The 58,465-nt window shown below is 37.4% G+C and overlaps 1 pseudogene; it reads left to right on the top strand.

Moving 5' to 3' along the window:
* Positions 1 to 46,883: 46,883 nt before the first annotated feature.
* On the top strand, positions 46,884 to 47,609 carry LOC144300119 (proteasome subunit beta type-2 pseudogene; annotated as a pseudogene).
* Positions 47,610 to 58,465: the final 10,856 nt, after the last annotated feature.

Here is a 58,465-nt window from a genome sequence, read left to right as displayed (position 1 = left end):
GATCACTGTGTTTATAATCACAGCAATAAAGCTATTTAAAGAAAAGAAAAAATAAATTGACCCCTCCTTCCTCCAAAGAAAACCCAGTATCTTAGTGCCTTTTGGAGCAATATCAAGCAATCTAAGATATATGCAATTAGATTCCCAATAGAGAAGAAAACTGGAAGGATGGGAAAAAAAAATAGATGAAATCATGGGTGAAAATGTTCATAATTTGATAAAAGTTAAAATCCTACAGTTGAAATACGCTCAATAAGCCCCAAGTTGTATAAACCAAACAACAAACAAAGACACATGGTATATTATCATCAAATTACCTAAAAACAGTCATAAAGAGAAACTCTTAAAGGCAATAGTGGGGAGGCAGAGGCATATGACATACAGGTATAAGCCCTACAGCAGATTTCTTATTACAAATGATAAAATCCAGAAGATAGTGCAATAACATCTTGAGAGTGTAGAAAGAAAAAAAATTGTTAACCTAGAAATCTTTCAACTATGAAGCCAAAATAAAAGTTCATTTTTCAGAGAAACAAAAGAAAGAATTTATCACTAGCAGACCCACATTAACAGAAATGTGAAAAAATGTTCTTTAGGCAGAAAGAAAATGATACCAGGGGATACTCGTACATATACAAAGGAATGTAGAGTGACAGAAATGGTAGATATAAAAGAATTTGTCCTATTTTTAACTCACTGAGAAAAACAATTTCTTAAAAATAAAATCAATGTACAGTGAGGTTTATAATATATGTAGAAGTAATGTGTGTGGTAACCAGAGCAGAAAGGATGGTAGGGGTGAAATGGAAGTATATTGTTCTAGGATTTTCGTGCTATAATTGAAGTGGTACTATGTTCTTTGAAAAATGATTGCAGGGGAAAAAAAATGATTGTAGGGCAGCCCAGGTGGCTCGGCAGTTTAATACCTGCCTTCGGCTTAGGATGTGATCCTGGAGTCCTGGGATAGAGTCCCATAACAGACTCCCTGCATGGAGCCTACTTTTCTCTCTGCCTGTGTCTCTGTCTCTCTCTCTCTCTCTGCATCTCTCATGAATAAATAAATAAAATCTTTTTAAAAAATGATTGTAATACGATGTAATTGTATATTATAAAGCCTGGCAAAAGCCGTGTGTTAAAGCAATAAAACAGAGCGAAGTCATCAGTGAAAATATCAAGAAAACTCTAAAATATACTCAATCAAAAAAAGGAAGAAATAAAAAGATATGGAGAAAAAAGAACAAATGGTACAAATAGAGAAAAAATAGTAGTTTAAACAAAACCACACTGGTAGTAATTTTAACTGTAAATAGTTAAAACTGCAATTAAAAGAAAAAAAAGAATCTGTCAAATTGGACAAAAGAGCAAAATCCAGCAAAAAGTATTTATGAGAAATTCGTTTTAAACACAAAGATACAACTAGGTGAAAAAAACTAAAAGATGAGGTATGCCTGGATGGCTCAGTGGTTCAGCATTTGCCTTTGGCTCAGACCATGATCCTGGGGTCCTGGGATCGAGTCCCACATCAGGCTCCTCACGGGGAGCCTGCTTCTCCTTCTGCCTGTGTCTCCGACTCTCTCTGAGTCTCTCATGAATAAATAAATAAAAGCTTAAAAAAAACTTTATTTTTTTTTAAACTTTTTTTTTTAATTTTTTTTTTTTTAATTTATTAATGATAGTCACAGAGAGAGAGAGAGAGGCAGAGACACAGGCAGAGGGAGAAGCAGGCTCCATGCACCGGGAGCCCAACGTGGGATTCGATCCCGGGTCTCCAGGATCGCGCCCTGGGCCAAAGGCAGGCGCCAAACCGCTGTGCCACCCAGGGATCCCAAAGCTTAAAAAAAACTTAAAAAAAAAACCCTAAAATATGAAAAAACATATCACACTGCAAACAATTATCATTAAAAAGCTAGATGGTGGAGCACCTGGGTGGCACTTGGTTAAGCACCTGACTCTTGATTTTGGCTCAAGTCATGATCTCAGGGTGGAGCACTGTATCTGCTTAGCACTGAGCATGGAGACTGCCTGGGATTCTCTGTCTCCCTCGGTCCCTCCCTTTGTTTGCACTCAGTCTCTGAATAAATAAATAAAATCTTAAAGAAAAAAAAAGAAAGAAAGAAAGCTAAAGTGATGATGTTAATATCTGACAAAGTAAACTTTTAGAACAAGTTAACCAATGACAAAGATGAACATTTCATAAAAATAAAGGGTTGATTCATCCAGAAGACAAAGCAGTCCTGAATGTGAATACCTAATAATGGAGTTTCCAATTGTTACAGTAAGAACTGGACAGAACTGATACAAATAGAGTTAGAAACTTCAGCATTCTTTTCCTCAGAAGTTGAAAAAAAGAAACTAGAGAGGAAATCAAAATGGCTCAAGAACACAGAACCAACACCATCAACTAACTTGACCTAAGACATTTAACAGAACATTATACCCCAAAACTGAATGATACAAAATGTATAATATTCACTGTGACTGAACTTACATTGGGCCATAAATATAACCTACTTATATTATAAAAGAAATGGTTCAGTAGCAATGATCTGTAGTTCAGCTTTAGGAATCTACAGCAGTACGTCGAGTAAAGGCAATAAGAAGTGAAGATATCACTACACATTTTAGAGACATTATGGGACTGTAAGAATATATTATGACCATTTTTTTTGTCAATATGTGTGATGAACTTGATGAAATAAACAAGTATCTTGAAAGATACAAATTACCAAACTTATTTCATAAAAAATATAAAATCTTAAAGATTTTATATCTATTGGATAAAATTAATTTAGGTTAAAACCTTCCCCCTTCCCCCCCCCCCAAATAATGTTCCATACCCACATGGCTTCGTGAGTAAAAATTATAAGAAGTTTTTAAGGGAAAAATGAAAATGCTATGAAACATAGTATCTCAGTTATTAGGTTCACAGGATTAAAAAAATCAACTTATAAAATTCAATTGCATTTCTACACATAAGCAATAAACAATTGAATATTTCAAAACAAGTACTATTCACAATAACGTTCACAAACCACAAAAATTTAAGAATACACTTAACAACAACAAAAAATATGTTCAGGGGCATATATACTGAAAACTATAAAACATTGCTGAGAAAAATTAAAGAGACCTATATAAATGGAGAGCTATATGTTTATGAATTTGAACACTGAATCTTGCTAACATCTCAATTCTTCCCAAATGGATATGTAGATTCAACACAATCCCAATCAAAATCCAAGGCAGCATTTTTGGGGTAAAATTGACAAACTTATTTTAAAATTTCTATTTAATTAAAAAGAACTTCAAGAATAGCCAATGTATCTTGAAAGAGAAAAATTCAGTCAGAGAACTTAGAACAGTTGATTTGAAGATTTACCATAGAGTTATAGTAACAAAAACAGTGGTGTATTATCATAAGGACATGTAGATAAATGGAATGAAATAAAGAAATCCATGCATATATGGTCAATTGATTTTTTACCAAAGGAACCAAGATATTAAGAGGGAAATCAATAGCCTTATCAAAAAATATATTGAAACAACTAATATTTATTTAAAAAAAATAAAGTATACTCTTATTTTACTTCTTACACGTAAATTAATTTGAAGTTGATTATATACCAAAAATAAAAGATAGAAGTTTATTTAAATCCTGGAGAAGAGAACTTAGAGAAATTTTTGGGAGCTTGGGGTAGGCAAAGGTTAGTTAGATGGAATGTGGAAAGTTCAGAATATTAAAAAAATATATATGATAAAATAGATTCCAAGATTAAAACCTTCTCCTCTTTGACAACAACAGACTGAAAGCAAATATTCATAGTATATTTTTCTGACATATGTCTTATATCAAGAATATGTAAATGCAAACAACCCAATAGAAATAAGGCCAAAGATTTGAATAGACTCTCATAAAAGGAGTATCTTAATAAACAATAAACACATTAGAAAATGCTCAACATCATTAGTTATTAAGGAAATGCAGAGTACAACCCAAATGAGATCCCACTATACACCCACTGAATGGCTAAGAATAAAGGGACTGACATTACCAGATGTTGGTAAGAATGCAGAATAATCCTCTATGCTTTAGTAGGAATTTAATATGCTACAAATACTCTCAAAAATAGCTTGGCAGTTTATTAAAAAGTTAAATATACTCACCACATATCCCATCATTTCCACTCTTGGGTATTTATCCAAAGCAAACAAAAACATATGTTGGCCCAAAATTTTATACATAAGCACTCATAGCAAATTTATCCATAATAGCCATGTGGAGGATGGACTTTACAGTGTCCCTTGTGATCCTCATCCTCTGGTGCTATGTGCCAGAGTAATTCCTTCCTCTTGGGTGTAGGTGGGACCTGAAACTTGCTTCTAAACAAAGGAACATGGGAAAGTAATGCAATATCCCTCCTTGATTACATTATGTTATATAAGACCCCTTCCTGAAGCAGACTCTCCCTGAAGAAAGCATTGTTCTCTATTTCTGGCTTCCAGGAAGCAATCCACCAGGTCTTCTGCAGCCTCTAGGAAAAACCTGACTTTGGAAGATAATCCTTCCCCAGTCAAGCTTTCAGATGAGGATCCAGTCCTGGCTGACACCTTGATTGCAGGCTTGCAGAGGACTGCGCTGAGCTATGCCCAGATTCCTGACCCAGGATTCCATGGGACAACAAATGTGTATTGATTGAAGCTGCTAAGTTAGGACAATGTGCCACATAGTCATGAAAACTAATAAGGAGCCAAAACGTGGAAACAATCTAAATATCCAACAAGTACATGGACATGTGATATATCCATGCTATATAAAGGAAAATTTTACTAATATACGTAACAACAAGGATGAACCTCAAAAATAGTATGCTGGGCAAAGAAGCAGGAAACTAAAGTACACACAGCATGAATCTATTTACATGACATTATTCAAAGAAGACAAATCTTATCTATAATAACAGGAAGTAGATCAAAGCTCATCAAACTGTACCCATAAACCACACCACAGCAACTGTGATTTTTAAAACTTTATGAACTCAGTAATTGCACAGCTATTTCTAAATATTTAAATTAATAAAAAAGATAAACAGTTTATGTTTCTGTATGATATAGTATATCTGGCTGTGGATAACATTTTTAATACTTAAAATCTTCCCCTGATAGAGTACTTAATAAATAATCATTATAAAGGAATTTTAGAATCTTAGGTAAAATGCTATATTGACTCTAGCTACACAATGGCAAATACCTAGAAATCTCAGGCCAAATAAGAACTTGCACTTAATTTCATTGATTAATAGTAGTTAGATATGATTTTTCCCCTGATTGTCGATTACGTGCAAGGCACACCAGATCATCTGGACCATGAAAGAGATATAGATCCTGTACTCAAGAAGTAAAGAATGTTAGGAATATTAAAGGGCTATTGAGAGTATTAGGATAAAATACAGTACTAGAAGTCACTCTAGGCCAAATAGAAAATGAGGGTACAGATAAAGTCCCAGGTTTATTCACAGGAAGTACTGCTTGTTTTGGGGATTGCGAGCTCAAGCCAAACTAACATCAAAGTGGGTGTTTGAGCTAGAATTTGAAGGATATATAGAATTTGGATGTTTGCAGAAGGAAAGAAACCAACTGGAAGGAAATTTTTTTTAAAGATTTTATTTATTTATTTGACAGAGAATGTGCGCAAGCGAGGGGAGCTGCAGAGGGAGAGGGAGAAGCAGACTCCCACTGAGCCCAGAGCCTGACACAGGAAGCTCTATCCCAGGACCCTGGGATCAGGACCTGAGTTGCAGGCAGACACTTATAACTGACTGAGCCACCCCGGCATTCCAGGTTTAAAGGCAAGAATACAGAAAATAAGAAAAATTTTATTTTTTCATTTATTTATTCATTTATTATTTATTTTATGATTCATTTTAAGAATCATAGTATAAATAGTGGGAAATAACAATGCAGATTATGGAGAGATTTGAATGATTCTACTAGACACTATCTGTAGGTATTTTAATCTAATCTCCTGGTATGAGATGGATATCTATGCCAATGATTCCAAATTATAATTTTATTTGGCCTCTCCATTGATGTCCAAATTCAATATCTAACTGCCTCCTTGATGCTGACTTGAATAACTAATAGTAATCACAGCCTTACCATGTGAAAAGGGTTTTGGTTCCACCTTTCCCCCAAATCTATACTCACAATATTCTCCTTCTGAGTAAATGGCATAATTCTCCATCTACTCATCAGTTCAAAGAACCCAGGAGTTCTCTTTGATTCCTTCCTATCCCTCATCTTCATTGCAAATAAATTGAAAATTCCTGCCCACTTTTCCTTGAAAACATATCCTGAGTCTCTGTCTCCAATGCTAGTAACCTCGTCCAAGCAGACCTACCCTCTTGTCTGCAGTTCTGCCTTAGCCTGCTGACTGGTCTCCCTGCTTCCATTCCTCCCAGTAGCAGTCTCCCTGGTAGAAGCCAGAATAAGCATTTGAAAGTTAAATTACATTATGTGACACCCATTAAAACCTTTCATCAGCTTCATGTTGCATTTGGAATACAATCCAACTTCCTTAAAATGTCTGCAAAGCCCAATGTGGCTGGGCCATTGGCTCACCTCCCTATCTCATTTCTCACAATTCTGCACCTCACTTACTTAGCTTCATACACACTAGTTCCAGCTCAATTCTGCACAGGGCTTTTTCCTTGATATTTCTTCTGCCTGAAAACTCTGGCCCCGTTTCTTCAAATGGCTACTCTATGGTCATTGTGTTCTCCCTATCAGTAGGGCTTCTTTTGATGAATACATGTAATTAGTCCTCATACAGGGTTGACTCCAAAACCTAATTAGTTTTGAGACCCTCTTTAGAATCAGGGTGGAATGAGACAGGATAAAATATCTGACTTTGGTAAATATGACCATGTGAACACATTTGTAGAGCTCTCCAAGCTTTGAGAAAGGGTCTTTGTAATGGAGGGACCCTTCGGCTTTAGCTTTATTGGCTTCAAGTAAACCTGCCTCTAGTTCCATCTTGTCAATCACATCACTGTGTTTCATTCTCTTCATGGCACTTAGTGCTTTTCAAACTTTCCATTTATGTGTCTATTTGTTAACATAGACAAATTGATCTGTACTCCCTTTCCCCATTAGAAGATAAACTCCATGGAAACAAGGACCTTACTGAAAATGTACAACTGCAAAACCTGGAAAAGTGTTTATTGCATAGTGGACCTTGTTCAACCTCCAACCAGAAGGAAGAGCTGGCATTTGCATAGACATGAAAGAGGTGATTCTGGTTCAATAAAGCAAAATTATATATCGATAAGATATTAGAGATAAAAAAACCCGAGATGGAGTTTCAGTAGGTCCTCACACAATTCACAGATTGCCAATGAAATGTGAAGCACCCATCTTTCCCTTCTCAACCCCTAATTTCATCTGTACAATTATGAGTATATAGAGACTAGAGACTCTAGGAATTAGTCACTGAGACTTATTTCTGCCTTAGAGACACAAGTTCCATAGCATACCTTTCAAATAAAAGTGATTTATTTCTCAAGCCCATTGAGCTATGAAGCCAGTTACTTTGTGCCTTCTCATAGGGTTCCATTTTCCTGTCCAGGCCATGATGCTTCCACCTAGATGCAAGCCTCTCCTCCATTAGGATGCATTTCATCTGGCTATAAGGAACTTGACAAACTCTCTGTTTCTCATCCCCCCAATTTACCACCAATGAATCTAACCAAGACTTTAGCATTCATTTTACAACCCCTGTTCCGACATAATCCAAGTTTCATCATAAATAACCTCTGAATTCATATGTACAAAGCACCCAACTCCCTGGTCACAGAACTTCTTGTGCCTCAAGTCAGTGAATTTCATCTTCATTCCACTTAGGCAAATCATTCCCTTGAGGCTGGGATTCAGGTTCTCTGACCATAACTCTCATCTTGCTCCACCTTCTCACTCTGTAATTCTCAAGACAGGAATATTCTCAAGACAAATAACTAAGGGTTAATACCCAACAAAATCAATAAGAAAAAGTCAAATCACCAAGAGAAAATAGGCAATCAGAGCAGGCAATTTAGTGAAGAGAACTTCAAAAGACCTGTAGTTACTGGATTCTCTTTTTCTTCCAGTTCATCAACACCCCTGTAATTTAGATCTTTACCATTCTCTTATTTGTATTCTCAAAATCTTGCCTCCCTACAACCTGCACTATCAACCATCACATCTTTTATTAACCCACCTATCATTTTTCCCAGTACATGACTCCTTGCTGATAGTATGATTATAATACCTTATGGTTTGGTGCCCTACAAACTTAAGGCTTTTAACCTCAAGTGGAGTCCTGGGCCCCACAGAAGCCATTCTAAGCTTTTATCACCTTACTAATATTTATCTGTAGTCAACAGATTATATTTCATGTTGTTTCATAGAGAGGAAAAAGTGTAATTATCAAGTGGAAATGTCTTTTAGTTCCTTATCATAAATCAGCATTTTTTATATCCATTCAGCAATGCAAAGCACAATTTTTTTTAAAAGAATCCCACACATTCATATTCCCCACCTCAAAGAAAACCACTTTTTTTGTTATTGTTTTGGCTTGTGTCTTGAGACCATTTTTGTGCATTTCAAATATATATATTTGAGATGTATTTTATGTGTTTATGTTTCTACATAAGTAGTATTTGTCTTAGTCCATTTGGACTACTCTAACAAAATACCACAGATTGGTGGCTTATAACCACCAGAAATTTATTTCTCACAGTCCTGGAGCCTGGAAATCCAAGGTCAGGGGGCCAGCATGTTCAGGTTAGAGTGAGAGCCCTCTTCCAGATCATGAATTTCTCCTTGTATTCTCACATGGCAGAAGGGGGTGAGGGATCTTTCTGGAGCACTCATGACCCAATTACCTCCCAAAGCACCCCCCTTCCAATACCATCATCTTGCCAGTTAGGTTTCAACATATTGGGGGTGGGGGACATAAGCATTCTGACCATAGCAGTGTTCCATAACTGTTACTGTGATACTGCCTTTTTTCTGTTCACCAAAATAGTATGAAGATTTTGCTACTTCAGTGCTTTATAGCTTCCGCCCTATATTTCACTATAGAAATACATCATAGCTATTTTATCTATCATGCTATCTATGGACATGTGGGTTGTTTCCAATTTCTTACCTTTGCAAACGATGCTATAACATGAGAATCCTCTTTTACATATCTCTCTATGCACATATGAAATGATTTCTCTCTGGTAAGTATCTGGAAGTGAAAATGCTAGATATGGGTTATGTGACCTTAAAAAAATTTTATTTGGTAGCGCTGAGTTGTCCTCTAAGGGGCACTTTCATTCCCATAATAAATGAATGAGAGCAACTATTTTCCCACACCTCTCATAACACTTGATATTTTGTACTTTTTGCTAGCCTGATGGCAAAAATGGCATTTCAGCATTTTAATTTGCATTTTCTTGAGAAGTAGCACACTAACTTCAATCATTAAATGGACGTTCATATTTTCCTTCCTGTAAAAAATGTATATCCTTTGCCCACTTTCTTGGAATGTTCCTTTGTCCACTCTGTCCATAAATAACTTCATTTATTATGTTGATAGTTGTATGAAATTAATTTTTTTTTTTACTTTGATTTAGGAAACTATACTAATCTAGGAGCACCTGGGTGGCTCAGTGGTGGAGCATCTGCCTTTGGTTTAGGGTGTGATCCTGGGGTCCTGGGATCGAGTCCCACATCAGGCTCCCTGCAGGGAGCCTGCTTCTCCCTCTGCTATGTCTCTGCCTCTCTCTGTGTCTGTCATGAGTAAAGAAATAACACAGGGGATCCCTGGGTGGCTCAGCGGTTTAGCACCTGCCTTTGGCCCAAGGCGGGATCCTGGAGACCCGGGATCAAATCCCACATCGGGCTCCCGGCATGGAGCCTGCTTCTCCCTCTGCCTGTGTCTCTGCCTCTCTCTCTCTCTATGTCTATCATAAATAAATAAGTAAATAAATAAATAAATAAATAAATAAATAAATAAATCTTAAAAAATTTTAAATAAAAAAAAGAAATAACACATATTTTTTTAAAGATTTTATTCATTTATTCATGAGAGACACAGAGAGACAGGCAGAGACACAGGCAGAGGGAGAAGCAGGCTCCATGCAGGGAGCCCGACGTTGGACCCGATCCGGGGTCTCCAAGATCACACCCTGGGCCGAAGGCGTCGCTAAACCGCTGAGCCACCCAGGCTGCCCAAGAAATAACATCTTAAAAAAAAAAAAAAGAAAAGAAAACTATACTAATGTTTTCTCTTGGGCCCCTTTTCCCTATTGAAAGACAAATTTTTTTAGCTTAAGAAACAGAAACCTATATATTTTCTTCTAATTATCTGTATATGTACACACGCACACACATACACACATGCACATATTGGTCTTTACCCCAGTTGACATTTATTTAGTCAATAATATGGCAGATGGCAGATTTTGTTACTTTTACCAAATTGCCACAATACTATTTCTTGAAGTATTTCCATCCATGCCACAGTGATTGATTACATTCTGAGTTCTATTTCTACGAATCTATTGCTAAACTCCCTGTGCTACTCCAATTTATTTATTTTATACAACTACCATAAACTTTTAATATTATATCTTTATTGCAATTTTTGTAATATAGTGTTTCAAAATTTTCCGAGTTATTTTTCTCATTTTTTTCTTCAAATAAATTTTGAAGTCTCCTAATCACTTTCCTTTAAGAAATCCTGTAGAATTTTCAATCAGACTGCATCGAATTTAAAGATTGTTATAGTGAATGTTAAAATATTTAAATGTTGCATTTTCCTATCCAGAAACAAAAACACCTTTTTCCATTCAGGTTTTCTTTTGATTCTTCAGTCTAATGCTTTTCTTGTGCATCTGTTTTCCAAGGTATTTCAGAGTTGTGCGAGCTCGTGAATGAATTTACCAGTTACTGCAAGTTCATGAGAATACATTTCTAGGCATCCCTAAGAGGCGTCTCATCATCCCCCTGTGTCTGAGCTCTTCCCTGGGCATGCTGCTTTCCCACGGTACTTTCTCCTTCTCTGGTTCTGGAGGTTTCCTGCTGTGTTGCTGGGCACAGAACTCTCCACACTCCCCTCTGAGCAATCTCAGAAATGCGGTCTGATTAAGGAACTCCCCTGCTTGAATTCCTCCAATGACATCTCATCACCTACAAGATTATGTCAGAAATGTTTGTAGGGAATATACACAAAACCTTCCACATTCGGGCTGCTGTTTTCTTTCTTTCCTGTGTCAGGCACCTTGCAAGGCATCGGCTCCAGCGATCTCTTTGCATACCCCTAATAATACCCTGCTTTATGACTTCTTTTTATCTTAGCATGCATTGTTCATTCTCTTTGAAATGCTCTTGTCAGTTTAGGTCATCTACATTACTCCTACTCATCTGGAATCTTCTCTAAGAAGCTTTTCCTGCTATTCCAGGGATTTCCCTCACTTCCCACCCCTCCTACCCCACTGTACCAGGTCTATAGCGCTGTTTTTGGCACCTGTCCCAATACTTCCAGCATCTGTTCACATATCCCACCCATACTGGACCATGCCTCTGTGTCTAGCGTAATGCCTAAGAAAAACATATCTACTGAAATAATGCTATGAGTTTGCCTTTTTTATAGTAACTTATTGTTTGCAAAATGCCCTTGCATTAAAGATATTGATGTGGCCATGCTCTTTCTAGTACTTGATGGAAACAGATCATAGTTGTAATGAGATCCCAGAATTTTAACATTTCAAAGTCCCTCACTCACTCACAATTATTTTTTTCTTGAAATCTTTATTTTTTGGTCAGTATGAATCTTCCAGGGGTGCAAATATTCCCTAGGCCATAGCAGTTTCTCAGTAAGGTAGGGAGAAAAGGTACATTGCTTCACACATTCACAGAGTCCCTGCCTGTGATTTCCAGATCCTTCTGTTCAGTAGACTACACTGCTCTGCTCCACAAGTGGGTTGGAACCATTCTACTACAGGAGGCTTCAGACTCCAAGGTCCATGGCTTCTCTACCCACTAACTCAAGAAGAGATTGCCACCACCTTGTGAGCAGCTGTTTCATAGAGCTTCCTCAATGGGACTATTTGCACCATCAGTGGCTTTGTCCCTTTCTCTATCATATAGCCATTTTTCTCTCACATCGCACTGCATTCTGGGGACAGGGTAAGGTGGGAGAGAGGAAGGGAGATTGCTGTCATGGTTGAGCACAGATATCTTCCTATGCCTCACTCCTCACACATAGAGTCTGGCTCACCCAACTGTATCATTTCTTCATTCTTGGGAGTTTTCTCCTAAGGGCCTATCTTTCCTTCCAGGGAACCTTTCCTGTCTATCCAACAGATCTGCATGCATTTGACTCTTTCTTATGAACAAAGCTCCAAGTCTTTGTCCCAGAGTTCCTGAGCCTCATGATAGTCTTTCTTAAATGAAGTAAACTTCCTTAAACACATTAAGTTATGGGGGATCCCTGGGTAGCTCAGCAGTTTAGTGCCTGCCTTCAGCCCAGGGCGTGATCCTGGAGTCCCGGGATCGAGTCCCATGTCAGGCTCCCTGCATGGAGCTTGCTTCTCCCTCTGCCTGTGTCTCTGCCTCTCTCTCTCTCTCTCTCTCTCTCTCTCTCTCTGTGCCTCTCATGAATAAATAAATAAAATCTTTAAAAAAACACATTAAGTTACCTAACGATAAATATAATAGAAAAATAACCCACACAGAATAAAAGGGACCTCTACATTTTGGGGAGAGTATTCCCCACCTCTACAGCCCACCTGAATGACCTAGATAAAATATACTACTACAGATGGACATCTAGATTTTGACCCTCACTACAATCACAACAGATATAATTAATATCTATAGAGTTTAAATGATTGCTCCAAGGCACACAATAAGTGGGAGAAAAAGCAGGATGAGAATCAGACAGTTAAGCCTTATAAGGCCTTTTAAGTTAAAAGCCCGGGTTTTATAATCAGATTGGCAAAATATAAACATTTAAAAATTTAAAATTTAAATTTAAATTTAAAATTTAAAATTTAAAATTTTCCAGCATTGGGAAGCCTGGGTGGCTCAGCAGTTGAACACCTGCCTTTGGCTCAGGGCATGATCCTGTGGTCCTGGGATTGAGTCCCACATGGGGCTCCCTGCATGGAGCCTGCTTCTCCCTCTGTCTATGTCTCTGCCTCTCTCTATCTCTGTCTCTCATGAATAAATAAATAAAATCTTTAAAAAAATTTTTTCTAGCATTCACATTAAAAATTATTTTAATTTATGAATTTAATTTTAATAATGCATTTTATTTAACTCAGTATATTCAACATGTTGCTATTTCAGCATGTAATTATTATAAAAAGTTATTGAGATGGCTTTCTTTCATTCATACTTGGTTTTACACTTACGGAACATCTCAGTTCAGACTAGCCACATTTCAACTGTTCAACGGCTCCCTGGAGTCAGTGGCTCTACTTGTATTGAACGACACTGCCAGAGCTTACTGATAAGGTGAACAATTTTATGTAGACAGGAATGAGATTTCCTCATAACATAAAGCAGCAATCAGATGGAGATAAAAAATGGCTGACTTCTGATTGGAAAAAGACAGCCGTGGTGAGTCACATGGAAAGAAAAAACATAGAATGTGTCTTTTTCTCTTTCCACCTTTTGCCACATAGCACCAGTTAGAAAAGGCCTCTAAAGAGTTCAGCACAGAAACGTCTCTAAAGAATTAATTCCAAAGTTAAACGAGAACCTGACCCTGCAATCTGAGACAGTGAATACTGTTGATCCTTGAACAACACGGGTTTGAACTACGCATGTCTACTTACGCACAAATTTTTTCAGCACAGTATTTTAAATGTATTTTCTCTTCCTTTTGATTTTCTTAGTCACATTTTCTTTTCTCCAGCTTACTTTATTGTAAGAATATAGTATATAATATGTATTTTAAAAATATGTGTTAGTCAACTGTTTATGTTATCATTAAGGTTTCTGGGCAGCAGTAGGCTATTGGTAGTTAAGTTTTGGGAGAGTCAAAAATTACACTTGGATTTTCAGCTGCATGAGGGTTAGGCACCTCTAACCTTGTTCAAGAGTCAACTGTACTGTGAAGATTCTAATCACCTTGATGAATTGATTAGTAATTACTGGGAGGAGAAAGATCTTTGTGACTTTATCATAAAGATACAGAGACACCAGTGCCTATACCTGTTCCACTTGCACAAAGTAGAAAATCAATGAGAACGTGAAGTTTACTGGCTCACGGTTATGTTATTGAGACTGTGGGTAATTCAGAGTAGCTGGTAGGGGGTTTTTCTGAACTCTGAAAAATAAGATTGTAGACTCTTGGGAATTTGTTACATGTATGTCATGAATAAAATTGATGGAATAAAAGCCCTAATTTCCTTGAAAAATTATTAACCCTCAATCCATAGGTAGCTATCTTTTGAATAAATGATAAAATTTGGCATAAAGATGTCACCATCTCTGAAGTAAGTGATGCTGCGAGAAAAAGCTTGAAAGTTATGCTTCCCCAGTGAGTTTTTCAGGCATTTTTAAACCACCCAATGATTATAAAATGTGTCTCTAATTTAAGAGCCAGCACCAAGTCATATTTGTTAATTTTCTCAAAACAAGTTAGTCTACACCACTTTCTCTCAAAGTGCTTGAATTGGCTTAAAAATCAGAAGAGTCTTTGCTTGGCTTTTGTACATGGGCTTCTAGCAATGTGATTTTTCCTTTTAAAATATGGTTTCCCTTACATGGGTTTCCATTGCCATAAAGGTCAGTTTGTTAACTGGTGACAGCCTGCCCCTTGTGGCACATGTTCAAGAAATGTCAGTACATGAACAAAGAGAAGAGATACTGGAACATTGAGCCTTAATAGACTGAGAAGGTAGTAGTGAACTAGAAGTTAAATTCATTCAGAATAAAGAGGCCTTTAGAGTCAGTTTTTCTGGTTGAGAGATCAGAGCAAATGAATCTAAAACCTAAAATAGAAGTTGTTTTATTCTCACAGGTTCTGACATTTTAGTGGTGAGCTGCAAGTTATAAAAACTGCTACTAAAAGCCAAATTGCTAGTACCATATGGAAAAAAAATTCTGCAATATGTCTTTTATCATTATAATATATATATATATATATATATATATATATATATAGCCTTTGCACTTGAATTATTTCAGAACTTTTTTCTAAACAAGCACAATGGCAGGAGGGTTGAAATATTGGGAGGCCATATAGACTATTACAAATAAAGGGATAGCCACAGATCTTGTGCTTGTGTTGAATGTTTAAGCAGGCTACCTTCACCTGAAACTTGGTGAACTTGGTAAGTTTTAAGAGACTTATTACATCTCTTAGTCAAATATCTCACGGTTGACTTGTGTCGGGTTTCTTAGGGAGAACGTAAGGAATTTGAGCCTTTATTTAAACCATCATCAGCTGGAATTTGAGTTAAATAGATGGCTAATGCCCATATGAGCTTAGTATTTTCTCGCCAAATAGAAACGATTTTGAAAACTGGATATATTTTCTACTTGCCTTCTCTTAGTAATGCAATAAATAAGAAATAAAAATATGAGACCCTGGAATTCAATCACACTTTGAAATAATCAGGAAAATGATGCACAGAGGAGAATTCTAGAAAGCAGATACAGGTAGTAGGAGTGAGTATGTACTTTCAGAAATCCCATTTGATGCTTTTTCTCTTTCAAAAGTAATAGCATCTCATGAGGCACCTGGGTGGCTCAGTGGTTGAGCATCTGCCTTTGGCTCAGGTCATGATCCTGGGGTCCTGGGATAGAGTCCCACATCAGGCTCACCTCAAGCAGCCAGCTTCTCCCTCTGCCTCTGTCTCTGTCACTCTCTGTGTGTCTCTCATGAATAAATAAACAAAATCTGTTTTTTTAAAAAAGTAATAGCATCTCACTCTTATAGAGATGTAAGGTACAGGTCTTTAACACTTTGGAGGATACCTTCTCCTACCTTAGTATAGACTTTGTGCTAGATCCCAAGTCTTCATTTCTTTTAATGGTAACAATATCTGTAAACTATTGAGAAGCTATTAGATGTAGCAGTATCTGAGGAGAGGACAGGTTCAGAGCTTCCAGAGAATCTCTGCCTTTGCTGCACATTGGAATCATCTGGGAAGCTTTTAAAAGACCACTATCTGGGTCTCAACTCAGAACGAACTCATTCTGGGAGCAGAACCTAGGAAACCATTTTTTTTTAAAACCTCTCAAGGTGATTCCAAATTGCAGCTTAGATTGGAGACGCACTAATTGACAAGCTAGTACATAAGCTGGGAATAAAATGTAGGTTTCTGTCACTGCAAAGCCCTAGCTTTGCCCCCAGAGATTCCCCACAAAACCTCCTTGGGTGTTCTCAGGATTAGGGCCAACATCCCTAGCAAACCTATAGGACCGTTAACGTATAGGTTAGCTACTGGCGCAGGGGAGAATTAGAACAACTTGTTGCACCCACCATCAATTTCATCAGCTCCATCACAGTAAAGCAATTCTGGGCCAAGCTAGGGCAACATACACCATATTTCCCAGAGCTGTTTCCATAATATATGAGGTTATCAGAAAATGCTTTGTATACTAAGATTCTACGATCTCATGCACTTGATGCTTTCCTGCTTAAACATTTGTTAATCATGGGGCAGATACAGCCAGAGGGATTCTGTGGGGTGGCTAAGTGTTCCTGACTTAAAAGTTTATTACTCAGGAGCAGCATAGAGCTACTATGGGACAATGCTGGGAGTGGAAAAGCTTGGGAGCTTTTGCGTAACTACCATGAAACTTTCCATATGATGGAGATTCAAAATCAGGCAATCAAATCACTAATGGCTAAAAACAATAAATCGAATTAACTTTATCTTATTGAAAGGGAAATAAACTAAAACATTTCTAGCCATAGTTTTGTTTTGAAATATTTACTCTACAGATATGTTAATGGCTAAATTAACAAAAAATTCCCAGTATCAGTAATTTTCCTGAGTAATAGCATAAAAATTAGCAGCCATAGAATAACTATTGCATTCCAATACTACCCAAAAATAGTTAGGAAAAGAAACTTTTTTTTTTTTTCAGGGAAAAGAAACTTTTTAATGTGCAGGATCTGTACAAAGGAAATTACAAAATTTTACTAAAAGATGAAGATGTAAGTAAAGAGTGAAAAAAATAGATGAGTGAAAAGAATAAACATTGAGAAAGTATGAATGCTTCTTACAGTAATTTTTGGGTCTCATGCAATTCTAATCAAAATTCCATTTTGATGTTCTTAGAACATGAGAAAATTGTTTCTGAAAAAAAAAAAAAAAAAAAAAAAGACTCCAGGTGAATACTTTAAAGAAAATCCTCAAAAAGAACACCATTTAGAGAAAGGATTAATTCTGAGAAATTAAACATAATCTTTCATTAAGATAGTATTGTACAGATATAAGAACAGATATAAACTGACAAAAACAAAACAAGAATCCCAGGCACAGATTTGAATTAGAATTTAATAGTATTTATCACTTAAAGCACAATAAGTTGAGAGGAAAAGAATAGAGTTATTTAATGACTGATTAGAAAAGTTCATTAATTTTAAGTCACTTTTTACACTTTTCTTGTACCATGCAAATGAAAAAACTAAATACAAAAAATTAAATTAGAAACGTCTAAAGGAAACATAGATGAATATTTTATTTCTAGATAGAAAAGGACTCTTGAGGCATAAAAATAATAAGAGTTTTCAGAAAGAAAAAGAATAATACATTTTAAACCTTCACATACCAAAAACTAAGTCAACGAAAATCCAAAGAGAAAAAGTTAGGAGAAATAGTTGCCAAAAGTACAACAAAGAATTAATGTATAAAGTACTCAAGGCCACCCATAAAAAACATTAATTACTATCACAGTAGAAAAGTAGGCAGTGAATAAGGACAAATAATTCACAGAAGTGGAGGAAATACAAGGGAATCATAAGTAAAGAGAAGAGGTACAACCTCATAGCAATCTCAAAGTATGAATTAAGGGACCGAGATGATACTTCAATTCCACCAACAAATCACTGTATTTATAAATCATAATATCCAGTGGTGATCAGGGTACTCTGAGATTACTACTTCCTCAGCCTACTAATTTAAATGTAATTTACCTAGAAAACAATTTAGCTATCAGAGGGCAAGCAGAAAGGGAGACCAGTGTTTATGTACCATGCTGATCACATTATTATTTGTAGCAATAATAAATTACAAACCTGAGAAATATTCAATTACTGAAGAGTGGGTTAAAAATGTGCAACCAAAGAATGAAATCATCCAGTTGTTATGGACTGAATGTGCGCACCTCCCACCACCACCATTTCCTTATGCTGAGCTCTAATCCCTAGTGTGATGGTATCAGGAGCAGGGAACCTCTGGGAGGTGACTAGTCATGATAGAGGAGCCCTCAGGAATGGGATTTGTGCTTTTTTTTTTAATATTTTATTTTATTTTTTAGTTGTTTATTGACAAGAGAAACTATTCCATAACCCAGTGTTCGTGTTTCATAGCTCAGGAACACAGGACAGTCAGTGACAAACTTCAATGGAATGCAACCCAAAGAAATCCTTTATATTCCAAATTCACTTTGCACTCTGGAAGATACCAGCCTTCTTCATCTCCTCAAAATCTTTCATGGAATCATAGTTTCTGTAGAAATCTGCATATGCCTTCTTTCTTGATTTGGCCACAGCAAACTTATAGAAAGCTGCAACCCCCAGGGATACAGCAAAGGCTCCAACAATATGAAATCGCAGACACTTGGCCAGAAGGCCTCGCATCTGAGGTTTCATCAAAGCACTTGAAGTCATGGTAGTTATTCTCCTCAAACCCAAAGTCCTTCCTAACACAGGATTTGAGCTCTTACAAGAGGGCCAAGAGCTAACACGTGAGGACTCTTTTTCACCATGTGAGGACACAATCAGAATTCACAATCAGAATTCAGAATCAGAATTTGCAGAATTCTGCAACCCAGAAGAGGAATCTCACAGAACTTTGATCATGGCACCATGATCTCAGACTTCCAACCTCCAGAACTATAAGAAATAAATTTCTATTGTCAGTTAGCCACCTGCGTTATACTATTTTCTTATAGCAGCCCATGCTAAGATAGCTGTTAATAAAAATCAAGTTTTGGGGGAGAAAAGGAATGTTTTTACAAAACACCAGGATATAAAGCATAGTAAAAGAAGCAAGGTATAATAAAAGCCACATTCATAAACTGGAGCCAAATATGTTTTAAAGTGTGTTGGGTCATACCCTGTATAAGATGCTTATGAAACGTCTACATGGAAGTACACTGAGATGGGGTTCCCTGGGAGTTCAAATTGGAGATTTTATTTTTCTTTCTTATGCTTTCCACAATTGAGGTTTGTTGTTTGTTTTTCTGTGAGAGTAATTAGGTTCCTTCTAAGACATAATAAAAACAAAAGGCATTCTTGAACCATAGTACTGTGAGAGATTTTTCTCAGGGTATCACCCAAATTAGGGAGTCGGAATGAACATGACCAATTACATCATGATTAGTTAAATCATGCCTTGAGAGTAACCATTTTGGGCTTCCTTTGCCACAGAATTCATACCTGATATGAAATTGAAAGAAAATATTTTGTTCCTAAAGAGTCAAAATACCTCCATCACTTCATACCTCACTTACCACTCTTAACAAAATTCAACCACTGAGAATCCCCCAAACAGGCCAGCATGACTAGATTGTCAACTATACATGTGGTGGATTCTCCAACAGAACATCTCATCTAACATCTAATGACTAGGACCCAAGGAGCTTCCAGTATTGGCAAAAGGGTCATATCCTCACTCCTAGGACTAGCACCAGATGCCAGCTGCAATGGCACCATCTGACTAGCACCACCCCACGCACCCACCCACCCACCCCTAAACAAGAGCTCTCTGCCTCTGTGGAGAGTGGAGAATTATCTAGGGCCGACTTGACTTGCTGGTTATTTTCAGAAACACACAGAGTGAAAGGTAAAAACCAGTTTGCTCACCAATAGGTTGATTGAATTCTTGCCTTGCAAAAATTACAGCTCACAAAATTATTTCTGAAAATAAAACACCTTTGAATTTGCTTAACAACAGTTCAGAAATGTGCATTATTTCAACCTGTTGTTCCAAGTAAAAATAAGAGAGTTCACTTTTTAAAGATCTATTTTCTTTAAGCTTTGTAATCATGCAGACCAGTTTCCCTCAAATTTGAACAAGCTAAAGTGTTCTGGTGTATCTATACCAATTTCCTAAATAGATTTCAGACTTCCCAAAAGCAAACAGGGATTCTTTTGTGTCCACCATCCTCCCACTCTATGTGTTATGATTGGAGCGACAGCAGTGGTACCTTCCCCAGACTATTTTCCCTCAGATGAATGCCACTTGTCAAGAAATTTCCACTATTTATTTATTCATTGAGTCAGTCATTTATGAAACGTTTACTGAACACCAAGTATGTGTCATGGACTATTGAATGAGCTGGTGATGCCAAGATGAATAGGACATGATTAAGCCTTGGTCGCCATCTCCATAGTGTTCACATCTAACTCCCTGCTGTTTGCAGGACCAAAAGACCCTATCAGAACACATATGCTCATTCATTCATTCAGCCTATGTTATTGGATACCTACCACGAGCAAAGTTGAAGTAGAAAGCTGTTTTATCATGCAAAAGGAATTCAGAAAATGACCCTACTCTAAGATAAGAAACATAACTTCATTTCTCTTAGAGCTGCATTTTAATATCACATCCTACCAATCACTGGCCCATCCTACCATTTATACTTTTGGCCTGGTGGGCACCACTTCTGTGACACTCTTAGTAAACCTTGCCTCACAGAACACACTGATCCACATACTAGTTACTCTAGAATGACATAGAATGCTTACAAATCAGCATCGCTTATTTGCACATTTACTGCAGTAATAAGATTCAAATAAAATATCATGCCTTTGATACTCAGGAAACTACAATTAACCCTTTAGTAATCCTTAAGATAATAGATCTTTCTTAACTTTTTTGGTAACAATTTACCAAACAAATGACCGAAGTGACAACTTTGGTAATTTTTATCCCTCCATTGGAATGGCAAAACATAAACAATTTTGTCAGTCTTCCCCTTTCCTAATCCAGGATTCTGTCTAAATGATGAATTTTACCTTTGATGTACCTGTGAAAATGATTTTCTAAGAAATCAGCAGATGAAATTTGTTCCACTTCAGACTTGATATGCTAATCTAAATTCATTTCTATTTATCCACGAAGATGATTTCTGAAAAAGCAGAGTCTCCTTGTTAATTCTTTGATAATTCTAATTTTTTGCAATTCTAACATCTATATTTCCTCAGTGGAAATAAAATGCCAGCTACGTTCATTTATTTAATATTTTAATGTTGCAATTAAGGATTTTAGGGATTTTCAACTACTCTATTATAAATCAGTGGGTTTTATTGTAACAGCCACTATTACTGTACCATGGTGCAGTGATAACCCATGGTGCAGTGATAACCCAGATGAGCTCCTGAGAAGCACACTTCTAAATCACAAATAATATGTTGCTATTGTTGCTTCAGGGGCCCACCAAAATCCTCACAAATTCTAACAAGTTTCCAATTACTTCAAGTACATATAAAGAGTACTTTCAAATCAGTAAGAAACAGAACATCTCCTATATTTTAAAAAAATGGCCAATTGACATAGAAAATAAATGTAAGAGTAATGAAAAGAAATGCAAATTAAATTTAAAATGTTAATACTTTTTTGCATAAGAAAAATACATTTTTCAGGATACGTGGGTATCTCAGTGATTGAGCATCTGCCTTCTGCTCAGGGTCTGATCCTGGGGTCTCAGGATTGAGTCCCACATGGGAGTCCCTGCAGGGAGCCTGCTTCTCCCTCTGCCTGTGCCTCTACCTCTCTCTGTGTGTCTCTTATGGATAAATAAGTAAAAAAAAATTTTTTTAAAAAGAAAAATACGTTTTTCAAATGATTACATGCAGTATTACAAATGATTACATGTAATACTGCAGTATTACATGCAGTATTACAAGAATGCAGGAGAAAAGGAAAACTCTGACATTTGGCAGTGGGCAGCATTATGAATAGATACTGACCTAGTTAGGAGAGAAGTTAGGACATTTCAAAAAATTTAATGTCTTTCAGTCTATAAATTCCACTTCTTGGAATTTATCCCTTAAGATAGGCTTTTGAATGTGAGGAAACAGACATGAGGGCAAAATTATGGTAGCATTAATTATAATAATGTAAACTTGGAAATGAGTTGAGTGAGTACCCAATAAAAGAAAATTAATCAGTTTCATCCAATCAATCAATAAATTGTGCCAGGCACAGTTTTTCAGTCATTCTCTCTGCCACTCCTTCCTTGTTTCTCACAACACAGGGATGGGTTCCCATGTAACAGTGTTCTTGGCATCATCTGCATGAAGTCAACCTTAATTCCCACTCTGCATTCTATAATCCAGAACTTCTGTACTGGCTCTATGAGGAGAGGAGGAGGAGTGGGCTAGATGGTAGAGTTTCCAAACCATTTCTTAATTATAAAATTGTCCTCCTGATGGAGGGCTTGAACCCCAGTCATGTAAAGATAACAAAGACTTCCAGATGATTCCACCTCTGTTGCTGCAGTTAATTTGCTAGTTTTGCTTTCTTTCTGAAAATGTCGCCCTACTTCTCCTTTCTCCTCCTGGGACTATCTTGTACATCTTGTGCTTAAAATAGTTTATTGAAGCATTTGAGGTATGTGGCTGGATTGATGGGAAGTAAGGAAGCTTTCCCGGGCCTGATCTGTGATCCTTGCTTGCTCTTTGGTTCTCCCTTATTTAGCAGACTTTACTGTTTGATTTGTACCAGGCTTCTGGCTATTCCTCTGTTTTTCCATGTGCACTGACAAATTTTACAGGGTACTAGCTACATAATTGCCCGCTGCTTTTATGAGCTCACTCATTGCATTGTTGGGGCCAGGTGCTTTTCCCAGCTAGTGCCTTTTTTTTTCCTGTGGGTTTTAGATGTGGTTTCAATTTCTTCCCTGAGGCTTCAGAGGCAGCATTTCTTTCAGTGTATTTAACTGCCTCATTATTGATCATTTTCCCTGGAATATTTAATATCCTTTTCTAATGTCTAGGAGTTTGAACTATTCTTTCAGGTGTTTTCTTTTTTAAATATAAATACCCCCTTTGCTTTCAGACACAGAATTAAAATTTATAGAATCGGATGCTCTGCACGTCTCTGAAATGATGGTCATCCACTGCTAGATGCCCTTTCCCTGAGTCTCATCTGTAATTATAGAAGCAAATCTAACAAGGATATTTGGAAGAGCCTGGAAATGTCTTTTTATTTCACCTCAGGGATTACATCTTTTGTAATTGGTGTATATAAATACACAGGCCTGCCACATGGGATGTGCCTTAAAGAAAGGGAAAGATTCGCTTAAACAATTATTCCTTTTTGGGATGAAATATTAAAGAACACCTTAATCTCTTTTGAGCCAACCATTTAAAAATAATTTTTAAGGAATCGCTACAGCCAGTGTAGGGCTCAAACTCATGACCCTGAGATCAAGAGTCAAAGGCTCAACCACTGAGCCAGCCAGCCAAGTATCCTTTGAGCCAACCATTTTTAAAATCTCCCTTGCTGGATATGAAAGAACAGAAGCTGTACTGAATACTGGAAATTTGCTAAGAATAGATTTAAGGTGCTCTCAACTCACACACACACACACACACACACACACACGCACAATGGTAACTATGTGAGAAGATATGCTAATTATCCACCTAAACTCTTCTCAGAATACAAAAATCTATGACACAGAGCATATGTATATTAAATCATCACATCTACACCTTAAATATATGTACAATTATTATTTTAAAATGAAATTAAATAGAGAGAAGAAAGATAGGAAAACATTTCTATGAATTTTAGAGTTAACCCATCGTTGGGCTCGATATGCAATAGTAGGAACACAAAGATATACTGTAGGTATTCAAATATATGTTGATTTTATCTGAAGATTTAAAACACAAAATGAGGGGTGCCTGGGTGACTCAGTCAGTTAAGCAGCCGACTCTTGATTTTGGTTCAGGTCATGATCCCAGGGTCATGCGATTGAGCCCTGCTTTGGACTCCACATCGGGCATGAAGCCTGCTTAAGATTCTCTCTCTTCCTCTCCCTCTGCCTTATCCATCTTCCCTCTCTAAAACAAACAAATGAACAAACACACACCAAGTGAATTTTTAAAGTTTAGTCCTATAAAAACAAAATTTATTTTATAACCTTATAAGAAATAGAAAATTTAAAACACAAAGCTTAGGACATTATAGATTGTCACACCTTACCAAATAGCCCTCTGGGATTTTATAAAAGCATGTATTAAGCTTAAAACTTGATATTTTAGAATGTGTATGATGTTCCTTTAAGTAAATAAATAAGTGGGCAATCCAGGTGGCTCAGCAGTTTAGTGCCTGCCTTGGGCCAAGGCGTGATCCTGGAGACCCAGCATTGAGTCCCACATCAGGTTCCCTGCATGGAGCTTGCTTCTCCCTCTGCCTCTGCCTGTGTCTCTGCCTCTCTCTCTCTCTCTCTCTCATGAATAAATAAATAAAATCTTTAAAAAAAAAAAAGTAAATAAATAAGTTATCAGGTATTAAGAAGTGCTGGAGAGAATCCAAACCTGGTGACATGGTAGAGAGCCACTGTAAGTCTACATTGAGTTGAGAAAGATTATATGCAGAGGATTGAATGACAGCCACCCAGATGAAGATCCAGAAGACCCAGTATAAATGCTTAGAAGAGAAAAAAGCTTAGTGTTCAATGAATACGGTTAGAGGGACTACAGAATAGTGGACAAGAGACATATAGTAGAAATGAGGTCAAAGATGTAGGTAGAGAGAGGCAGGCCATTAGGATTTTATAGACAAGGTAAGAAGGCTGAGTTCTACTGTAAGTGTGATAAAGAATCATTCATTGAGGGCAGCCCTGGTGGCTCAGCGGTTTAGCGCCACCTTCAGCCCAGTGTCTGATCCTGGAGACCCGGGATCGAGTCCCACGTCGGGCTCCCGGCATGGAGCCTGTTTCTCTGTCTGCCTCTCTCTCTCTGTCTGATGAATAGATAAATAAAACCTTAAAAAAAAAAAAAAAAAAAGAATCATTCACTGGAGGGTTTTACTTAAAGGAAGAACATCGTCTATTTACATTTTTTTCAGAGATCTCCCTAGCTGGCTGTTGAGGGAGAAATGGACTGAAGAGGAAACATTATTAGAAGCAGGAGGTCCAGTGAGGAGGCTATTGCTGCCATCTGGGTAAAAATAGGTGTGTCGTTTTCTGAGTTGGGAAAACTGGAAGAATAAACCATGTGGGAGAAGGTGAAAATCAAGAATGCTGCTTTGATTTCAGTTGAAATGCCTAGAAACGAACAAGCAGAAATACCAAGAAGAGAGCTTCCTATACCAGTCTGGTGGCCAGAGATAGCTCAAGACTGAAGAAAAAGAGTTTGGAGAAATTGGCATATAGAGAGTATCTGATTCCAAGGGGTTGCATAACAGGCTGTGCATACAGAGAGCATAGAAAGAAGAGAAGGGATTCCAGTATCAAGCCTACTGTGATAACGTACTGGGCAGAAACAGGAACACCATCAAAGGATGAAGAGTAGAGTGGAGAATAGGGTTCTGTTAAATGCAAAAATTTGTGAAAATACAGGAGAAGGCACACAGAACACTGGAGAGCTTGGAGCATTTTTCTAGATTAAAAGTGTTTCTGATGTGCTCATCGTATAATATTGTTATTTTGTTCCTTATTCAAGGTGGCTTTTCACTGATACTTAGCTGACACTTGAAATCTTGTGAAAACATTTTTCATTTTAACACCCCTCGCCTAAAATTTTTCTAGGCTGAAAAGTAATTCATGTATTTAAATGTAAGGAAAGAGGTAACTGCTGTAAGAAGGAAAGTGGATATTTTTCTCCACTTTTTCACATGAAATGAGAATGGCTTTTTAGATGAGAGCACCAAATTTAAGGCAATAATTATTCTCAGGTTTAGAGAATGGGTGTGACAGGGAGGGCTTCCCCTTAGGGAGGCAATTCAAGATCACTCAGGGAGTAAACTTCTTCTCAAGATGCTTCCCTTACAGAGACTAGGACACTTCTCATGTCCCTGGTCCACTTGTCAGTCACTATTGTAGTGAGCTGCCATCATTCATTTTGGAGTATTCCATATCACCAGCTGGGCTAAGGTGACAAACACTTGATAACCACTGCCTTTAGACATTAAAAAATAAAAGCCTAATTTGGTACCTATTTTTAAATGTAGAGAGAAGCAATAGGAAAAATCGATTCAAAATTTTTTTAAGAGGGGTGCCTGGGTGGCTCAGTTGGTTAATTGTTTGCCATCAGCTTGGGTCCTGATCTCAGGGTCCTGGGATTGAGCCCTGCGTTGGGCTCCCTGCTCAGGGGGAGTCTGCTTCTCCCTCTCCCTCTGTGTGTGCTCTTGCATATTTTCTCTCTTATTCTCTTTCTCTCTCTCTCTCAAATTACTTAATAAAATCGTTAAGAAAAATTTTTATAAGAATAACAAAGTAAGAATAGAGTCACTGTATTCTTCATTTGTATTTCACGTAAGGATAAAATATATTTTAAAAATTCTTGGGATCCCTGGGTGGCGCAGCGGTTTGGCGCCTACCTTTGGCCCAGGGCGCGATCCTGGAGACCTGGGATCAAATCCCATGTCGGGCTCCCGGTGCATGGAGCCTGCTTCTCCCTCTGCCTGTGTCTCTGCCTCTCTCTCTCTGTGTGTGTGACTATCATAAATAAATTTTTAAAAATTTAAAAAAAAAATTCTTATCCACCTAAACTCTTCTCAGAATACAAAAATCTATGACAAAGTTTCGTAAAGAACTGCAATGGAAAACTTTTCATCATGGAAAAAGACATAGCAGGGTGCAATATTTTAAAAAAAACAAACAAACGAGTGTAGATTTGGGGAGTGTTATGTGTTGAATTGTATACCCGAAAAGATCTGTTGAAATTTTAACTCCCAGTTACCTCAGAATATGAACTTATTTGGATATCAGTTTGGTGCAAATGTAATTAGTTAAAAGGAGGTCATACTAGAGCTGGGTGAAGCCCTTAATCCAATATGACTAATGTTGTTATAAAAAAGGATACAGACACAGCAGGAAGAGACCATCATGTGACCATGGCGGAGGCAGAGATTGCAGTGTTGCATCTACCTACTAGCCAGAGGATGACAAAGATTACAGGCAGACATCAGAAGCCAGGTGAAACAAAAAAGGATTCTCCTGGGCAGGTTTCAAAGAGAGTATAATCCTACCAACGTCTTGATTTTGAATTTCCAGCCTCCAAACTGTGAGCATTAAGTTTCTGTTGTTTTAAATCACCTGGTTTGTGTTACTATGTACAGAAGCCCTAGGTAACTAATACAACCTCAGCTCTGTCATTTATGAGCTCTGTGACCCTAGGAAGTTCTTTCACTTCTCTATGCCTCAGTCTTTTCTAATATGAAATAGGGATGATAATAATGAGCCCTAATAGGATTGTGGTAAAGATTAAGGAGCAAATATATGTAAAGCAGTTAGAGAATCTTAGTTCCTTAGTAAGGTTTATATAAACTTTTAGTATTATGAATATACAAAGGACCATAGTACTTGACCCATAAATGGCATCCAGCGAACAGTTGTTTCTTTTCTACAGTTAAAATTTACTAATCATTATCAAATTTAAGACACAGCAGGCTTTACAAAATAATAGGAAATTTTTTACTATCTCAGATAAATCTTTTGTCTCTTGTCTTTTGTCTCTGATAGGTCTTTTGAGGTTTTGGGGATTTTGTTTTATTTTGTGTTCAAATTTTGAATCCTGAGCTTATCTATGAAGACCGTGAGCCCAGACCTGACTACAGGCAGTTCCTCAGTACAGGCACATGAAATTTCAACTTATTTGCTACTAGACAAAGAAAGTTTTAATTACCTAAATAGCTTTTCAGCACCAACCACCTCCTACCAATGATATCTGTGTCACAATTTAAGTCCATAGAAACCTAGGAATTTCTGTTTGAACTTTCAAGTTCCTGTTCCTTTGATGTAGACATTTGAAAGTTGATGGAATTCTTCATTTACATTAATGTTAACCTGTTTTTGGTCCCACATTAATATTTATTGAGAGTTCTACTGTCTCTTAAAAAATTAAGTAACTTTTGATAAATTCCATCAAGTAACTTCTTGTTCCATATAGTATCAATTATTTACATGTTATCTTTACATACATGCATCCACTCATTCTTGCCCCTTAAATTCATTCAACATATATTCTTCAGAAAGCATTGATTGAATTATTTTGTACAGATTACTGGTAAAGAGAAAAAAAGAATAGATAAATATAACTGATGAATAATGCATAAAAAATGAAACGTACAATGGAAGTAAATATATGAGCCATCAATCCCTCCTGGGATAACTATAAAGGCTTTATTGTGGATGTTTGATGGGACTCTTGGACAATACAGATTTTAAAAATCTAAATTTTTCTTTTAACTTTCATGTTTTCATAATAGTACCACTGGCTTGTAAGAACTACAATAGAAAACTAAAACACTGATAATCCTAAGTAGATGAAAATTTCTCTACAGTAAATCTAAAACATTTGTCAAAATCCTATTGAGAGCATTTGACTCTAGAGCCCAAAAGCAAAATCTGGTCCTAAAAAGACAGAGTTCCTGAGAGTAACAAATGATGGGGTCAGGGTGGTGAAGGAGAGAGACACATGTCTGCATGTGCCTGTGAAACTGAGGTGGCCACAGAAGAGTCTCTGACATGGTTTCACATATCACCTGAAGAGGTTATGAGATCCAAAAACAATGGGAAAGTTTATCATTACTTTAATTCTAGTGGTATTTGAAAACTTAATGTAATCTTAATACAGTCTCCCTTATGGAGCTTGACAAAACAACCCCATAAGAGAGATACTGGATTTATTTTCTTTGGCAGAGGTGCAGTCTGAACTTCTTTCATCTGAAACTCTTTACCATCTTTGGAGGGAGAGCAGCTGAGATCATGGCCAACTTGTGCATTCTCCAAGGGACCTGAAAGGAAGCTGGAACAATCCCTGAAAATATTGATGTTCAGCAGGAAGTTTCAAGAGCCATTACAAGAACGAAAGAAAGAAAGAAAGAAAGAAAGAAAGAAAGAAAGAAAGAAAGAAGAAAAAGAAGGAAGGAAGGAAAGAAGAAAAAGAAGGAAGAAAGAGAAGGAAGAAAAGAGATAAGGAGAAAAAGTATATAAATATATACTCTCATGTATTGGTATATTGATAAAAAGCCTTTAGACTGCAACATCGGTTATCTGAAAATGTCCAACAGAGAGTATAAATGGAGGAACAGAAGTCCCTAACCAATACCGATTAGCTGCTTAAATTATGAATTCACAGGTAGCCACAATATCCCTAAGGAAAGTGGATAATACTTTCACAGTGTCTAAATTTTACGCAGGCAGAATTGAGTAATAAGTTAAGACAATTATATAGATAATTAAACAAACAAAAACCTGGTTGAAGAGTCTTGTAATTTGAAAATCCCATCTTGTCTACTTATATTTATCTAGATAGATTGATTTTTTTGTTGTTCAATTTTCAATTTCAATTTGAATTAGGGTCAGATAGGAGACCTAAGAGACACGAAGTCCTAAAGAGAACCCAAGCTCTGGTGTTACAAATGTGAGCTCAGCTGTTTACAAACCAGAGAACTCTCGTTGATTTATTGACCTCTCCGAGCCTCAATGTTCTTGTCCACAAAATGGAGTAAACAACACCTAATTCTTGACTGCTGCTGAGGGGTAAAGCACACTGCAGTGCTTAATAAAGTAAGAGCTATTATTATCACTGCATGCTCAAGTAGCTTTTTCAACTTCTTGATTTAAGTACTGCTCACTAAGAGTTGGAATTAATGTCTTTTTTTTTTTTTTTTTTTTTTTTGTCAGCACTGACTTAACTAAGAAACAAAAGAACATGTTTCAGCTACTTTTCTAACAAGCACCTAAAGTCCTTGGAAAGGCCTCTCAATTTTAGGCTTGGGAACTGGCACGGAAGAGGACATTTTTTTTAAATAATAGAAATTACATGAAAAGCAATCCCCTTTATGCAGTCTCACAGGCTTTGCAGACACTAATGATCCTGGGAATGAACAAAGCTAGCACCTGGACTTTCTGCATTTGGCTCCAGCCACCTTCCACCACTAGCCACAAAGCCTGGGAAGAAATGTGTAGGGTCACAGTAAGACATACATGAATGCCTTTCAGACATGGTATTTCCTTAGGATAGGACATTAAAAAGTCGGAGTTTAGCATTCTATTCATTGGAGACATTGGTGAAGACTTTAAATAATCTTCTGTACAGATTTTTGTTGAGAAAGCTAGGCAGAGCTCTTTTTGAACTGGTCTGAAGAAAGTCCCCCCTGAAAAAGATTGTAAGGAGTGGGTTATTCTTTGTTGGCTCCTCCAATCTTACTCCATCAATGTTATTCATAACTTTTCTGGACTTACAGTGTAGCCTGAGACCCCATCCAACAATGTCCTCATCCCAGGCTTTAATGGTAGACAGCTGGGTATACATGGGTGTCCACTCTTTTGCGGTACCTTTCAACATAAAAGAACAGTAGGACAGAGATGAGCAGAATAGATTAGAATAATGCCTCCCACCCCTCAACCTTGTACTAAGTCATGGGGCTATAATGGTGAGCAAAAAACTGACTGGCAGACCTAAGTCATGCTCGTTGGTGGAATTGGTGCAATGTTTGATTTTCATGATGCAATTCTTCATGATTGTGATGAATCAGGGAAAATGGGAAAATGACAGCCTTAGCTTCCTCACCACTATGAAAGTCAAGCCAAATTATTCAGAGTATTCTCATTTCAATGGAAACATATTTTTAAAAAAAAGATAATTTCTAATCACCATGGATTCTGATCTACATAATTAGACTACACTAGATTTGGTTAAGGATAGTAGATTTTTCCATTCAACTATTTAAAAAAAGAACTTTTGCTCCAAAAAACTAACATTTATTAAAAGTATTTAATAATTGTTTGCATTCTTATCTCTAAAAGCGTTCACGAAACGAAACAAATAGAAAACAGAATTAGTGATTCCATTGGCTTTCTTCCCAGTCTGACTACTCATGGCAAATGAGATTTTTATATTTCTAAACATCTGCATTTCATTCACATCTTCTCCCCAGTAGAGAAGTTGAGACAGGATAAAAGAACAGCTTTTCATCTACAGAACAAGGGTGCCCCGGCCTGAATGGGCCAAATGTCTTAGAAAGTCCATCCACCGAGAGAAAACTGTAAGCTACACCTCACACTTGTGTGTAGTCCTGTTTCCTCCTACTCGGCAGACTGTCCTGGGTTACTGCTTAAATTCTTTAGATTTGGTCATAAACAGTTGCCATTTTGACCATTTCCTTTTGTAGACCCACAAACGACAGAATAAATGAATAGCTCCTTTCCTTTGATGGCCTTGCCCAAGGGCTGTTTTAGCACCCCATAAATCCTGTAATTGTATAGGATCATTTGGCAGCGTGTGGATTTTTCTGCTAAATCACAGTGAGAAGAAGATCAGGAGGAAACCTGAAAAATAAAGCATTATGGTGGCATTGGAAGATTTATAGTGGGAGCGAGCAGCACTGGCAAAAACCCAGCAAGGCCTTTATTACGGGTAAGGAGAAGGCATGGCTAGGCATTAAGTATCTTCTGTGTGAGCTGTGAGTAAAAGTTAGACTTAGAGCCAGTTCTTTTTTCTCCTACGCATTGCTGGTGTCAGTGAGTGTGATGACATTCCAAAGTAGGCTTAGCTGTCAAGGATATTGACTAAGTTTATGTTCTTTTACATAGATGTCCCGTAAATGGACTTATTACACAGTAGTGGGAGAAAACAGGCATGGGAAACAGAGGCATTTAACCATTTGTGCATGTGTTGTGTTTTGGTGTGTATGTGTGTGTGTGTGTGTTTCCCTAAAGGGTCTCTATCAAATAAATGTGTATAAGAGCATTGTAGTATTCAGCCAATTTTTTATAAACTCCAGTTTTTATGTCTCAACAAGAAATCAGTGTGGGGTTGAGAAGGTTGGGGTTTGCTGTGCCATACCATGCCAGCTTTTAGGACGATGTTGATAGTGGGTTGAAAACCCAAATCATGCCTTATTTTATCAAATTTGTGCTACTCCCTGAATAAGAAACTTTGGTTGCTGGTTTTATAAATGCTTTGAGAACAGGAAAGTGTAAAAAGACATATAGCACATTTCCAGTAATGGCATCAAATTTAAATGTTTTTTAGCAAGTTGCAACCAGTATAAAGCTGCAGTAATTAACAGATTAAGATCTATTGACAGACTCTTCACATCAGAAATTAAAAGGAAAATTACAGGTCTCTTAAGAAGTTAAGGCCTCTCATAAAGCAATGGCAAGGAATAACTGCACATCTTAACGGAAATTTTTTTTTGGCAAAATAAGCAGTACTAAATTATATGGAATGTGTAATTCTTTTGAACTCTCTGAGACTGGGAATCCTATAAAATAGAAGTTTCAGGTTTTGGAAGTGATTACTAATACAAAAGAAACACACTAGAAACAACTGATAATAAATGTCACTTGCATTTGGAACTGATCCAGGGATTAGTCCAGGGACTGTCTCCTCTTCATCCACATTCCTTCCCCAAGTGATCTCAAACATGCCCAGACTGAAGATCATGTATGTGCTATTGAATCCCAAACTCAGTATTTACCTCTGAGATCCAAACTGGTATGTTCCTTTGCCAACCTGATATCTCTAATGTCCAATTTATTATGCGTTGCAAAGTAAATTTGTCCAAAGATAATTCATTTGCTTTTCAACCTCACAACCCACACATGCACACATGCATGCACACAACACATGCACACATTAAAATAATTTTTAAAACCTCTGTGTCTTCCCCAGCTCATTAAATAGTATCACCTTCCTCCCAGTTGCCCAGACCAAAACCTAGGAATTTCCCATAATTGTTTTCTTTCTTTCATACCTAATCCTTTGGCATGATCTCCTAGCCCTGCCTCTATAATATATAACAAAGAGTTCCACTTCTCTTCCTTTCCACTGCCACTACCTACTCCAAAGCACTATTATCTTCCTTGGCTCCTTAGGAGGTCTCCTGCTTCTATTCTTGTACTCAGTACAATGAAAAAGGTTTAGACAGTATTTAATAAGAATAAGGAATCAGTTAAAGGTGCTTGAATGAGGGTATAGAAATTTAATGATCAGTAAAGTGAATTAGAGGAATCAGAGGATCCCACCATGTCACAGAACAATTGAAAAGGTACAAGGAGAAGATGAGCTATTGGTAACTCAAACAGTGCTAACAAAGCAGAATCATTTCACTAAAATGAGTGGAGTCCACCAAGCTAAGACAGTCACAGAAAATAAAACATCTCCCTAACTCTGATCTATTGATCAATTGGCAGGTCTTGCAAACCCCATTTGAACACTGCATATCTATGCATTCATTGATGTAGTCAAATTGTCAATCAAGAAACACTGAGCAAGTCTACATCAAGCACTATGGTCTATCCTAGTAGAACAGAGATGAAAACAGCAGAGTACCCTCTACAAGAATGCAGCCTAGAAGACAGAGTGCAAGTGATTACAATTCCATGTGACGAGCGCCGTAATAATGGCGGGGACAAGAATCAATGGTAGAAACATCCAAAAACACTTTATTGAAAAAATGACCTTTGACTTGGGACATGAAGGTTGAATAGGGGGTTTCTAGGTGGCCAAGGAAGCAAGGAACATTGCAAGCAGAAGGAATGCGTGAATAAGTAAAATCAATGTCCTGCAGGATTGGTGATGACTTAAATGGTCAAGAGAAGTTTTTTAAACCATTTTGTGTGTGTTTGTGGTAAGGGTACTTTCTGTTTGAAGTTTCAGGGACCAAAATCAGTCTCTTTTTGAAGCTCTGAAGATTTTTATGCCTTCCAGCTCAGAAGCATTACAATTGAATAGCTTCATAGCCAATCGTTTATTGCATATTGATTGTGCTCACCATGTGCAAGGGATAGTACAGGGTGTACAAAGATGCATGATATAACCAGGGCCCTCAATCAAGTAACAATTTAAATAAACCATCCAGAACAGCAAGACAAATTAGAAAGAAACCACCCTTTTCCATCAGAAGCAAAAATAAGATCAAGTTTTAGAGGGAAATGGCTACTTTGTTGGTTTTTTTTAAAGATTTTATTTATTTATTTATTTATTTATTTATTTATTTATTTATTTATTTATTTAGGCAAGGGAGGGACAGAGGTAGAGGGAGAGAAAGAATTTCTAGTAGAATCTGCTCCGAGTGCAGAGCCTGACACAGGGCTCGATCCCATGACCCTGAAATCATGACCTGAACCGAAATCAAAAGTCAGGTGCTCAATCAACTGAGCCACGCAGGCACCACTGGCTACTTTTTTTTTGTTTAAAAATGTTTAAAAATGGGGATCCCTGGGTGGTGCAGCAGTTTAGCGCCTGCCTTTGGCCCAGGGCGCGATCCTGGAGACCCGGGATCGAATCCCACGTCGGGCTCCCGGTGCATGGAGCCTGCTTCTCCCTCTGCCTGTGTCTCTGCCTCTCTCTCTCTCTCTGTATGTGACTATCATAAATAAATAAAAATTTAAAAAGATAAAGAATTTAAAAAAATGTTTAAAAATGTACACTATGGTCAGTTGGTAAGAAAGCACAGATGGATGTTAACTTTCCTGCCCCAGGAAAGAAAGATAAGCATTATGCTTTTATAGAATATAAGGGAACATGTCAATCTTGTAGTTCCAACCTACTACTTGCTCGCCCACGTTATCAAAGAAGATCCCACATATTCAGATGGGGAGGTCTATAGGAGCACCTAGAGAGAGTGGGTTCAGGGTGATAGAGCCCTGGAGCCCATAAACCACCCTTTCCTCAAGTTTTGCATAGCAGAGGCAGATAAGCAGGTTCTCCAGAATCCACACGGCGTTGGAAAATGAGCTTATCATTAGTGATCTGCATGAACTAACACAAGACTAATGCTCACTGGGCTCTTAACTATTCTGGGATATTATTCTAAGCAGTTGACTGACTTATTTGTTCTCATAACAATATATAAAGTTAGTATTAATACTATATTCTCGTGATAAACATAAGGAAACAGACACTGAGAAGTAACTGACTGGCCCACAGTTACCTCCCTGTGTTAGTTTTCTGTGGCTGCTGTAACAAATTATCACAAATTTGGAGGCTTAAAACAACATAAATTAATTCAGTCACATCACAACTCCAGAAGTATGAAATCAAGGTGTCGGCAAGGCTGGGCTCCCTCCCTCCTTGCCTCTTCTAGCTTCTGGTGACTCAGAGGAGTCCCGTGGCTTGTGACCACATCATTTCAGTCTCTGCCTCTGCCTTCGTATGGCCTTCTCCTCGGTCTGTGTCTTCTCTTCTAAGGACACTTGTCACTGGATCTAGGGCAGGGTGATCTCATCTCAAGATTTTTAACTTAATGACATCTGTAAAGACTTTTTTCTAAATAAAGGCACATTCACAGGGTTGGGGGTTAGGACATGGGCATATCATTTTGAGGGTCATCTTTCAACCTATTGTAACTGCTATTAAGATGTGAGCTGAGGAGCGCCTGGGTGGTGGGTCTATTAGGTGTCTGACTCTTGCTTTAGGCTCAGGTTACCATCTCAGAGTCATGAGATTAATCCCCTTGTCAGGCTCCACACTCAGCGTGGAGTCTGCTTAGAGTTTCTCTCTCCCTGTGCTCCTGCCCACCCCACCCCACCCCCGCCCCCATGCTCTCACTCTCTCTCACATAAATTAAAAAATCATTTTAAAAAAAGATAAGAGCTGAAATTTGAGGTCTAGCTGTCTGGCTCTGGGATATCTGCTCTCTAAACCACCCTGGTATACAGCTTCTTAAGGACCAAGAAAGAGGTGGGAGGTTGGAATCAAGGGAATGTCAGTGAATGTTCTACATTGCTTAAGATGCTTCAAACCTTCACTTAACTCTCACCAGTGGGGAATAGTATCCCATTATGACTGATATTTAATTTCTTGCCAGCCCGAGAGGATGGAGGCTTGTAACTAAGTTTCATTTTATTGCAAGATAAGATGACATAACTTTTACCCCATATTGTGGAGTTAAATTCGTACCCACAGCTAACACAGAAGGCTAAAGTCACTTTTTCCCCCTTTCCCAGGGAAACCAAGTAAATGTTTAAAGATCAAAATTCACACTGTGTTTCCCAGGCAGTCCAAGTAGCTAAGTGATTTTGCCAATTTCAGTAAAAGAGCTTCTCGAAGATGATGGAAAAACGGTGCCTTTCAAGCTGGGAAGAATTCCCAATCTCCTGAGGAACATGGAGGTTTAAATTAATTAACTGCAAGACCTCTAGTTTGGGAGTAGAGGTTCCGTGGTTTGCTAAGTGCTTTGCTAAGTGCTTTGCTACATGACCCAGTGTTCTTTGCTTTGGGGCCTCAGGTTCCTCATCTATAAAGATGCCTAGAATAAATAATTCTGAGCTTATAATACGTTCAAACATTTTTACTCAGAAGGCTTTTTATGGCCTGCCAATTTCACTAAGAATAAGATCTTGAAGAAAAACCGTTACATTTGAATTTTCACTTGTCCATACAATTATATCCTATTCCAATTCATCTTTAGGAATAAACTTCAAAAGAAATTTTGTCTAGAAATTCTTTGCAAACTTGAAGCTGATTTTGGTTACGTCTGTTTTACTCTGCATTGAAAGTTCATCAAAGAATTCCCTTATTAATGATTTTAATGTCTTGTGAGAACCTTCAACCCTAACCTATCTCCTAAAATCACACAATAATTGGTAGTGGTAATAATTCAAACCAATAAGTGCTTTTGGGGATAAGAAAGCCCACTTCCAGGAAATCACTGGTGATTCAGTTATAAGTTGCTAAAGTATTTGCATAAGAAACAGCAGAGGATTTCTGGAACTTTAATGTATTCAAATCCCTTCATTTTTGCCCGTCACTATAAATACCTTGAGGAGAGAATACACCTTGAATGGATCAGTATATGTGAGTAACAACTTCTTATATTTGCATCTATAAATAGTGATTTTTACTGAAGCCAGGTCACTGGCTTTAAGAAACAATTGCTATTTCTTCCCAGAACTTACCAAAAAGAAATGTTTAAGGGAATGATCATGTTTCACTCTACAACCACCATCACAGTGAGGGCTCTCCTAATATAAGGATTCAGTAAAAATGGTCATTAAGCAGAAAATACAAAACACATTTAATCTGCAGGTAACATACGGAGACTAAAACTCCCCCTTCCCAGGGCACCTGGATGACTCAGTAGTTGAGCATCTACCTTTGCTTCGGGTCATGATCCTGGGATCCTGGGTTCAAGTCCTACATCTGCTTGCCACAGGGAGCCTGCTTCTCCCTCTGCCTATGTCTCTGCCTCTCACTCTCTGTGTCTCTCATGAATAAATACATTACATAAATAAATAAAATCTTAAAAGAAAAAACTCCCCCTTCCCCATTTTCTCCGGATGCATTCAGAACTCCAAAACTCAATCTGCGAGAATTGAGAAAGAATAGGTCAGCAATAACAGGGACTATTTTGCATCCTATGAACCACTTCTGAGCAAGCACCTTCATTACTAATGTGAGGAGCTTCACCAGCTTAGTCTGCAAACACTCAAGGTTCCAGGCAAGAAATAAAATTAACTGGAAAAAAATGACTTTTTATTTCCCAGGAACCCATTTCCCTACTTATCACACAGGCAACATTTATAACCTCACTACTGTCTTTTATTATTTTAATCTACTTGTTTTTCCAATATCCCACCTTGAGCATTCAGTGAACCTTCCTCACATTAACCCCTCCCCACCTTCCACCATTGACTGACCACCTCCTTCAGAGGAAAGAGGTGAACTTTTAGCTCTCTGTTCACTTCCTTACTAGTTATGCTGACTAGCTCTATCATTCCCACTCATGACATGGAAGAAGAAAAAAATTTTATAATCCATGGATTGGATCTAGAATAAAAACCCCCGCAGATTCTTTTTTTCCTTTAATATATATATATATTATACACACACACACACACACACACACACACACACACTTTCCTTTTCTATAGTCCTTAGAATCCCCTGGGGTGAGATTTCTTTTTTTATAATCTAAATCCCATCTCGAGATAGGGATTTTGAAATTATGTCACAACTTATGGCTTGGTATAGCTACACTTTAAAATATAATTCTCAGAGCATATAGGTGGCTCAGTAGTTGAGCCTCTGCCTTGGCTCAGGTCATGATCCTGGGGTCCTGGGATCAAGTCTCACATCAGGGTTCCCATTCAGAGTCTGCTTCTCCTTCTGCCTATGTCTCTGCCTCTCTCTCTCTCTCTGTGTCTCTAATGAATAAATAAATAAAATCTTGAAAAATATATATAATTTTCTGGCTTTGAGAAATTAAAAAATCTTATTCAGAGAGCTAGCATACCTCTTTACAAAGTCAAAGTGCAGCAGTGGGTGTACTGCAGAAAGTGGAGATGGGAACCCAGGATGGGTTTTGTGTTTAAAGAAGGCTTCATCCAAGAAGTAGGCTGAGTGACACCTGGAAGAGTAAGTGAGACTCAGATCTGGTCTACAGAGAGGTCTGTGTCTTCTCATGGGACTGGACAGTAGCAGATGGAACAGCGTGGGCTGTCACCCAGTCCTAAATTTAAATCTATCCTCTGTCACTCTCTGCACTTACCAAGCTATCATTAAGCTTTGAGCCTATGTTTGTTCGTCCATCAAGTGGAGATAGCAATACCAATGCTGTCATTTTAAAAACCAGATATTGCTCTTCACTCCTGGTATTACTTGGTCTTCCTGTGACTTTTGAAATTGTCAGACAATAGCTCCTGTTTGGAATATTCCTCCCCCCTTAGCTTTTGAGATATTACCAAGTTCTTGATTTCTTCTCCTTTCTAAGATGGTATCTTCCCTTTCCATTCAAGATCAAGTTTCCCAAAATTCTCTCTTTAGCTCTTTTCTCATTCCTAGAGAAATATTATTCTTACCCATGGATTTAAATAACATATCTATAGTTATGGTTCCCAGATTCTGAGCTCTGACTTAGTACTATCTCCTCCATTCCATGTTTTTTTTTTCCAGTTTTACTGAGAAATAATTAACATACATCATTGTATAAGCTTAAGGCTTGATGGTTTTATTTGCATATGTTAGTAAGTGATTACCACAATAGATTCAGCTAACATCCACCTACTTATAGAGATATAATAAAAAGAAAAAAAGAAACAAGTTTCCTTGTGATGAGTATTCTTAGAATTTACTTTTTTTAAAGATGATTTATTTATTATTTGAGAGAGAAAGAGAGCAGAGGGAGGGCTGGAGGGAGAGAAAATCTCCTGCAGACTCCCCACTAAGCACAGAGCTTGACACAGGACTCCATCTCATGATCCCTGAGATCATGACCTGAGCTGAAACCAAGAGTTGAACACAACCAACTGAACCACACAAGTGTCCCTAGAATTGATCTTTTTTTTTTAAGATTTATTTATTTATTTATTTATTTATTTATTTATTTATTTATTTATGAAAGACACAGAGGGAGAGAGAGAGAGAGAGAGGCAAAGACACAGGCAGAGGGGGAAGCAGGCTCCATGCTGGGAGCCCAATGTGGGAGCCTGATGTGGGAGCCTGATGTGGGATCCCTGGTCTCCAGGATCGTGCCCTGGGCCAAAGGCAGGCACTAAACCGCTAAGCCACCCAAGGATCCTAGAATTGATCTCTCCACAACTTTTCTATATATCCTACAGCAATGTTAGCTGCAGTCCTCGTGTTGTACATTCTATTCCTTGGCTTATTTATCTTCTAACTGGAAATTTGCTCCTTTCGACCACATTCCTCCAATCCCCCCTCCCTCACCCTCTATCTCTGGTAACCATGAGTCTGATCTTTTTTTCTATGTTTGTTTTGTTTTGTTTTTTTTCAGATTCCACATGTGAGTGAAATTATACAGTATTTGTTTTTCTCTGTCTGACTTATTTCATTTAGCATAATGCCTCCGAGGTCCATCCATGTTGTCACAGATAATATATATACATCTCACATCTCTCAAAGAGATATATATCTCACATCTCTTTATCCATTCATCCTTTGATAGACACTTAGGTTGTTTCCATGTTCTGGCTATTGTAAATAACATTATGAACATGGTGCAGATATCTTTTTGAGTTAGTGGTTTTGTTTCCTTTGGATTTATTCTCATAAGTGAAGTTACTGTACTATATGATAGTTCTATTTCTCTGTACTTTGGAAACATCCTGTGCATGCCTCAGTCATTTCATATTTTACCTTACTCAACTCATCTATGTACTTCTCCATCTCTTTCAGTGGGCTGAGGAGCTTCACTGGGCATAACTGAGTTTCAGGTAGGCGTTCCCCAAACCCAATGGATAACAGTCACAATGCCTGAAAGAGACATATTTCTGAAGACTTTGCATAATGCAAATTTATCCAGTAACAAATGTAATCTTAATACAGGATGAAATATATTTTTGTTTCCAGACAACATGTCAATAGCAAGAACACATTTTACCAACTCCTTAACTTTTGTAGATATGCAATATTTTCAAGAATTTTTAATTTGGGAAGATTTATACCATTTCAATTTTGTATAAAATAAAATTTTAATATGCATGTCATATCATTTCAAATCTACAAAATTTTAATTCACAATAAATGCAATGTCCAGTACCTCATTCATAGTGATATTTAAAGCTTATTTCCTTCCTAAACAATCTTCCTCCTATCATTATATTTTGTTTACTTAATCATTTTTTTATTCATCACTGTGTTATTTCCTGAGATCTCAAGGAAATGAAAGCTGTGTCTTTTCTCTCCTCTCTTCCAAGCTATTACAGTATTTCAAAAAGAAAAAATGAGTGCAGAAAAGCAAATAAAAACATTCAAAAAAACATTCTATATTTCATATTTTTAAGATACAGGCTACTTTTTTCTTATTTATTGTGTGATGTAGCTTAGAATAATCATCAGAGACCATGCTTTTAAACTCCACAATGAGCCTGACATATCTGATACCACATAGCATATGAAATGCAATCTCAAAGAGATCACATGATTCATTAATCTAATCCAAATAAAGCCATATCTAAAAAGTGAATTAAAAGAGACTTTGGAGGGCAGCCCCAGTGGCACAGCGGTTTGGTGCCGCCTGCAGCCTGAGGTGTGATCCTGGAGACCCAGGATCGAGTCCCACATCGGGCTCCCTGCATGAAGCCTGCGTCTCCCTCTCCCTCTACCTGTGTCTCTGCCTCTCTCTCTGTGTCTATCAATAAATAAATAAAATCTTAAAAAAAAAAAAAAGAGAGAGACTTTGGATTCCTGCTATTATTTGCATTATTTTTATTAGTTGTTGGGTCTAAAGTTGTTGCAATGTATTGTAGAGACCCTAGTGATTTAAAAAATAATAACGGGGCACCTGGGTGGTTCAGTTAGTTGTCAGACTTCAGCTCAGGTCATGATCTCGGGGTCCTGTGATCTAGCCCCACATCCAGCTCCCTGCTCAGCGGGGAGTCTGCTTGTCCACCTCCCTGTGCCCCTACCCCTACTTGTACTTTCTCTCTCTCTATGAATAAATAAAATCCTAAAAAAAAAAAAAAAAACTTTTTTCAAGACCCTAAAAATGTATAGCTCTCTTCACTCTAAGCATGAAATTTTTCATTTGCATTATAGCCTCTTAAAACACACAGACACACATACACACACACACACACACACACACAGGATTCTGTTTTAGCTTTATTGGCTGTCTAGCAGAACAGCAGTATAAAAATTGGAACAAAGAAAAAAAGGTGGGGTTTTTTGCTTTTTTAGCATATAGATTAGTATTAATTACCATGTAATGAGCTGAAAATTCCTGCCAAAAAGCTGAAGTTTGTGGCTCCATTAATGAGTATTTTCTTTCCACTGGGTGAAGTAAAAATTTTAAAGTGTTAGGGATTTGCGCTTGGAAAACATCTCTAAGCTATTTATACAAGCAAGTCAATAGGAAAAGCACATTTTCCATTTATAGCCTTTGTAGTGCATTCATGGATCTGACGTTTTAGGCACTATGTTGCTTTTGGTGGTCCATCTGAATTGTGGCCTTGGGCACACTTCGATGTAACCGGAGTGAGACCAGTATTCTCCACCATCCAGCCTCGGACTGGCTGTGGCTGAATCTATGTTAAGAGTTCCAAAAAAAAAAAAAAAAAGAGTTCCCATTTACTTTCCAAACTGGGAGAAACCACAGATGTGTGCTTTCTCACTCTCATCTCCAAAATGGATTCAGCCTACAACAGGTACCCCAACCATTGAAGAACGCTAGTAACAGGATGCCACCAAGACACAGTTTCTAGGGTTGTCCCAATTAAAAGGTTTTGAGACAGTTTGCCACCACTCCCATCTCTAAGAATATTTTTGAGGAAGAGGAGTACATAAACAGCCATAATCAAAATTGAATAATTCTTGTGGCCATGAAAATGCACCTCAACTAGTTTTTCTGTGGAAAGTGTGATGCAAATGCCTAGTTTCTGAGCTCTGAACCTACCACTGCACTCACTATTTCAAGCCAAATACTGGGATACACCACAGGCCTATGACTGTGAGGGATACTCAGGAAGATACTTGCTTGAGGGAAGCAGGCCTTCCCAGATGGACAGCTTTGTTCTGGCCAAATTCTTTGTAGAACTGCCCGGCAGAGTGAGACTCTGCTTGCCCCTGCTCTTTTCCTTTCTCTTTCCAGGGCTTCCTCCCCACTTTTTTTCTTCACAGACCTTGAGTTTTATCACAATAAATCTTTTACATGTCCAATCCTGTCTGCTTTTATGAGGACTCAGATTCATACAGCAGTTGTCTTCAGGTGGGATTATATTATCTTGACTCTTTTAGAAAACCCAAAATAGCATTGTCTCAATGTCATCAACTCAATTTCTCTCAAGTCCAGGTATAGAAAGCCCAGTACTGGTGTAACCAAGAAGTCACCTAGCCTTTTGCTCCATCATCCTAATTCTGGCTTTCATCCTCATGGTACAAAATGACTGCTAGAACTCTAGTCATCCTGCCTGCTCCAGACAGCAGGAAAAAGTAATGGCAGAAGGACCAACGTGGTATTCCTTCCAATGTTCTAGCTTCCTTCTTCTAAGAGCCTTCTTAGAAGTTCTACCCAACTTTCTTCTTTGTCTCAAGCATAATCACATAAATCACATAAACCTAGCAGCAAAGGAGGGTACAAAAGCCCAAAAGGTACAAACATTGGCATCCAGATTAACACTGGATGTTCTATTACTAAAGACAAATGAAAGAATTGATATTTGTGGCAACTCTCAGTCTCCTCTACCCTGCTTTCTATTTTATGTAGACATTGAAAAACATGGTGTCTGGATTTCCAAGAGAAATCTGAAAAAAGGAATCTGACCATGAATCTTATCCATCTTTCTTGAGGATAGCAAGAGCATGACCCTATGCTCCTTTTCTTCTTGAGTTCTTCAAGGACCCAGACCCAGAATTTCGGAACAAAAATGAAAGTCTTGGGAAGCCTGAGTAGCTCAGTGGTTCAGCATCTGCCTTTGGCTCAGGTCATGATCCTGGGGTCCTGTGATCAAATCCTGCACCAGGCTCCCTAGAGGGAGCATGCTTCTCCCTCTCCCTATGTCTCTGCCTCTGTGTGTCTCTCATGAATAAATAAATAAAATCTTTTAAAAAAAATGAAAGTCTTTAATCATCCTGACCAGATACAAGGATACATTCTACATGTGTTTAAAAAAAAATGCAGTGTAGTGGTTCAAAACAAATAGACTTGAATATCAGGAAGAATTAAAACCAAATCCCAGCTCTTTTGTTCACTAACAGTGTCAACTAATGGCCAAAACAATTAAGCTTTTCTATCAATAAAAGCTACATAAATGTTAGTTAGCTGTTGGTTTGATATTTTTATATGAAGTAAGGACAATGCTTTAAAAATGAGGTGGGACATAAAAAACTACCTTAAAATTTCTGGTTTTTTAAACTTACCTCATCCTAAACTCTGTACCCTAACACATCAAACTTGTTTAAAAAAAATTTTTTTGAAGTTACAAGTACCTTTCCTGACACTTCAATTTTAAGTATTTCTAGTCTTTTTTCTATCTTTTTTCTAGATCTATTTTTTCTAGATCTATTTTATCACTCTGTGAGGGTGTGTGCATGTGTGGGTGTTTTTCTATAAGCCTTTTTTTCTGTCTTTTACTTTTTTCCTGTTACAGTTTCCCTGATTTCTAGAATATTCACCAAGTCCCCTTTCAAAACTCCACTAACATTGCCATGCATTCTTGGGTTCCAGCTTGCACCTTACACCTGGTGCCACAATGCCATAGCACAGACTCATGTAGTCTCCAAGCCTTCCTGCAATCTACAGATTTAGAATACAGCAGCAAATAGTAGTTAATAAGCATCCATTCCCTTCATATTTTTTTATTGTTTCCACACTCGGAGACCAGAATACATATTTTCAGCCAATTAATTCAGATAATGTAAACACATAGTGATGCTTAGCTAATTTGAACTTAATACTAGATCAATTAATGAAGACATTAGAAAATCTCTGCATCTAAGAAGCAAAGCTTCTTGCAAAATCACATAAGATAATCAATCATCTCTAGGCTTGTAGATGGAATGTTTACTACAATGTACACTCTAATGCAATATGATCACCCAAAATACTATGTTCATTTGGATATGTATGGCTAAAACATTTTTTAAATTTCTTGTCTGTATATACACACTTTTTCTTTCTCTACAGCTAAACTCTGCTGACAATCACTTGCCTAGGAATCACTTTAACAATTTAAAAGATCTTTTTTGTCTCTTCCCCTCATAAGGAAATTATATTGGAAACAAATAATACAGTATTATAGGTTTTACTCATCTACAAAGTTGAAATAATTCTTCATCCAGAGGTAGCTCTCCAGGAGGATCCTATACTTTTCTTTGTGGCCTATGACAAATTGCTTGACTCAGTCACCTTATTTGTCAAGATGAGTTCATGTCTACCTATTAGGATTGTTGAAAGATCAGAGACAATGAATCTGAAACACTAAGCCCAGGGCTTCATATTTAAGGGACACTCAATAAAAGTGGGCAACAATGGTAATGATGACAATTGATGAGGAGGAGGATTATAAAGAGATTATGAAAATGAAGGAGATGACGAATAAAGAAGAACATATTATTTTTCTATTGCTATAGTAACAAATTGCCACAAACGTGGTGGCCAGACCAACCAACTTGGTTGGTTCCTTTGCTTCATGTCTTAAAAGGCTGAAAGATTTCAGCAAGACTCTGGTCTTTCTGGAGGCTTATGGGAGAATCTGTTTCCTTGCCTTTACAAATTCTAGAGACTATCTGCATACCTTGGCTCATGGCTTTCTCCCTTCATCTTCAAAGCCAACAATGGTACCCTTCTGGGGATTCAAATGCTTCCTTTCTCTCATTCTATCTCATCACTCTGAGTTACTATTCTGTCCTCCTCTTACACTTTTATTTTATTTTATTTTATTTTATTTTATTTTATTTTATTTTTTCCTCTTACACTTTTAAAGCCTGGTGCATAACATTGAGTCCACCCAATAAAGTCTGTGTCTTAAGGTTTATAATTTTAATTTCATCTGCAAAGATCCTTTGGCCATGTAAGGTACATAATCGCAGATTCTAAGAATGAGAATATGGACATCTTCAGGTAGCATTGCTCTGCCTACATGAGGGGAAAGTAAGATGCTGATCATAATATGAATAATTAATAAATTCAGACACCAGCTTCTAAAGAATATAGCCTTTCTCAGTGTTTAAAGGGAAATAAATCTTACGTGATAAAGTCAACTTGGTATAGTGGAAAGAGCACTGACCTTGGTTCCATCTCTATAATCCTGTATCATCCATTAAATAGTTTTAGATTTCTGGTTACTCATTTATAAAATAAGAAAATTAGTTTAATGATACAAACATTGTTTCCAGTTATAAATTTCTATCATCCAGTTAGAATAAATTTGATAGCTAAGCAAGAATCTCCTGAATTTTACCATGAAACACATGACGCTGTCTCATTAAAACTAAAAAGGGATGTATGATTGAAACTTTGGCCCATGGCTCATGTAAAGAATTATCATAAAGATGAAGCCCAGGTTTATTTTTTAAGAGATTAGAATCCCATTGAAAGATAAACATGTGGAATCCCTGGGTGGCTCAGTGGTTCAGGGTCTGCCTTCATCTCAGGGGTCCCAGGATCAAGTCCCACATCAGGCTCCCTGCGTGGAGCCTGCTTCTCCCTCTGTCTGTGTCTCTGCCTCTCTCTCTCTGTCTCTCATGAATAAATAAATAAAATCTTAAAAAAAAAAAGACAAACATGTGTTTTCAGTTTCTTAGCTTCTAATTCTCCTGCTGCAATCTATCCTCCCTTTGAAAGAGCAGGAATGCCAAGCAAAGCATGGTGCATAGCTAAGCCTTGAGCAGACAAGAGCCACGATATGCACAAATCTGTTACTTCTAGGTACAGGAATGCATTAACGTGAAAAAAATTAATCTGAAAAAAATAAATGTAATTCCTTTTAGGCAATTCCTGAGCATAATAGTGTCCTTTGTCATATCTCACTTGTGAGACCAAGAAGCTGGTGAGTCCCACACTCTGTCCTTCACTATGGAATACCTCATCCGAGTCTCCGACTAAGTCCTTCTCACCTCCAACCAGGTGGCCACTAGCAGTATTGTCCAGATAAAGGACAATCACGACAAGATGTTTAAGAGGAGTGAAGAAATCTTACTCTTATGCGTTGGTGAGGCTGGAGACACCTGTACAGTTTGCAGAATATATTCAGCAAAATGTGCAACTTCATAAGATGCAAAATAGTTATGAATGGTCTCCCTGCTAAGGGATATTCTCCCTTAGCAGCAGCTAATTTCACATGCCAAAACCTGACTGTCTTTGGAGTCAGACCCCATATCATGTCAATCTCCTCCTGTCCAGTTATGATGAGCATGAGGGTCCAGCACTCTACTACATGGGCTACCTGGCAGTATTGGCGAAGGATCCTTTGGAACCCATGGCTATTGTGCCTTCCTGACTCTCAGCATTCTGGACCAATACTACGTACCAACTATCTCTTGTAAGAGGGCAGTGGAACTTCTTAGGAAATAGCTCCAGAAATGTTTTATCCTGAATCTACCAACCTTCAATGTTCGAATCATAGACAAAAATGGCAACTAGGACCAGAACAACATTTCCTTCCTTACCAGGGCTCCTAACCTCATACCCTCCCTCCCACTTGCCAGGGAACTTTTTTTGATGGGCTCTTTTATCTTTTTCTGCTCCTTGACATGGATCCTTGATTCATGGTTCATTCACAATAAAGCTGAATCTCAATAAATTGGGGTGGGGGGGAGATTGTCCCATGTGGGGGATGGGTTTTTAGATTTTATCCATTCAATAATTTGCCATTTTTCTTTCAGTAGCTTTTTCAAAATTAATGTTTTCTGTAGACAAATTTTTGGATAGGGGTTTGCAACAATAAATGCAGTACAAAAGTATTGGTTTATTAATAACAGTGCAATTATTATTTTTCAATCAGATAGGCATCTAAGTAGGATTTTTAAAATAAGGATATTCATTATGAATTAACTCAGAATGACTTCTTCCCATTGTTGTCATGAGTATTTAAGCCATCTTGACTCAATCACCATCTTAATAAGACTGTTAGTCAAGAGTTCACCACCATTCACTGATCATCTTATTTACACTTTGCAGTGGGCTACATATTGGAAATACATAGATGACTATTACATAGATTTTTATTTCAAGAATCCCAGAGTCAAGTAAAATCCCAAAGACAAGTAAAAATATGTAAGTAATGTAAGAGGAAGCTGCCATCATAATAGCATCTACACAATGCAGAAATCATGAAGAAAGTCTGGGAAATAAAAGGGTGTGAGGAAAGCTCCAAAGAAATAGTCATAGATAAGCAGGTTTTTATTTTGCCAGGTAGACAGAATAGGAAAGAGTATTTCACACGAAATTAACACAATGCACACAAAGTAGAGAAAAAACATGTATGTGTTGAAAAATTCCTTCTTTGGAATGCCTGGGTGGCTCATCAGTTGAGAGTCTGCCTTTAGCTCAGGGCATTATCCTGGGATCCAGGATTGAGTCCCATATCCGGCTCCTTGCGGGAAGCTACTTCTCCCTCTGCCTATGTCTCTGCCTCTCTCTGTGCGTCTCTCATGAATAAATAAATAATTTTTTAAAATCCTTCTTTATGGGGATCCCTGGGTAGCTCAGTGGTTTGGTTCCTGCCTTTGGGCCAGGGTGTGGTCCTGGAGTCCCGGGATCAAGTCCCACGTGGGGCTCCCTGCATGGAGCCTGCTTCTCCCTCTGCCTGTGTCTCTGCCTCTCTCTCTGTTTATCATAAATAAATAAAATCTTTTAAAAAAATCCTTCTTTGTGAAATACCAGTGTACATTCATTCATTTCTTTACATTTTTTTTGACATCCACAAGAAGTTATGTTCCAGTATAGGCAAGTTGCTTAAAATTACAAGTTTCTTCTACTGGTGATAATTCCAAAAAGAGAGAACCAATGTTTGAAAAATGATAAATTATATGATAGAGGAGTGGAGATTTTACATTAAAACCTTAGAATATATAAAAGAAAATAAGAAAAAGCTTTACGCTTAAGTCCAATAGCTTATATGGGCTTAGAAGGTAGCTGTTTAAGCAAGCTGACAGGCAAAGCCCAGGGAGATTACAAGTGGTACAAGGAATGAAAGATGGGGGATGGGGAGAGATATACCAACACTCCAGAATCAGAAAATCTGAAAACTATTAAACATTTATGTAAAGGACTAGACTCAGGAAAAAAAAATAATATGTCTTAATATGTGTATTTGTGAAAGAAAAATTTATAAACATCTCATTAAAGCTGTCAAGGAAAAGTTTTTAGATTTCCAGTGAACAAAGGCTGATAAGCAAAGCAATTCCCATTATTAGTAATTTAAGTCTTATCATTAATACTACATTTATTTAATCTTTTGTCTCTATAGTAAATTTTTTTTAATTTTATTTATTCATGAGAGACACAGAGAGAGAGGCAGAGACACAGGCAGAGAGAGAAGCAGGCTCCTCACAGGGAGCCCGAAGTGGGACTTGATCCCCAGACCCGGGATCACTTCCTGAGCCAAAGGCAGATGCTCAACCACTGAACCACCCAGGCATCCCTTTAGAGTAAAGGTTATTAGAAAGGAGAGCTTATATACTATTTCATTTATTTTATTTTTTGTGAAGGATGCTGCAAGCTTGTTCTTTGCTTAGATGGATACAAAAATCCACTCCTACCTCAGAGCAAATTTTCTTTGTTTCTTCTCCAACTCTTGAATGTTCCCTCTTCATTATGATGATTTGAATAGAGTGTATCAGGATCATTTGTGGCTTAGCAGAGACCATCTCTTTCAATAACTTTGAATTCACAGGCTTGATAATGGTGAAGGGGAATTCAGTAAATCTTAATAACACCCAAAGAACATTCCAGAAGAAAAAGATTAAGACCTGGAACATCTATTCTTTGGTGGCTCCATATTACCCTAGACCTTCCCCTACAATGGATTCTCATGGTCTGATCTAAGGTTTGCTGGTAAGAAAGAAAATAAAGAGCGCCAAAGTGAAAGTCACCATAAGGTTGGGTAAATACAGTTCAAATTATGTACCTAAAGATTGGAGAAGAGCTAGTTTTGCCACAGCCTGTGACAAAGCCCCTTGAATATAACAGCCACACTTTAGGAGCAGTGATTATAGATGAGTGTATATTTTTTAAAAAGCTGTGATGTTAGGAGCTTATGGATTTAGCCCCACTGCAGCCATGCAGGTGACTAGAACAACAAGGTCAGTCCCAGTGAGCAGGAATGCACCAAACCATATAAGACCAACTTTTCACCCGGCAAATCAGACCAAATCAGAGATTTGGGTGTGGGTGGTTTTCTAGGATTGCCATGTATTGAGGCAGTGAAGGAAATGAGATCACGCAGAGAGGGGAAGTGAAACGTGATAGAATCTCAACAAATATTTGGCCCGGACCAAATCCACACAGAGCTCTGGAGCTGTGGCCCTTCTGTGTTGTCCAATGGTGTAAAAAGCCTGGACCTTCACTGGATATGAGCTCCTTGGGGAGGAAGGCAGGAGCCCTGAGAGGAGGGCTAGGAGTTGCTGTGAGCCCTGCAGTGAATACCTCTCACTGACCTGGGGCAATTCTCACAGAATGACGTTGGTGACAGCCATCAGCCTCCCATGCTCCTGGGAGAATGAAGTGTCCCTTGGGAAGAGCTGATCTGGACTGGGCCCTTACAACAGCCACTACAAACAACTACAAAGACCTGGACCTCATGAGCAGATTATCCAGTCCTATCTTATCTGGAAGATGTCAGGAGATAAATATCAATAAGTGGCACAATCAGGGATGCCTGGGTGGCTCAAATGCTCAGATGCTCAGATGTTTGAGCATCTGCCTTTGGCTCAGGGCGTGATCCCAGGTGCTGGGATCAAATACCACACCAGCCTCTCTGTAAGGAGCCTGCTTCTCCCTCTGCCTGTGTCTCTGCCTCTTTCTGTGTCTCTCATGAATAAATAAATAAAATCTTTAAATAAATAAGTAAATAGTATATTCAGGATAAACACATTTTCTTATTTTATTACTGACAAATAGGAAGGAGTTAAGATATATAAGAAGTAGTGTTGTATGAGATTACACACGGATTTGTTTTCTATAGTTTTAATAAGGTCTAAAAGTTTAAAGAACTTTCTGTCACTTTATTTATTTATTTATTTATTTATTTATTGGACTTATTTATTTATTTATTTTATCATTTATTTCTTCATATGAGAGAGAGAGTGCACCCGCATGCACTCAAGCAGAGGTAGGAACAGAGAAGGAACAAGCAAGCTGAACACAGAACCCAACATGGGGCTCAATCTCAAGACCCTGACATCATGACCTGAGCCAAAATCAAGAGTTTGACGCTCAACTGACTAAACCACCCAGGTACCCCAATTTTCTATAATCTTAAAAGATATCTCTTCAGTCATGAAACATTGATATAGACCAAGATTTCTTGTTAAGTTCTGTTTTCATGATTCTTTTCTCTATTCACTGGCCCTGTGCCTTCTCTCCACTACCTCTTTTCTTTTTATTCCACTTAAGGCAGCTGTACTTTACCCCTTCTCAATCTCAGTCCTATCATATATTTAGGGCTAGAAAAGGCTTGCAATGAAATTTTCTAGATCATAGCTCATTTCACATGTCACTCTTTACTCTAGTGCCTCCTTTTTGAAAAAGCTAAAGTTATGAGCCCTGCACAATGATCATCTCAAGAGTCGGGTAGAGATTTACACTAAGCAATATGGCATTGCTATACAAAGGACAAAGCAGGTAGACAAATAGAAATGGTGCCCGTGAGTGGAAGGGACGCCATATAGGGAGCTCTGATTGGAACTTGATGCTGTGAAGCCAGTGATAGAGTCCTTCCTGAAGTCCCTGGTCACTAGACCAAGTAATTTATCCCCAAAATGACTGAGATGATAGAAAGTTGAGCAAATAGGCATTGGAAAGTAAGGTGTAAAAAGGCATTATAACTCACAACTACATAGCTCCTTGCATTATCCTACCCTGGAAACCAAGGAACAAATGCATATTCTGTTATGTTTCTTAGCATCTATACTCCTCATAAGCTGCCTGCTTCTCATAGAATAGTAATAGCTTCCTGCTCAACTATGAAAACAAATCTCCAATTCAAAACTGAGAACACATTCACTTCATATCCAATGTTTAAACATAGAGCATAATTTTATCCCAGCTTATTTTCATAAACAAAAAAGCATTTTGAACTAAATTAATTTATAATGTAAACTCTACGGTATATTTAGCACATTTAATCAACTGAGTTGAATTCATTCTAGGAGGAAAAGATACAGTACCTAGCTTTGATAGTCAACATATGTCAGGATATTTTTTATGATAGTATTTTCATGAAGCCCAAGTATGAATTACTAATCTATTTGCCTTGGAGGGAAATGTATGAATAGTTGAGAATGTTATAAGAGTTGACAGGGCTCTGGTCTAAGCATACTTATTATATAAAGAACAAGATGGAAATAATTCTACATTGGAAGATCAGCTTTGTGTTAGGTAGTTACACGAATTCCTTCTATGCTTTATATATCAGTCCTTAATTACCATGCTGGATTTCTGGCAAAAGCTATTTTGTCTTTTTTATATTATCTAAAACAAGAGTTATATGGTGAACTTTTCCACTTTTTAACGTACTACATAAGGGCAATATAACAAAGCTAATCTGATCAGTCCTATTTTTCCTAAAATGTTCTTTTTATCGGTATTTTTCTTTCCTCTAATCAAGAATCTTTTCAAGTTTACAATCCATCTTTCTAAGAGTTAGATAATTAATATCATTTTAGTAACACACACACACATACCTCCTTAGGATTTTTATCCAGAAATATTTCATTTTCCTATTGGATCAATGCTCAGTAACATAAAATCACTCTAGTAACCATGAAAAAGAAGAAACAGATTTAAGAAAATTGTATCAATTTAGACTAGGAGAGGATATTTATTTCACAGTGTGGTGCCCAACACATAGATTTATTTTGTTATAGGATGCGTATGGATAAAATTTATAGTCTCCTTTGAGAGGAAAACTCATAATCGCCCTAAAATTATTTTTTTGGTTTAGAGAATTACAGGAAATGACAGCTTTAAGAACAACCTAATGAAATCAGAGTCGCCCTTAGACCCAGGCAAGAGTGGCAAGTGTTTCAGAATGCTCTGAATACCACAAACCAAGCACAAAATAAATTTATTAAAGGGCACGCGCTCACCGCTATCACTCACAAACCAATACTCTATGCAACTTGTAACTAGTGCTCTTTGGATATTTAACAACCAGCTCAAAGGCATAGTAGGAACCTGGTTTGTATCGTGTGCTGATTCCCAAGGTACAAATGCTCCCACCATGGCAGGTTTCAGACTCAAAGTGATGTCACTGATCGCAGAATTGAGAAAGATGCCATGAATGGATTTTCTCAAGCCCATATGAGCTGGTTCCAGCACACCACTAACTGCAACTCTAATCATCCCTTCTTGTGACTAAGATAGCCAGCCTATCTCCATATCTCTTGCCTCTGTCTACTAAACAAAAGATGACTATGTCCAAACACCATAATGTTTTCTGTACTTGGTTTCTGATGGTGTTAGAGAGAGACCTTGATTTGGAGTGTGGGCAAGATTTAAAAGGACAAATTAATTAGCCTGTCAAATCCTTCCTCTCTGATAGCTTGAATGCAACAGATTCTTGCATAAGAAAATTTCATAATTTGAGCAAAAATAACACAAATTAATTTCAAAATGTTCCAGTAAAAAACTATATAAATTAATGATTTTGCTGAAAAAAAAAAACTCATGCATTAAGCTTATAATAATTTATAGATTGTATGTTTTTATGTGATCACTCATCCAAATATTACTAGCCCATCATCAGAACATTCAAGCAAGCACAGAATAAATCAATCATCTTTGATATTTGCCAATTTTCAGTTATATTAATAATGTAACTTCATACACACAATTTATTTGTTATATTAAGTCTTATTTGTCAAGATAGAAGGCTAAAATATGTTTTACTTAACAGGGTAATAGTTTGACTTATAGCTTTAAATATTTGGACATTACTAATTAATTGACTGTTACTTAGAAAATTGCTTTCCAGTGTTATCACATCCAATATTATATTTGTTATGCAAAAGAACCACAAGTTAATCCTCTTGGAAAATTTTTTTTTAATTTTCCAAGTATTGTGGAAATATGGATGGAATATTGTTATGAACCATATGTTCATATTATTTTTAATATGAAATATTGTTTGAAAATAAGATTTGAATTTTTAAAACAAATTTGCCTTTTCCCCACAATAATTAATCATAGTTTTTGACTATAAATGCAGCCATTTAAGGCTTTACATGCAGAACATTTTGATATCTAGAAATAGGTATCAATCCAACACTCTATGCAACCTGTAACCTGTGCTCTTCAGATGTTTAACAACCAACTCAAAGGCAGTGTAGAAACCTGGTTTGTATCATGTGCTGATTCCCAAGGTATAAATCTGGAATAGATATTTGATATCTGGAAATAGATTAAAGATTTTAAAGACCATAAGCAATATTTTCATTTTCTTCAAAGATTTTCTGAAAACCTAACTCTTCTCTTTTGATATTTTTTTGCCCACAGACGATGGATTTCCTTAATTTAGCCTAAGTCATTCATCATTGTGCTATAAAGCTAGAAACAAGTAATTGAATCTCCCTGAGTCTTAAATACTTTATCTGAATACGGGAATTAAGAATAGCACATATGTATCATACCTAGTGATTTTTGGTGTTTTGTGAGAGGACATATTGCAGAACCCAGCACAAGCTAGACCTTCACTAAATGTTGCCTTCCCCTCTCTGGTTACAATTTAATTAGGTTTCGATCCATGCAAGACAGAGACTATGCCTCATTCATTCTTAAATCTCTAACTCCAGGCTTGGAGCCTGATACATTTCCCAGTGTTGGACAATGTCAACACCTTAAACATAAATTTGTTATGTTATATGTTTGGATTGTGGAACCTGAGACATCAACCTACAAGTAGACAGAGTAAGTGTTTACCTAAGTGATGTGAAGTGATTTGCAGGAATCCAGTTATTTAAAAATCCCCATTCCACAAGTTCTCACATTCTATCATTAGAATTTAATTACTTTGAGGGGCGCCTGCACAGCTCAGTCTATCAAGCATTTGATTCTTAATTTTGGCTCAGGTTGTGATCTCAGGGTTGTGAGATCAAGCCCTTCATCAGGCTCCCAGCTCGGTGGTCTGTGTCTCTTCCTCTCCCTCTGCTCCTCCCCCCAGCTCACTGTGTGCTCTCTCTCTCTCTCAAATAAATAAATAAATAAATCTTTTAATAAAAATAATTTAATTACTTTGAGATTTCCTTTTTTCAGTCTTCTTTGACTATACAAATAATCCTAAAAACTTAGAAAAGAATTCATTGTAGGGGTACAGGAGCATACCCCGAGGCTGGTAGAGAACTAAGGCTGCGTTGGGTGGCTCAACGATTGAGCACCTGCCTTCAGCCCAGGGCGTGCTCCTGGAGTCCCTGGATCAACTCCCACATCAGGCTCCCTGCATGGAGCCTGCTTCTCTCTCTGCCTGTGTCCCTGCCTCTCTCTCTCTCTCTCTGTGTGTCTTTCACTAATAAATAAACAAAATATTTTTTAAAAAGAGAGAACTAAAGCTGAAGTAAAAAAGATTTTTCTAACATTCTGCAAGAACTAGCTCTAGTTACTTAAGATGATGAAGAGTCTATCATTCAGAATTTCCATGGATGGTAACAATGAAACTTAAAAAACAAAAACAAAAACAAAAAAAACAAGACATTACACTTTGGAAATCTCAGTATTTACCAGCATCTCAAACCAAAACTATTCTTTTGTGCCCTTTTTTTCCCCCACCCTGCAACCACTATATGCTGTTCCCTCCTTCCAGAGTCATGAAAAGAGAAATAACTCTCCATCCTCACTCATCACTCACTCTCATCCTGGATAGAAACACAAATCAAATAGGAAGATGAAAAATACAAAATATGGAATATTTGCCAGGATCTGGAAATTTGCAAAAGTTAAGTGGGAAATGATAGAATAAATGAAGTAAATGCAAAGTTCCTTTGTCTTGGTGAGGAAGATGTGGGTGGAATGGAAAGCAGGGAAGTGGTGGAGTGGGAGAGTTATGTCCATTAGACACATATGTTACAGAAAAGGGAAAACATGTTTAATATCAGTTTATTTAAACTCAAAGTGTCTTAGTTTCTTTGTTTTTATTAAGTTATTGTAGATGTCCTTGATCAAGCTATTTAAAGCAAAGCCATTAAAGAGAGTCCTTGGTTTACTCCAAACAACAAGCAAAAAAGTTTTTTCAAGGAATGAGCCTATTAATGTTGTCCAGGGTAAATGTCTTGAAATAGGACCATGCTGAGTCTTCTGAATGCAGCTACCCTCTGGTATGAAAGCATGGCGTCAGCCATCTAGATTGTGACTGTTCTGTACACATAGCCCATTTTTCAGTTTAGTATCTGCCCAGGGAACTATTCTCTTTGTTTTACTTCCCTATTACAGTCTAGTTTAAAGAAATTATTTCATGCCCTCAGGTATAGAAAACTTCTAAAAAATCTCTCTCAGGGGGTGACTAGGAAGAGAAATTTAGAATTCAGTGAGATACTTAGTCTAGATTTCCTTGTTGCCTCATAAAAGCAGAAAATCTAGAAGGGTAGTTAGAGATTTTTCAGAGGTGGAGTTGTGATTATTTAGTGTAATATATTAGATAAAATTACAAGTATTGAGTAACGCCTTTAGGATTTTCTTTCTTTTTTGGGGGGGGGGCGGGATTTTCATTGCATTTCTATACACACTGTCTCACTCAATCCTCATAACAACACTGTGAGGTATCATGAAATGTTTATTCTGCAGAGAAGAAAACAGAGATTTGAAGAAATGATTTGTCTAAAGATGCACAATTAATAGCATTCAAACCTAACTTCCAAGTTCATTGGTGTGTACTCATAATCTCTCATGTGCAAAACCCAAGTAATCCTGTAAGTTGGGAGCTCTTGGGAACTTTGTTTTATTCAGAGAGCGAGAGAGAGTGCTCATGCCCTAGACAGGAAGGGTGAGGAGAAACAGAGAGAGAATCTTAAGCAGGCTCCACATCCAGCATGGGGCTCAATCTTATGACCCTGGGATTTTGACCTGAGCTGAAATCAAGAGTCAGTTGCTTAACCAACAGAGCCACCCAGGCATCCCTTTCTTTTCCATTTTAAAATTAACTCCAAAATCTCTATTTTATTATTCCATTAATCATTCTCCTTTTTCACTTCCCTGCTTTCGTGCCTCATTATATTTTCCTTCTAAAATATTTGTCATTATTATCAAGGAATTCTCTGTGGCACCTGTAAACTAGTTAACCGAGAAGGGGCATGCAATTGTCAATGCTCTTCTCACAGTTCAGTCTTTAATTTTTTTATTAATAAATTTATGGAATTAAATAACAAGCTCACTTTTGACTCACTTAATTGCCTGAGCAGGGCAGGAAAGCAATAGTGCTCTGCGCAGCCTGCATGTAGAGAGAACAAGGTGGCCACCCTTGCATAGTATAGCCCTGGGTCTGGGTAATTAGTAATGGTGCCTCCTCAGTCTCAAAACTGTCCTAATTTGAACAGTAAATTACTCTTTTAGGACAAGCAAGACAAATTACTTTCTGCAGAGGCAAAAGAGAAGATATTCCTTCCCCTTTACAAAATCCCTCAAAGACCTTGCCTTTTCAAGGTTTTACCAATCTCCTGGTAACAAAGATATCACTCATTGGTCTGAAGCTGTAGTAGTGATATACACTAGAATATACTTGTTTTACTTTGAAGCTGTAGTAGTGATATACCCTAGAATATGCTTGTTTTACTTTGATCGTAACCATGAAGGGAGGGGGTGCCCATAATATAGATAGCATGTTTTCCATAGGTCCTTTATATTTGGCTTTGGAGTACAGCAACAGTTATTCTCACAGTGGTTTTTATTTGGCAAGAGTATTCGGATTCTATTCTACAAAAGTCCAGAGTCCAATAACATGCTCATAGCTGCTCTTTGAAAGCTGTTTCATTATTAAGCCTGGGAAATCCCAAGTTAAACAAGTTTTTTAAATAAATATTTATAAAAGCATTTAATATTCTAATACATATTCTGCATCTCCAAGGGGTAGAGAAATAATTTATATGGAATGTTTACCAATGGACTTGAACATATATGACAGTTTGGAAAACAGCAGTGTAGGCTTAGATTTCAGACAGTATTAAATGGTTTTAATAGTGGTTCATAGATTACAATAACTAGTTAATATTTTAATTGATCTTAATTTCCCAATCATGGGATGCCAGGGTGGCTCAGGGATTGAGTGTTTGCTTTCGGCTCAGGGTGTGATCCCAGAGTCCCAGGATCGAGTCCCATATGGGGTTCCTTGCATGGAGCCTGCTTCTCCTGTATCTGCCTCTCTGCCTCTTGCTGTGCCTCTCATGAATAAGTAAATAAAATCTTAAAAAAAAAAAAAGTAAATAAAATCTTAAAAAAATTTTTTTTTCCTG

The sequence above is a fragment of the Canis aureus genome, chromosome 28 (genome assembly GCF_053574225.1).
Source record: "Canis aureus isolate CA01 chromosome 28, VMU_Caureus_v.1.0, whole genome shotgun sequence".
Classification (NCBI taxonomy): domain Eukaryota; kingdom Metazoa; phylum Chordata; class Mammalia; order Carnivora; family Canidae; genus Canis; species Canis aureus.
The sequence above is the reverse complement of the archived record's forward strand: the minus strand, read 5'-3'. Positions and strand labels throughout refer to the sequence as shown.